At 39.1% G+C, this 62978-nt stretch overlaps 2 protein-coding genes across 4 annotated transcripts; both read left to right on the top strand.

Annotated features, from left to right (window-relative positions):
• The first annotated feature begins 10159 nt into the window (after positions 1 to 10159).
• Positions 10160 to 39781, top strand: LOC137278061 (glutaminase kidney isoform, mitochondrial-like). Of its 2 annotated transcripts, XM_067810137.1 has the most exons (16): positions 10570 to 10878; positions 13950 to 14043; positions 22007 to 22143; positions 23149 to 23278; positions 23820 to 23899; positions 24593 to 24756; positions 26359 to 26450; positions 26834 to 26892; positions 27790 to 27840; positions 29690 to 29756; positions 30246 to 30296; positions 30853 to 31029; positions 33120 to 33251; positions 33549 to 33703; positions 34893 to 35033; positions 36401 to 39781. In XM_067810137.1, the coding sequence occupies exons 1-16, from the start codon at positions 10664 to 10666 to the stop codon at positions 36522 to 36524; spliced, it is 1869 nt and encodes a 622-aa protein (XP_067666238.1). In that variant the 5' UTR covers positions 10570 to 10663; the 3' UTR covers positions 36525 to 39781. The 2 variants fall into 2 exon arrangements, with proteins under 2 accessions (XP_067666239.1, XP_067666238.1); XM_067810138.1 differs by lacking the exon at positions 27790 to 27840 and having other exon boundaries at positions 10160 to 10878.
• Positions 39782 to 41263: 1482 nt separating this feature from the next.
• Positions 41264 to 62462, top strand: LOC137278060 (tetratricopeptide repeat protein 38-like). 2 transcript variants are annotated; one of them, XM_067810135.1, is made up of 14 exons: positions 41264 to 41578; positions 48817 to 48894; positions 49330 to 49411; positions 49776 to 49944; positions 50493 to 50666; positions 51646 to 51721; positions 52439 to 52558; positions 53391 to 53450; positions 53796 to 53834; positions 57161 to 57242; positions 57839 to 58004; positions 59416 to 59572; positions 60090 to 60163; positions 62220 to 62462. In XM_067810135.1, the coding sequence occupies exons 1-14, from the start codon at positions 41528 to 41530 to the stop codon at positions 62308 to 62310; spliced, it is 1419 nt and encodes a 472-aa protein (XP_067666236.1). In that variant the 5' UTR covers positions 41264 to 41527; the 3' UTR covers positions 62311 to 62462. The 2 variants fall into 2 exon arrangements, with proteins under 2 accessions (XP_067666236.1, XP_067666237.1); XM_067810136.1 differs by lacking the exon at positions 41264 to 41578 and adding an exon at positions 45765 to 45917.
• Positions 62463 to 62978: the final 516 nt, after the last annotated feature.

The following is a 62978-nucleotide window of genomic DNA, read 5'->3' as shown; positions in this document are numbered from 1 at the left end:
TCTCGAATATCACATTGAGCAAGTAAACTACCAAGTGCATGTTCACCAGTTGACCACAGTCGGAGCATTTGTGATGGGCGACTTATCCCTTTTCCAGTGCTCTGATGTCGAGAGATTCTTCTCCCCGTGGATTGGTTGAACTGACATGGAGTAAATGCTGTTATGTCAGCACGCCAGCAGAGAGATCTATGTCAATGCAGATGGACTCATTTATTGTGCACAGAGACATATGCATGTCTTTTTGTATGGCAGGTGATTGTTGCCCGAACAGCTTTGGCTTGTAGATGACTCCAATTCTGACATGATGCAACATTTGATATGAAAGAAAGTGAAGAGGACAGTTAATTGTAAGCTTCTGATTGTATCAAAAGTGATTAAGAGTTATTTGACAGACCACTTTGAATAGCCACAAAAGGGCCGAAGTTATCATTTCTCAACTGAGGGAGCCCTATCAACATTAAAGAGTGTTATATCAATACGTTTATGCATAAAATGTAACCTGTAAAAACAGTATAGGGGGTAGCTGTGCCCCTGCTTGTCCGACCCTTTACAGTCAGAGCTTAGACGCAGTTATCGGCCTTGAAACATAGTTTTCTAATACTTTGAATAATGTTATTTCATCAAACATTTTAGGAATGTGAAGCTTTTATTAACCATAACATTGAAATTTAGGTTTTTTTTCCTATACTGTGTTAAACATATAACACTAAATGAATTGTTTGTTTACATATCAGTACAAACTTAGTCCTCTGCTATGTATAAGTAGTAAAACTACAATGGCGGCCATCTTGGCAGCCATTTTCAATTCTGGATAATATGAAACAATTCCATGTAACATGCAGTTACTCTAGAAGTAAACAGGAAATAAAAAGAACTGATTGTAGTTACAAGAATAATGTAAACTTTCAATAAATATATCACCACCACACATTTCCATGAAAAGTCGGAGAATCGCTAAAATCCCCTGTCTCAAAGAATAAGTTGTAAAACATTATATTACCATGACATGACCATACAAAATTACTTGTTTTTTGCCCAAGCCACCACTCTAGTAGACACAAGTGTGAAAAAAACATCAAACATTACAACATTGGATGTAAATGGACACGTTCGGTGTTACTTTTTGTGTAAATTTAACTGCCAAGAAGGTAACACACGATAATTCAAGATGGCGGTCAAAATGGCGATCATTTTGATTATTTTGAAAAGCAAAAATATGTCGAAATATTTATACATCCTTTAGCAACACACAAAAGTCAAAATGAAAGTGATCAGATTGATAGTAGTAAAATTATCCATGATTAACTTTGAGGTGTTGTCGGGCAGCAAACCAAATGTCCTAAAAATGCTCAGAGACCCCCTCCACATAAAATGGCCTGTGAAAGAAAACCTGATACCATAATCTGAGTGAGTAAGTTTAGTTTTACGCCGCACTCAGCAATATTCCAGCTATATGGAGGTGGTCTGTAAATAATCGAGTCTGGACCAGACAATCCAGTGATCAGCAACATGAGCATCGATCTGCGCAATTGGGAACCGATGACATGTGCCAACCAAGTCAGCAAGCCTGACCACCCCATCCCGTTAGTCGCCTCTTACGACAAGCGGAGTCGCCTTTTATGGCAAGCATGGGTTGCTGAAGGCCTATTCTACCCCGGGACCTTCACGTAAGAGGCGACTAACGGGATCATTCAGGATCGCTGACTTGGTTGACACGTCATCGGTTGCTAATTGCGCAGGAAGTTGCTATGGTTTCTAAGTCTCCACGGTGAACTAGATACGTCGGTGTTGTTTGTTCCGATGCCCGAGCAGGATAGAGGGCTCGTGACTGACGTATTTTAATTCGGTCATTTGTTGTCATTTGATTTAGCCACAGTTGCTATTGTCAGGCCACATACAGGTTTAGTCCTGGTTGTATAGTGGCCACATCTGTACCTTTGTACAATTTATTTCATACAGGAAAGTGGCGTAGAGCCCAGGTTAATTCTTGGCTAAGCAGATGGATGGGTCCAGTGTGGCCATGCGCCGTCAAACACCACGATGTATACTGTGGGTTTCCTGTTGTGACCTGGAGCCGGATCACGTTGTACAACATGACAGAAGTAATTTGACGTGACGTTAGGGGACGTACGTATTACTGCTTATAGGTGATGATGATATGATGGGTTTAAGGGTGAGGGGAACCCATTTTGTTCCTGTTATATAGAGGTAATCAGTTTTGTACACATGTACTTGGTCCATCTGCATCAGGTGCGCTTGAGCCCTACTGAAGATCTGTGGGATGTTCTAGTTTGTCGTGTCAAAGATTGTGACAAACATAGAACTCTGGATGACGTGTTATCAGTCTTGAAGACAGGGTGACATTCAAAAAGATATCTCATACGTGGCATGCATGGTCATGCCGGACTATTGTTGGGTTCTGGGGTCACGCATGTTATTCACAGTCAGTATTGTGACACCTCAGCATCATATTGGCAGGTGTCACCTAGTCTCCTTGGCGTTAAACTGATTAAATGCCCATGTTGTTTCAACGTAGGGTACGTTTATTTTGCTGACGACATATATATGATTTAGATATACCCCAATCAATCAACAAGGTAACACTTATTCTATGGCCATTCTGTTGTCTGTAATGCCTGAAATGGTTGACACCTGTACGTTCGTCCTTTTCACAAAGTAGTCATGAGAGAGAGACGGTCTTGAATATAGACGAGTAAATGCAAGGCACAATACATTCAGTCGACGTCGCGGTGACCAGAGAATGATCAAAACAAATATTGAATAATGCGCGCATATTGTGTAACTAAAAGAGGCGTTCAACACATCTCACTCACTTGGAACACATGTGGTGCCTAACCATCACCAGGTCCGGGATGAATGCCAATGTGAGATCTCCTCCATGCTCAAGAAAGGTTAGGCTGAACTATCAGCTGCACCACAACCTGTAATATTCTTACCAGGAATTTTGCACTCCTAAGATTTATACTATCAGTTTGTTCTTTACAAATCGTTGCCGACATACATTTCCAAAAACACCGCATTGCTAAGGGCCACCTCACCCTTCGTCCAGTTGTTCGTGGCAGTGCGGCTTGATGAAAAAGTTTTCTTCTTGAACGGGTACTTGTTGAGGTTCCGGGGCGTCCGCCTGTGTGTATCGGCTGAAGTATGGCTTTCATCCTTCCTTCACATAAACATCAACCCGCAATACAGACACGGCCCAACGAACATAGTCATTAGCTGTAGTGAGAGGCTATCGCCATCATGGACAACAAAAGGCAGGGTGGCAAGCTGAAGTAAGTTTCACTGATATAGACTTATACCTGCATGTGGCATGTATATCAGGCAAGCTAGAGGTTTATATATCATGTGTTATTAAAGTTCGGTCTTATGACATGTAAAACTTCAGTCGCCATTGATCCTACTTAAAATGCATGTTTTGTTTAAATGTTTGATTGTATGTTACGGTTTTGTTTGATGTTTATGTTTTGTACTGTTTTAAAAAAAATTGTATATATACATTTTTTGGTCACACAGTGCCATATGGAGGTGGGGTAGTGTAGTGGTTAAAGAGCTCGCTCATCACACCACAGCGAGTGCGGGAGTATGGTTTATCATGTGGTCGCTCATCACAGAGAGCACCCGTGTGTGTGTAGTGTGTGGTGCCCATTTCAGGTGTCCCCCGCCGTGTTGTTATTCGAATATTGCTAAAAGCGGCTTAAAATCAAACTCACTCACTAATGTGGAGGTTCAAAGGCATGTTATTAGTGGCATGTATTTTGTACGTGTTTAAATAACCTAATTGCTTCTAGTGTTTCGTCGGTTTGTAAACCTGAATCAGTTGGGTATACACCGCCTTTAGCAAAGTTCCAGCAATATATAAGGGTTTATATAAATGTTATTGCATTGTATTGGGTGGTGAAGGCAATACTGATGGGGGAATCACAATACAGGTGTTAGTTATGTATGATGGTTAAATGAAAAAATCACAGTATCACTAATGAGGACAGGGTTCGAACCCGTGCCTATACAGAACAGTACCTATCAGCATAGATACATCGCATTTACGTTCACAGTGAAACCGTAAAGATACATATTGCGGTTACCGTTAGCCTGGAGTTACCTGGGGTTTACAACGATACACTCACTGGGTGTAAGCAGTTGTAACTTTGGAGCCCAGGAATAACGGGCTTGACAATGCGTCTCGGCAAGATCTGCATCACCGCTGTGTGATAACCTTTATTGTGTTTTATGTACAGAAAATTACTTTTAACTGTTTTGTCCACGCCTTTCTTTAAATGACTACCCACGTAATTGAATAGAATCAGCTTTAAACTCTTGAATAAACTGTTTAGCGCTGTGCACCACTAATCATCAATGCCTATATAAAATATCTCAGAACATAAAGGATATTATCGAAATGGTTCAGCATAACATGTAGGTACGTAAATACAGCCTATTTTCATCTATCTGTTAGATGTTTCCTGCTAAGTCTATCTGTACATTGTTATGTGTTTCTCATGCAAACCTGCTAGAGAGGGAGTGGGCGGTGATACAAATATCGTGAATATTTCTTTTTCACTAATAGTGTAGCATTTTTATGAAAGCTAAATTTTAAGTCATGTGGTAATAGTTTTTCAGCCCATTTTTTACATAGATGTCTGAAACAATGTTTATGAAAATGTAGACGAAGAAATATTAACTTGCAATGGAGTCATTCTTTCTCCACAGTGGTTACACAAGTCATATCTTCCCATGAAGAATATACGATTTGAGTAAACTCTGTGGGGGTGAATGCAATGGGGTGTGCACGGGTTAGACTATTTTTTTTTATCAGGAACATATTCCTGCGAGGAAAGGTGAGATAAGAAAACCTTTTACTGATTCACGTCGAAGTAAAAAATCAGAGACGGAAAACAGGGAATGATTACGGTCAGCCTCATGATCCGACAATAACACTGACCTTTACAGAAAGTACGCTGTTAGGCACTCCTGGGAATGTCAATGACTCTTAACGCTCTGCAGAGGACGAAACATCAACACACATACCAGGTTACATCGCCCACCGACATGTAGGAAGCTGTGAATAGTCAGTTTACAGAATGTTATCCTGCATCAGTAAAATAATGAGTGAATCAGTCTATTTTTACGCTGATTTCTGTAATATATCAGTGACACAAATTACCTTCAGAATGTATGTTTTACGGCATATGACTATATGCAATCTCACACCTGACTACAATTTGTTCTTATTCACACACAAATAACACTCTTAACACTAAGGCACTCGTACAAAGTGTAACTGAGGTGTCACATTTGTCATATATGCTACCCCAAATAAAAAGCTAAGACTATGAGATTCGTCTATATCACTACAGCTCTACCCAGCGATAACTAATGTTTTTAAGGAGCGATTACACAACTACTGCGTCAAATATTTTCCATTTAAGGCCATGTTTAATTTGCATTTAAATGTGGTAATTGCTGGTGAAATCATCGCATTATATAATCCGATTTGTATATTGGCAAGCGTGCAAATAATACCGGTACGTAAATGGCCAATATTAGTTTCACGTCATAGTGAGCTAAATACATTCTTTCTGTACCTCGCTCCATGTGGGTAGTGAACAGGTGGTTGATAGCACGGACAACAATCCACATTGTCGGGTTATGATGACCCACGCTCAGTCAGTTATATATCCAAATCTCATAAACACGAAATAGAGAAGCATGGAAACGGTTTCCATCCACTAAAGTACATTAATGTTCAACAGACAGATTGAAACAATACACAAAAGAAATCAATTCAGATCAAAACATATTTTAATTCTGTAACAAAATCTAAACGGCCGGGGAAAAGGGTTCACTTAAATATTCACACTTCATGCTGTGCATTGCTGTGTTCATAGGTTCGGTGTGAAATAGTCACTGATGTGACGCGTATAGACTCGCCTGCCGTGTACATCATCGTCAAAAAACATTAGTTGTTTCGTTCTAGTACATACAGTAATGCATGCAAATATCTGATGCACATAAATGTTTAAAGATATATACTCATCAAAAAATACTGTTTTAATTTTAGCATTTAGCCGACAAGTGGCGTTCCAGATTGTAGAAGTAGGCACAGATGACATGAAATTCTGATTAATATTTCACTCCAACCAAACCCCAAACCCTCATCTAAAACCCCAACCCAAATCAAACCCCAACCCAAACCTCACCCCAACTAACCAAAATATACCCTGCTAACAAGTCAATGTATATCAATTTATCGCCGCTGAACTGTGACATGAAATTCACAACCAGGCTTATATAAACACGGCAATCTGCCAAAAAGCGTTGATAAATATTTACAGAGTTCTGAAAACATGACCATATTTGCTTTTTGGTCAAGTATCTTGGTCACGCTACCTGTTTACCACAATGCATTGCGACCCGAGCTATGATCAGGATCGCTGATGGCGGTTGTCGGTCACTTAAACCACATCTGACACTAAGATCCTGGATTCAAGACGCATCTGATTATCGGAGCCGAAAGAACAAAGGACAAACAAAACACTTACTTTCAGATAACGGTCAGTGATAGTATTACAAGAATCAGTTCATATTTTCACAGAAATTAAAGATGTACGTAGAACAGTCTCGTTTCCTGTTTATTGGGTTCTGTCGTATTGCGCAACTTAGTGCGATAACCAGTCAAGAATTTGTTAACTAATTCATTTAACCGGAGGCATAAATATTAATCAATATATGTCTAAACACTTACATATTGCAACACTTCGCTTTTTCTTATCATTGTAGACACGTCATACAGCGTGCTCTTTCGTACAGCGAGCTCTGACAAACGGAAATCTGAAAATCTTGGAAATCTCAAAACGAGGCTTTGCCGCTGGAAACGTTGGCGGTCTGGTACGTAATTGACATTATATCAATCTCGCGCGTTACAGAACTGCACTGATTAAGCTCAAAAACCATAAAACAGATGTAACCACTGAGCCAGGTGCAGTGTGAAGCATTTTACGAACTCATCAAACAGGGGCAGTGTGTGATTTCTTTGTTAGGTATGCCGTCTAGTGCCTACCTCTCGACATAAACTACAGAAATACGGTGTAATTGAAGTTTAAAAATAAAATTCGTTTGTAAATACCATTTTATTATGAAACAAAAAATTAGAATTCCGTGTAACCGGCGTTGTTTGTATTTTCTATTTTCACTTTCCCAACGAGAAAATTCGGATCGGTTGAAAAGTAAGTCATTGTCTGAATAGGTTTATGAGACTCATGTTTCGGTTTGGAAAAAATACAACCCTTTTGTTATTGCGCGGTTCAAGAAAGTTACTATACTATATTAGATGTTCGAAAGACTTTCGAAAGGTTTCCTGTTTTGATAGTCATTTGATTTCATTTTTAGGTAAGGATATGCTTATGATAACTTCCGGGAGTTTGGCTGCTTGGTCAGCATGTTCGTTGACAAACACACCTTAATGACAGAAAACAGGCAGTAAAATGAGAAAGATAAAAACACATACAGTTAAAGTGAAGCAAACAGGAAATACCTTAAAAACCCGATGTAGTCTTAGCATCTAGTGCACGAGTGTTATCAATTTCAACTTCTTTATTCTACCTCAACCTTCAAGCGGTGGTACAGGAGTACAAAGGCATCTGATTACATAGAAAATGACAAGGTGGGGTACAGTTTAGCTTTTAAATTGTGACAGTATGCTGTTAAGAAACATTGATAGCTTTTTCAATTCTGTTGTTTTCTTTGTACACACAGGTTGCTTAAAGGTGACCATATATTTCCATTTATAAGGTACTGTTAAGGAATATACTTTAGTTTCATATCATAAAAGTAACTACATTTCCGTAAATAATGAAATTGATGAGCTACTGCCAGGGAGTCGAAAAACTTACATGTTTTGTATACTCTGGTTATGCCCTCCCAACCGGTAAACGTGATTTGGCGTGTATTCACACTAACGGATTATACCATGGAAAGGGAAGGTGCACGTAGTCTAAAGCTTATATCGCACTACACTTAAGCTTAAAACATGAGAATGAAGTCAGAGTATATCAACTTTTATTATTCACAATATTCAGGAATAAAACAAACTGAGTTGGGTTTGTTTTACCTAAATTAGAAAGGCATGGTTATTTTTATATGATAGAGGAAAATAAAATGTAGTTTGCAATTACGATACAAGGGTCAAATTGTATTGTGTAATCAAGGACCAAACTGATCCTAAATGTCGAAAAGCCACGCACAGATGTGTAGTTTCCGGCGCACATTATTGTCTTGAGAAATATCCAGTATTTCTTCATGTTTACCGTGTATTGGGAGGCGACCAAATGACGACGTATATATACTATCCAAAAAAAGAAACGCATAGACGATTTGTATTTTAATGAAATCTATCACTTACCTAATTACCTATATATATTGTGGTCACAAAGTCGTCACAATGTGTAACAAAAGCGCTGGTAACATGATTTTAAAGTATGTAATCAGAAATAAAAAAAACCAATTTTACCTGAAAATGTGGATTTATATAACATTTCTTACAAGGATTAGAACGGCATCGTAAAACGCTACAGAAATCACCTTCCAGCTGAAATTGGGCAGCAAAAAGCATTCTCTACCTGGCAATAAAAAATCCAGAATACTTTCAGAATACTTTCATTCGTTTTGAAGGAGTGTCATTATCTTGACTCAGCGGCACGGAACATCGATCGCCATTGAAAGAGTGCATGAGATTAGATCTTCTATAGTCGTGTGTCTGAATGTTAGTCTGAGCAAGATATGTTGGCTGGCAGCTCGTTGCAACCAAACAGGTATAACAAATGTCTGTCCCCGTACATGAAGACCTCGAGTTACCACTGAAGCCAAAGATCGGTACATCCGGGTACTGCAGTTGCGTGACCGTACTGCCTCGGGTGGGAGCACAGCAGCCAGCTAGAGCGTCTGGACTTCAGTGGAAATCCGGTCAAACAGTACGGAACAGGTTGAAAGCGATTGGTACGATACTTGTGTATCCCAAAAGACCACTGGGAAATAATAGGGCACCAAAAACCAAGATCTCGTTTGACATAAGATCCGTGAAAATATGGGTTGGATTATGGTCTTCAGTGACCCATACATGTTGTAAGAGGCTACTAGCTGGGTCGAATGGTCAGTCTCGCTCGTAAAATGACGCTCTTGGTGTTGGTCACTGTATTGTCTGGTCTAGACTCGATTATTTTCGGATTGCCGCCATACAGGTGGAATATTGCTGAGTGTGGCGGTAAACAAAATACCAACCACGCATCCAGCCAACTATTTTGACAACAGTTATCAGTCGAAAGCTTGAAAATGAACACCAATGGATACCGATGGCGTCACATTGTTCTGCAAAATTTGGTATGCACTTTCATGGCAGCAATATCTTCCTTTAGAGATAGCTGGGTGTCACACATAGAGTCAGTGGGTTCGAACACCCCACACTCTTTTTTCGCAAATGTCTAAAAGCAACTTTCATTGGTCCTAGTCCTACGTGCAGTTTGAGAAACTCTTCATTTTAATTTGACATCTCAACCTATGTTCGCTCATAGATTCACCAAAGTATTTATAACCGGTTCCCCCTTGAATAACTTTTTAAGGTTAACTTATGTTTTATATGGTCTCTGGTACTGTAAATATATATTTGTAATACGTGGACTTGTCGTACACCTGATGACGGTGATTTCGAGATTTAACGGAACTTTCCGACATAATATTTCGCACACGGTAAAGTACATCTCACCGATCGGAATTCACACTCGTATCTTTCCGCATCCGTCACCACTCGCCCCTTTCCATAATCCCCGGGGAACCTTGTCCCGGAGTAACACGAGTTGGCAACGAATGAACCTGAGGCATACCACCGCGTAATTATTCGACCAATCATAGTTGAGAAAGATCACGTGGTTGGTGACGTATAGAACCGGAACATCAACAATAGGATGGTAACAGACATGCGTTGTTGGTCAAAATAGCCATATATACACGTGTAGTGGTCAAGTGGAATTTGGGCCACCAAAACCAGAAACCATATACCGATATATGCATTATAAATACAAACACAGTTTCCGAAGAGCCAATCCACGAACATAATGCCAGAGTCATTCATGTAGGCTAGTGATACAAAATCGTCTATGTTCACACGTGTGTAATGAATTTGACCTCGCTAATGTCAAATCGTCAGCAGTCTTTTCAGTTCACCTCATGTATGCCCTTTCGATTACAAATATGTTTATGATGTAAAAGGCTGTACATATTATGAGCTTACATTAATCAGATAAGTACGCCTCGTTATTACGTGGCCGTTTGCCCCGTTATTATGCGAAACCCTCCATTTTGACCATGTTACCATATCTGTTCTCTGGTACAACACTTAGCACTTATTTTTAACTGTGTGCACCAGAATACCATACGTTGACGGGGTTAGAGCGTGTAAACGAGGATACTGTAACCTTTATTTCGTCACATCCGCGTGAATATATTCACAAAGGCGCGCAGCTGGGTAGTATCAATATCCGTATTGATGGTCGTTTCATATTTCACAGTAGATCGAATTTCTTATCATTAATATGATTATATGAATATTTCCACTGTTAGGTTATGTATATATTTTAACAGTATATTTTGAGTTATGAACCTTTTTGGTTATATATTGTGTTTAAAACCAGGTAGTACAATTAGCAGTATTGCAAAAGTTGGTTTTGAATTACGAAGGAAGATAGTGACTTCCTGTGAAACATCGAAGTGCTATGGGTTGAGTGTGGAAGCTTTAAGTGAAAGTAAAAAACAATGGCAGATAACACAGTTACGGATCAAAGAGAGACAGAATCGTGGCTTCCTTGATCAGTAAGTATATATACATGATGATAAACATGTGAAACCACATATGTTGAGTACAAATTAGCTGAGTTATCATCCACATCAGTTTGTGAATATCAGCATCATGCAAACAATATTTATCAAATGTATTTATCTGTACCGGTTCCAAAATAGTTTCCCATGTGATAAATAGAGACTAGTCCCACCATAGTCAGAAGCACTTCTCAATCTGATATTTGTATCTTGCTAACAAACCAACCTACTAATGATGGATGATTTTGTGCATGCATGGATGGTCTATTCAAAGGTATGTTTGTGTTCTCAGTAAAAGTTTTCATAAAGTTCTAATGGTGACTTGGAACTATAGATCGTTCTTGGATCACTCAGTTATGTCCCACATGTTTAATGTCAAGACGAGTTTTAACTTGTGTAAGAAATACTGTTCCACTCGTCTTACTCAATTTAACCTGTCTTGAACCTTCTTATTCATTTGTTTAATCATATTTCTTAAATAGCATTACTCAATGCATCATGATCTTTGATGCACGATCTATTCCTCTTTACATATGAGATATGATTCTTATATAAGCAGACATAGACCAATCAGAGGAAAGCATGGATATTTGGTGACAGGCACCTGTCATATTGCTGGAATATTGCTGATCGTAATCGCAAGCAAACAAACACACATGCACATATACTGGCTGGCATGATCAAAGCAAAAACATTATCTGAAAGGTTGTGTGATCAGCACACACTCACGCATGGATGCACACACACCAGTATGATCAAAGTTAAAACATTGCCTGTTTTTCTCCGCAGCACACAAACACACTCACATATACACATTAATGTTCAAACATGAAGCATTTTGCTAATTTATGCTAACTGCATGATCTTGATTCCTTGAACAGGTATCTACTCAGAACAGATTCATTGGAGTGAGTCAAGAAAAAACAATTTCTCTAAGCGTAAATTTTGCAGTTACACAAATAGTCTTTAGGTTTTCTACTGAATGATGTCCTCATATCGATGTTATGGATAACAATATGAACAATATGTTTTGTAAATGTAACATAACTTGATGTAAGAGGTGACCAACAGCATCAGAAGATCAGGATCTGTGGCTTGGTTAATTTCATTGTATGCTAGTTGTGTAGATTGATGCTCATGATTTCTACCTCTGGATTATTTTGCTAGACTCAATCATCTGCAGGCCACCATGATGTAACTTGAACACAGATTAATGTGCACACTTAAATGATGAAGTTTTTCAGTGAAAGAGAAGGGTAATGTTAAGGATTAAACAGATACACCAGTAGAACAAATAAATATGTTTAAAAGAAGATCCTAAATAACTATGAAAAGTAAGTAACCTTGCCTAATCTACATTGATCACACAAAGCAAAGAGAAAAACACTGATGTGCTTAATTTGTTGGAAGACCCGTGAAGATCAGAGTTAGAACTGATCTTCAGCAACCTATGTCGTAATAGTCAACCAACATGATCAGGTGGCTAGAACTGCTTACTTGGTTGACACATGTCATCATATCCCAATTGCATAGAACGAATCATGAAGTTGATCACTGGATTGTCTGGTCCAGACTCAATTATTTACAGACTGCTGACTTATAGCTGGAATATTGCTGAGCATGACATTAGACAGCCAACCAACCAGTTTGCTGGAAATGCCTCATTCCTGATTCGAAGAGCTAAATCCAAGATCTGTCAGTCCAAGACACATCACAACAGTAATTTGTAGGCATTAAAAAACCAAGGTGTTTTCCATTGTAACATGAATTTATCAGGGAGAGGACCTACCTCAACCAGCAGTACCCTGCTGATACCCAGCACAAGCCTGTGTCGTCAGGATGCCTCTCCCTCTATCTGTACCCTCCCCTTATCCCATTTTCCTCAGTATCTAAGTAAAGGGGAGATCAGGTTTTGCACTTCTTTTGGACGTCAAACCAAGAGTTAACCCAGCCTGCTTTGAAGTCTTTGACATCCAGGTGATATGATGAAAATAGTTCCTGGAAAAGAACCAGAAGTAAGTTGAATTAATTCCTGATACCTTTTTCTATATTTTTAGTTTATATATCAGATTATATGATGGTTAGTTTTATGTCATGATCTGAAATTCTGAATGTATAGTTCTGGTATATTTGTGGTTATTGTGACAAAATTGTATTTATGTATTCTGTGTATGTAAAGGTGTTTACTAGTTGCATTTTATCCTAAACAAAGTGTCAAAATTTGAGAATATTACAGATGATGTCTCTCTCCCACATACACTCTGATTCATTACCTTCACCTTTCCAGTCGTTTTTATTGAAATCAACCAGTCAGAATTGTCATGTCTTTAAACGTGTTAAATGCTGAGGTTTTCATATTCATTTATGTTGCTATTAACATTATTAAGATCATCTTATTTTGTATTTCTTGATGAAAATACTAATGGACAGATTAGAAATACACTTCATATTGTGTAATAATGATCCCTCTTGACCACAAGCCTCACTCAGGAATCTGTTATCTTCACATATGTATTTATGGAAATATGTCATTTTGCATTATATGCTAGGACAAAATAATATTCTTTTGAGTACTTTTCACTTCTTTATATTATTTTAAGAACTGCCAAATCAATAAACAATGATCCATTACAGAGGAAGCAGTATTTGTCTTGTATGAAAAAAAATGTATTGAGTTATACAAGTTTGCAAGTATTGCCTGCGGAATTAAGTTTTGTCAAACAACAGATGCTATCTCTTATAAACTTATACTTTTGTGTGCAGTAAATGTATTTGACTTCAAAATATATTGCACATATTTCATTTTGTTCGCAGGTGAAAACAGACACTTGTTATCACCTGGAATCCCAGCTCCTGTTATCAGCATGCCTCATTATGATAGTGATGTCCTTGTGTTAATACCTGAGCACAACGTACCAGTGCAGTGTATCACATCAGCTACATTATGTACAAAAAAAAGTAAAAGTTTCATTTTTGTGTGTTTGTTATTGATCAATAGTGAGTGATGATTCTGATTATAACTGTTTTTCAGCATTGGACTTTGTCAGTTTTCATGTTTATTCCAGTGAAGCCAAGATTGACCATGTACACATGGAAGACTCCCTGTTTGACTACCTGTGTGAGACACCAGACAAGCTGTCCATCACAAGGTTCAAGACGGTCAGTATGTTTTCATATCTCGTTGTCACAGGTCAGATTAGAAATCAGTTCATTTGTTAATGCTTTATTTATGAATATGATCATTGTACTGAAACACACAACTTACAAGTAACATACGTGACAGTAACTAGCGCTGCAATGATTAGGTTCAATTCATTGAAAATTGAGTCTAACACCTTATTTTCAATAACCATTATCACTATTTTGATTCCATGTTTGAATATCTATTTAAGCTACTTCCACATAGCAAGAACATAATCTTGCCTCCAGCTTGTGCAGTTTCGAGCGCTGAAATAAGGCAAAACAAGTTTGGCTGATGCCATGCAAATCATCCAGTGAGGAGTGGTACTAGGAGTCATTGCCAATTTGACAATGGATTTTATGTTAAAAAGAGTTAAATGAAATCTGATGTTTTCACTTGTATGAACAATCAAATCGAAAATGATCGGATCAGGTTTCCAGTATAAAATATCAGACTCGAGGTTATGTTTCTGTAGACATATGCTAACAAATGAGACTTTTATATTGGACTTCTCTTCTGAAACCTTGAACTACATTCAGAAGTTTGCAGTTTATGGCTTTAGTGGGGCAAAAACTAGTTAGGAGATTTCACGTCCTCTTTAGCTACGACCTTGAAACAAGTAGATGTGATACAATATCTGAGTAAACACCTTCTTAGGGATTATCACAGACTACATACTTCCAAGAGGACAAAACACACAATATATGGTCCTCATATTAAACCCCTTTCTTCTCATCAGTTGTACCCCAGATCGGTACAACCTGTGAGGCCCATTTGGCATCTGTCTCCATGTCGAAATATTGCAGGAATATTACTAAAAGTGATGTAAAACCCAACTCCCACATGCTTCAGTTGTACCAGTTTGTTTACCAAACAACTAGATGACATTGAAAAATTATGATAAAGATGAAATTTGTATTCTGATTTTGAAGCCATCACTGACCAGACAGACTGATGCTGAGTCTCTGAATATATATGATCTTGATGGTAACAAATAAACTCATTTAAATGGAAAAGGTGACACTGAGGTAGGAGAACCAGGGGGAATCTAGACTTGTTTCATTTAGGGTTTAAGCATTGCAGGGAGAGCTAGGCAAATAATGCGGTTCAGGGTCTGTGAGACAGACTATGACCAGACATTTACTCCAGCATGTTAGAGACCCTATGTGAAATCTGCTGACACCTCTGTGGCCTGCATGCAAATATATATCAAGTGATTCCTTTCTATTTGATTAGTTAACCAGGCAGGACAATTTGCATCAATATGTCAGTAAATTGCAAGGTATATCAGACCATGAGTAATGGTGGTATGACAATATGACAATACGAGTCTCATACAATAGAATGATTTACAACTTGTGTATAGCAATTCATACAATTAAGTACATTACAAGGTATATTGACATTAAGACATGTAAATAATAACAGAATTGTTCAAGTACCGATTCTCAACATGATGTGGGTATTGGTGCTATATAACTATATAAAAATAAAATAAAAAACTAAAAAGAATGTCCCCAATGAATATATGTCACTCCCGTACAACACACATTTTCAAGCAGGTTTTCTTATGTTTGGTTAAGCAAGATTTCAACATTTAAAACACAAATAGAAAATGTATATATTCAGAATTGGTACACATCCGTGAATTCATCCAGTTTTCTTAGTCATTATTCCCAGTGTAAATCAATGTTCAGACCTGAAAAATATATCAGTGTTCTTAAAGATAAGTGTCTTTTAAGAATTTTTTGTAAATTTAGAATCTCTCTGCACGCCTTAAAAATCCAACGTTTTAGAAAAGATAATAATACACTCAAAGATTTATCATGTTCTTATTGTTCTTCTGGTAACGTCACTTGTTATTAGTCTGTGATGCTTTCTCTGCCTGCCGTAAGAAGTATCCCAAATGCCCTAATGATGCCCCCACAAATGATATATAATGTACTCAATTCTACAGACTAAGTAAACTTATCCTCAGTACTTTTCATTACACTCCACTACTGAGTCTAACAAAACCTTATTGGAGGTTGCCTAAGGTAACTTTTGAGATTGACCAATCAGAACACAGCTTACCAAATCGCGAAAGTGGACATTTGCACATACCTTTTGAATTTTTTATCTTGTTAGGGTTCGTACCCGAAAGATTCCGAATGCTAGTTAGCGTAAGCTTGCTTCCGGGTGATGCACACGGTGCACATTACAACATGACACACTGTAAGTAAACAGTCTCTGAAAATAGTGTTGTTGGCAAAATTCAAGGATGTCATCTTGCAGAAATATTAGTTAATGGTAACAATGTCAACACAAACCCCAAAGCGTATATACTGAAGGTCAAATAACTGTGTTATATGCTGACTTTTGTTTGTGGAGAGATCTGTGTCAGTGACCTGAATATTTTGAAAGTCCCTCCGATCCCTAAATAGTAGCCGTTGTCTGATTGGTTAAATCTATTTAACCGTCTCACGTTTGATTGGACGGTCATTGGTCGCTTAAAGGTTACCTGGTGCGACCTTCAACTAGGTTTTGTTAGACTCAGTGGTGGAGTGTAATGAAATACAACTTCCAAATGAGTAGTAATTGTAATGGAAATAATTATGGAATGAGGAAAACCTTTTTGAGCTTTTGTGAAGTCTTATTTTAAATATGATAGATGTGTCTAGTTCAAACTCAAAGTGCGATGGATACTTTCTTCTGTGATGAATAACTGTCAAGTTGTGGCATATCATTGATGCCCCAATGGCCTCTGCTGGAAGACGTGAATGTTTGATGTGTCACCATAAAAGATGAGCGTAGTGTCCATTTACAAGGATAATTCAAGGTGAATTTATGCTGATCTTCATCGTACATAAATCAAATTAGAGACCTCAAGGACCCCCAGACTTTATACTGATGGAGACCCAAAGTGACAGCGTTTCATTGACCAGGAAAGTGTCATGTCACAAATGGCTCTGAGCATTCAAGCGTCCCTGTGACTTGAAGGAGGTATCATTTGTGAAGCAAGTTTACAATGGCATCAGTGTGTGTGTATAAACCCTTATTTATCAGTAGTAAAGATTTTTACAACAGTCTGAGATATGGCTTCATATTAAGATATGAGATATGTCGTAGGGCACTATTAGTTCGTTACACCTCACTGCACATGTTACAGTCAAGCACTGCTGAATCGAACTCTGATAACTAGGTACCTCGGTTGTCTCTATATGCTATCTCGGTCATGGCAAAATACTTCATAATTTATCATTATTTAACCTCTGGCTCTGCAGACAGACCATCCTTTATACTCCACATATTATATACCTATTCTAATGTGATGGTAAAGGCCCTCGAATTATTTAGCTCCATTTTTGTTTGGGGGCTGTTCAAATTACGTGGTGCTGAAAATAGAATCTGAGTGTATTTACTGTGTTCTTTTGTGATATAAAGTAAAAGCTATATCCAAATTAATGCCTTGACTTATCCATGACATCACTAAGTTGACTTGTCTTGTAGCATTTGGGCACAGTGTCATCTGTTTTCGGTTTTTAAGGATATGCTTTTTACTGACAAAAATTCTTGAAGTGTTCAGATTCAGTTAAATATTTTCATTTACGTATCTTCAATGAGAATGTGCTTGAGTGCAGTGACATTACAGGTACTTAGTTGTTGGTGTCAGACTCAAAAGCAGGAGAAACTGGATGCTGGTGAAAAAATAGTGACATCACATCTGAGATATATCAAGAGTGTTGAAATGAGCCATGGTCTGTCTATGACAGTGGCATGGAAAAAGGATACACTGACTAGTCTAAGATTTCAGATATTTTCCTTCTTGGGTTAAAGAAAACCTTGTATTTGCCTGAGGGAGATACTCACACATGGTTCATGTTTCATTATTTATGGATAGAATTAAGGCTTTCAAACCTTTTGGCAGTCATGCTTGTATTTCTGTCAGAAGTCATTTGGATAATAAATATCAGATGAAGACAACATATATTCTGTATTTGCCTATTGACAAATAGATCTTATACAAATGGCCGATTTATTGAAAGTTTACAGTCAAACCCTGTTGTTGCAAACTAGTGAGGGCAAGGAATAGGGTAAGAGTTATCCAGGGTTTGAGGCTACCAGTGTGGTGGGGTAAGAGTTATCCAGGGTTTGAGACTACCAGTGTGGTGGGGTAAGAGTTATCCAGGGTTTGAGGCTACCAGTGTGGTGGGGTAAGAGTTATCCAGGGTTTGAGGCTACCAGTGTGGTGGGGTAAGAGTTATCCAGGTTTGAGACTACCAGTGTGGTGGGGTAGCCTAGTGGTTAAAGTGTTCACTCAGGACGCCAAAGACTCGGGTTGTTTTCTCCACAAGGGTACAATGTGTGAAGCCCATTTCTGGTGTCCTCAAAACAATGCAACACAAGATGTATGTCAGTTTCAGTGCTGGTGAAAGGATGGGCATTAACCCATGCATATGCTCAGCATTATCTTTATATTATCTTTATAAAGTTTACTGTTCATTCACTTTCTATGTTACATTCAAATGAATACTTGGGACCTCCAAATAACTTGATTTTACCAGGAAATCACACATCCAAGTTTGCCATTAGCATGATATAATCAGTATATCAGTACTGGAATTCGGATACAAGTAGGTGTGGTGAAATTTGTGGTATTTTGTTATACCTTGGATTCTCTATAATTATTAGGGAGAGCTATTTACAGATATGGCGAAGATTATGCATATGAAACCAAGAGGACTTGCTGTCAAACAATGATTATTTTTGTGTGGAAAGGCAGTAACTGTGTGGTTAATATGAATATGCAACAACTTTCATAATAACTACATATTAATTAATGTTGCATGTAATAGCATTCCAGATGAGTGAGATTTGCATGTTTCGTCATACGAACAGTTTCCATGTCTATATGTCACCACAACATCAAGAGTAAAGTTTGTAAACATGTAACATTACAGATGAAATAGATTGTTTTGTTGAAAGTGTTCTCTTGTAATAATTAATTACATTGATGAGGTAAAAGTCACTGTCTTTCAGTCAACAATATTTCCAAAATTGTTAGTTGAATGTGATGGAATTTTCGAAATTAATTTAAATTTGTAATAAGTGACCATAATTCTGTTTCACCTTGATTTCCTGGCAGACAAAAATGGTAAAATTAGTATAATTGTCCTTTGGGCTCAAGATGGAATTCTATATTTAAAAAATTCCGGAATTCCTGAAAGTGGCAATGTCAGTAAGCTATTTATGGTGGAACTCATTTAAGCAAACATGTGGATTGATAAGGTACATTTATAGATACTGAGTGATGTTTTGAAAATGTATCAAGAAGCACACTGTAACATTTCTGTACATAGCTCATAAAGAACATAATCAGCTATGACGGTATAAAATATCACTTATGCATATGAAGAGCTCATGTAAGTGACAGAATACACTCACTCACTCACTCACTCACTCACTCACTCACTCACTCACTCACTCACAGCCTTCTGAATTGCTAGTGTTTTTATCAAGCAATCTTGCTTAAATATTTCACCTATCAGATATCAGCTTCATCTTTTATCTTACGTGTAACAAGTGAGCAGGTGATTGATGTGTACCTGTTATTTACGTGATTCATGAAGCCTTCTTCATAAACAAATACTGCAGGTTTATTTTTGGATGTCTTTGTGCTGATACTGAACATGTTCTGTTGATGCTGTGACCTTGTGGATCCGGATCAACACTACCATTGTGAGCTGTAAGTAGGTGTATGGAAAGTACAAACAACAAGGTCTACTAAGATAGTTGTGTTACCGATTACCCAACCAACCTAATTGTTTTCAATCGGTATGAACAAAATAAGCTTTCAGATACCATTGAGTTTTCCTGGCACCGACAGACATTGGCCGTTCTGATAAAGAGGTCGACACGATGGCCACTTGATTGAATGAAGAATTAGACATTTTAAAATGTGTTATATTTTGTACTTTACAACATACCTACCCAACATTTTAAAAAGGTGTAATTGGAACCATCACATTTGTTTTCTTTGGCATCAGCTAGCCTGTCAAGTGAATGTTTCTAATAGATTATTTACTCTTTGGAGGCATCAGTAGTTTTAAAGCCAGATGATTTAAATAACCTTGGTATGATATAAACCTTTATGAAACATTTCAAAATATTGTGTCACCAGATCCTACACTCATGATACATGTGTATGTGATGTAGGTGATGTGATGTGGAATGGCCACTCAGTCTGTCGCGATCAGCTTGAGTGACCATCATTGCCACAGATACTGCCTGTACATTATCTGAAAGTAAAGGTTCTCTTTAGGTAATTGATGATATCATAATGTGTTGCCAGGGAATCAGTACTATTTCAAAACACTAGCAAAGGAGGATTTTTCTGAGTAAAATCAACTGTGGTGAAATAGGTGACTACTCTGTTCGTGATGATGTTTTCCTACTTACTGGTTGTTTATGGAGTGACATGAACGTGAGTGTTCAAATGAATGGAGAGCAAGATTTTCAGAAACATTTATTATCAAGCTTTTGTGACAACATTTTAACTTTCATGGTCTTCTCATCATTACAATAAATTATCCATGGTAGGTGACAAGGGTAAATTTTGTTGAGTAGACTGAGATATATAGATAGTGAGACACAATCAGGCAAAGAGTCCTCTGTAATGAAAGGCTTGCTTTTGAGGAGTTAATGGTTCACTGAGTTTTGCCAGTCTGTGACTGATGCTCTCTTCATGGAGTCTAGGCCATCTTCCCATTGTCTAGCATGGAAGATGTAACTATTACAGAATACTTTTAACTTTGCCTTAAGAGAGTAGGTTAAAACCTTAAGAGAATAAATTAAAATATAATTCAACTAAAAATCAAAAGTAGAATGATATAGCAAGTCAAGATTGCAACAGTTCAGAAAATTAGGTGGGCTCCATTAGGATTCTGGTTTTTTTTATATTTTGTAGATATATATCTTGACAGATGATACTTTAATTTCTGGCACTAAGTGTAAGTCTGTGACATATACAATTCATTTTACAGCAAATATTTCAGCCTTTTTTTATGACCATAAAATTGTAAATAGGAACAATATTGTCTATCCCTAATATTTACGTACATGATACAGTTATGAATCATATTATGGCTTGTGTTCCCTGTAGTGTACATTCTACTTACTTTGTGAATCTGTGTTTTGAAGACATGACCACCGTCAGTTAGGATGGACAGTAACATTAGACTTTACGAAGCTCCTACTGGCTGGATGATATGTGTTGTAGTTATTTAATACAGGTTATTGGTATAGTAAGGTTTCTGCTCTCTGAACAGAATCTGTCATTACTGTGCTTAATGGATTCTCTGTGTATTGCATGGCATTACAGAGAGTAAGTCAGTCCCATAGTTACCAAATAAAAGGATGGAAATTAGTATTCATTGTGACATGTCTTTCTATTGCAAGATACATATGTAATATTAATTTCACTTCTTCTGTAGTAGTTGATAACATTTTGATCAAACTCTTTGTTTCCCAACTGTCAAAGATGCTGATGTACTGTTTCATGACAGTTCTTTCTCGGAAACTTATATTTTACAGCTGCTTCTCTAGCTTGGCCACAATCCAGTCCTTCGATATGGTCAAATAACTATGGTAACAAGAGTGTGAATGTGATTGGATTGAGCCAAAGCTTTTGGTGTGAAAGTCGTTTCTGATCCATTCTTGAATAAGTAGCATGCTAAAGCTATTTTTATTATCTGTTGGTTGGTGATATGAACTGCCAGGATAACCTTGTTCTGTAGAAACATTTCTCCCTCATATTTCACGCTGTCACAATGATGTCTGTGATGCTGACGTCTCTATGTTAGTGAACTCTATCTGTAAAAGACTTGTCCATCTTTTATTGATAGACAGAAGTATCTTTGTGACAGACCTGTCATTTACATTCTCATCACTTCTCCAACACAGGAGCTGGAGAAGACAGGACTCCGGGAGACGGACCATCGTCTGAAGGAATCTATTGCCAAAATCGCCAGCATACAGAGTGAGAACATCAAGAGAGAAGGACATGCATATGACTTCCTGGACAGGGAGACATTTAAAAAGTAAGCCTCACGAGCAAGACACCTGGCAGTCTAGAGCACAGCTTCCATAACACTAGGTGGTTGTTACTTAAGAATGAAAACAATTAGACAAGATCTCAGATAAAATGAAATAATCAGTGAAGTGTAACTGTTTCCTTTCCTTGGTCAGTTATTGGGGTAGTGGAGTAGCCTAGTGGTTTAAACTTTCACCCCTCATGTTGGAGTCCCAGTCTAAGTAAACTTTGTCTCAGTGTATTTCGTTAGACTCCACCACTGAGTTCAACAAAAACCTAGTAGAAGGTCGTGTCAGCTAACCTTTGAGCAACCAATGACGGTCCAATCAAATGCGAGGCGGTTAAATAGATTTATCCAATCAGACAACGGCTACTATTTAGGGATCGGAGGGACTTTCAAAATGTTCAGGTCACCGACACAGATCTCTCCACAAACAAAAATCCGCATATAACACAGTTATTTGACCTTCAGTATATACGCTTTGGGGTTTGTGTTGACATGGTTATCATTAGGTAATATTTCCCCAAGATAACATCCTTGAATATTGCCAAAACCACTATTTTCAGCGACTGTTTACTCACCTTTGTCATGGCTGTACGTGCGCCGTGTGCATCACCCGAAAGTGATCGTACGACTAAATAGCATTTGGAATCATTCGGGTACGAACCTTTTGGAGCTAAAAAGTTCAAAAGGTATGTGCGAATGTGCACTTTCGCGATTTGGTAAGCTGTGTTCTGATTGGTCAATCTCAAAGGTTACCTGACGCAACCTCGCATAAGGTTTTGTTAGACTCAGTAGTGGAGTGTAACGAAAAGTACTGAGGATAAGTTTACTTAGACTGGCCGGAGTCCCAGTTTTGATTTCCCTCATGGTACAATGTGTGAAGCCCATTTTTGGTGCCCCCCACCATGATATTGTAAAACTAAACTAAAAGTGTGATTCATGTGATGTTAGTTGAGATATCTGGTCACGTCTGTTTACTGTACTCATGTTTGGCAATCATGTTTGCAGGTGTATAGCGGACAACATTGTTCTCATCGCAAAGGCATTCCGAGAGGAGTTTGTGATCCCCGACTTTCCTACCTTTTGTCGTGACATTGACAAGCTGTATGAGAAGGGCAAGTCCAACACAGCCGGAGCAGTCAGTATCTGTACACTTTTTTGTGATGAGCTCCCATACATTCTTGTATCATTATTTCTGACCTGGATCCGTCAAGGTTTATAGCTTTTCCCACAAGTGCATCACTATTCTCATAATGATGCAATTGTAGTTAGCTTAGCTATTGTTCAGGTGGCAACCGGTACAAGTCATCACATAAGATTCATATCAACCAGTTTCTGAACTGACAACTGGCATCCAATACACCCATTACATATATAGCTCAGTATAACACTTTTGAGTAGATCCTTGCACTCTACAATTATTTTGACAGACAGACATAATGTGTGGAGCATCAATGGAACCATATTTCAATGTCTTTCTCTTTTCGAGACACCATCCTACTTCCCCCAATAAATAAGTGTAACCTTAAACAATGTGAAGCACTGTCCAAATTGAATATCATTGTTTTACTCTGTCTTTCTTGTAGGATCTTACGTCCATCTGACAGCTAGGTTCAACCTTAACCTTGTGTGGCACCATCTGAACTATATTTCAGTGTCCTCCACTCTTTCTCTTTCAGCCGGCATCCTACATCCCCCAGCTGGCAAGGTTTAACCCCAACCTGTGGGGCGTGTCCATCTGTACAGTTGATGGCCAGAGGTATATAGTCTAACCGCCATATCAGCGTTTGAGGACCTGTGTTACATTTACTTTTCAGAAATATACTGAAAGAAAGAAATAAAGGATCACAGGAAAATTCAGATGTTCCTTTAATATTTTCCAGTTTTCATCACTACTGTGCTATTCAAAGCTGGTTTCCCTCAGTATATGTTTGTCATAGGTGGTGACTAACAGAACTGGATCGCCAGGCTTGGTAACATGGTTAATACATGTCCTCATGAAACCAGTTGCATTATCTGATGCTCTTGATGTCAGTCACTGGATTGTGTGGTGTTGAATAACAAATCAAACAAGGAGGATATCACTGTATTCTTGAATCATAACATGTTCGATAAAAATATTACCAGCTGAATTAATGCAAGTAGCTATTGTGATTATCACATTGTCTATTTATGTCTATTTAGCAACATTGTATTGTGATTAAGGAAAGGACAGATCATTTATATTGTAGAATCCATTGGACAGATATAATGTTCCCACTAGATTAGTTCATAACATTTATGAAATAGCCCACTTTTTTCTGTAATTATACCATTCATTTACTGGAGCATACAGTTTCTTCATGAATATATGGAATAATGAAACTACCACCTACTAGAAACATGTTTTTGTCTGGATGGGTGTTTGACAGTGAAGTGTGATGATTGATATCTTGACTGTTTACATCATTAGGTATTCCATTGGAGACACTGAGGTACCATCCTGCCTACAGTCAGTAAGCAAAGCCATGACATATGCTCTAGTTCTGAGTGACCTGAGTTCCGAGGTTGTTCACCAATATGTTGGACAGGAGCCGAGTGGACAGCCTTTCAATATGTTGTGTCTCAACGCAAACAGTGAGTCGCAAGCCTTCTTTTCTCCTCACATGACGTTTTTGCTTTGCTAGGTATTCAGTTGGCAACACCACAGGCTCATTCTGTCTACCTATGCCTTAGTTCTGAGTGACCTTGGGTCCGAGGTCAGCTATCAGTATGTGGGCCAGGAACCCAGCGGACTCCTTTTCAACATGCTTTATCTTAATCCCAACAGTGAGTAGGTCCCTGTAGTCTCCCTCCATGTGCAAGTACCTGTTCCGACACTACAGGGCTCTTTTGGTTCCTGCAGAAATGTAAACATTCTAACCTATTGATAAACAACTCCTCAACCATTATTGCTTAACCCTGACAAGAACAATCTATGCATAACAGTTTTCTCTGTAGCTGAATCCTGTGTACTGAGTGTATCAGGTAAGTACTGTTTATACCCCACTAAACTTACTTTGTCCTGAAAAATATATATGGAATGTAACATTGTAACTAAACAGCTCCTTGACCAGGCACCCCTCTTTGCTTAACCCTGTTTTTAAGGACCCACATGTGTTCCTGCTCCTTTGTAACATCCTGCTGCTTGTTGATTAGTCCCACTTCACGATTAGCCCTTTTTGGTATGATTGTTAGTGTATACTATGTACCTGTGTAGCATAAACAATGCTTCTGCTTCCAGGATATCCAGTTTTGTTATTTTGATTTTTGCCATACTGCATTGTTGTAATATTCTATCTACTTTTTGGTGGGGACTGTTTTGTCTACATTGAATCTGTTTAACTTTACCAGTGGTCCTGCTTGCAAGATATCATGTCCTTTATATCTTCAATATTTAATGATTGTATGATATTCCACCTAGCACACTGATCACCTGGTCTCAGGATGGGTTTTATAAGTCTTTTGCAGGGAAATGACTGTTGCTACATACTTCAATTTACCATGTGGTCGATCAATTTGTGAAATTGTGTGAAAGTGGTTTACTCCAAAAAGAACCTTACAGATTTGCATATCTTACATGTGTTGTGATTGACTGATCAGAGCTTTGGAATCCCATTATCATTGTTGTGTCAACACCATGAACATATGTTTGGTAACCATTTTGCATTTTTTCCCCACTATTTTAAAATCACACAAGAACCATCAGGGATGCTTCCAGATAATGGCATCAGTTGGGCATCCAGTGTTCTTTTATCTATTTGTTTAGGTTGAAGAAATTTGCTTTGGCATGTGTACATGTGTGTTTTTCTTTTCTCAAAATTTACCTAGTGATTGAAGTGTTTGCTTGTCGCAATGAAAGCGCACGTTTGATTGCCCACATAGGTACAATGTGTGAAGCCCATTTCAGATGATATGGAATACTGCTAGATGTGGCATAAAACAGAACTCAGTAACTGAAAGCTTATGTCAGCAGTCGTGACACTTTTATGTCATGCTCAGTGACATCTTATGTTTTGCTAATGAAAGTAATTTCTTTCGCATCCTGTCATTAGGTGCTTCAATTAATCCAGTCTCGTTTTCACCCAGTGCTATGGTTTTAGCAACTGTGATATCGTATGACATCTGTATTTGGTAAAACCTAATGACTGCAGGTCATTGCCATATTGGTGTACAGGGTATATCACCTTTTCTCTACAGACAAGCCACACAACCCAATGATCAACGCTGGCGCCATTGTCACATGCTCACTACTGAAGAAAGATCTGAACCTCGCTGACAGATTTGACTTTGTGAGTGATCATCTATTTATGAGCATGACAGATAATCATGAATGAGTCTTTGCATACCATTTGATGAACAAACTTGGGCAAGAAATTTCCATCTTGAGGTCAAGTGTATCTGTTTGTGAGAAAAGATTTTCCTTCTGTTCCATAAGGATGCTGTGTTTTTGTTACGTAGTAGGGAAGAGGTGGTTGCAATGTGGACCTCATTTTTATATTCTCCTTATTTAGCATGGAGTCTATATCATGTGTCAGGGTTTGTGTAAACATTGGGAGCATCTCTTCCACAGCAGCTCTTCTGATCATGGGTTCATATGTTGGATAAGAAATCTACCGTATGATATAGAACTGATCTCCATTCATCTGTTCAAGAGTCTGTTCTTTGACTTCAGACTAACAAGATGTACAAGAGGATGGCTGGCAATGAGTACATGAGCTTCAACAACTCAGTGTAAGTATGCTTGGTATGGACAAACATTGTCAGAAGTATGGCACCTTGTTATAAAGGACTACTTGTTCGGCCAGAGTGATACTTACATCAGTGTCCACACAGATTTGCTTCTGTCTGGCTGTCTTGATGTGACATTGTACCCCAAGGATGGGGATCCTCACATCATCAGTCACTGGTTTGAATGCTCCTGTAGGACTACATGCACCATATGTGTCATTGTCCAGGGTGAGACTTCATCACTTCAGACAGACAACACTTCTCTTGCCTTACCTCAAACTAGTGATCAGTCAGGTTGTAGACAGTAGAGATTTATGTTTGTTAAACTAGTAAATAGAGCTGTTTCTATTAGAATCTAGAGTTTTTAGTTTTGCTGCAAGTCAGTTACCACAAATTTACCTCCATTCTAACATACATTCATCAGTAGTGTTTCTTTGCAGACTCACATTCCAGTCTAGTACAGATATAGATTAACTGTAATTCTACTTTTACAATTACTCCCAACTACCAAAAACTAAGATAAGCTGATCCCACTACTGAAGATAAGCTGACCCCACTACTGACCAACCAATGGAATATCAAACAGGATTCAACTCAATAAACAGATAGATACATGTAATATCTGCAACTCTGCAATAATGAATTGTCACAACAGGCTTGAACATTAGGAGATACTGGAACATTACTCCCCTGTTAGGCTAGTCTAAAAAAAAGTCTCCACAGCAGTTCAGAAGAGTTAGACATACTTAATGTTCAATGGTTCATAGTTTTAGGATGTTCAGGGTAATCAGCTTTTGCAGCGCTTTGCACACTTGCACGACTGATGTTTTATGTGCACTTCACACACTTTATGGCAAGTGTAACAAATGGTGTGTATTGCTTTGAACATTACCATTTCAGTTATGAAGCATATTTTGACCCCAACGATCATATTTGTGACAGTGACAGGCGGTAAATATTATTTTTGCCAAGAATAATTTAATTACTGTAGCAAATGTTGCCTTTCGTTTGCTTAATCATGTAGCTTTGCTTGCTTTCAAATTGGTCTATGATTTCAGGATTCAAGCTGTGATTTTTTGTAGCAATTTGTTGAAACAATGTTTTCTTTTTAGTTAACGAAAGGGACATTTAGTGATATTTTGCAATACAAATACATGTAGTTCACATTACTCAACAATACAGGGCTCAAAATATGCTCAGTGTGTCATGAGTTTCTGTTAAGTGATAAGTGTTGCTCCTTTTTCTGGAAAGTCTTACAAGACCAAGATATCGTTTTTTAAAAAATGGTCTGCGAATGTTCAAAAATTTCACATACACTTGAAAAAGTGTTTTTTTTGTCATGATACATATATATATATATTGTTCAGTTCCTAAGAACAGATCAGATTTTGAGTCCTGTTTTTTAGAACATATTGACATCCCACATAGCATTCATAACTGGCCCAAAGTTGGCAGATGCTGGTCCAACGTAGGCCCAATTTTGGACCAGCTATGAATGCTATCTGGGATGCCCTTTTCCTATGTAACATGTTTTAATGATTAACCTTGTTGAAGCTTGCAGGTGTTGTAGGTCATACTAAATCAGATAACAAGGGTATGTCTTTGTTTCTAGCCACATGGATGGTGCAGTACTTCTTGTAATGTTGGGGAATGTGGGATTCACTTGTCTTGTGACACCACAATTTGCTGCACACAGCTATGTTCCTTTCTGTGCCAAAGTTTATGTCATATGGGTTTAAATCCATCATCTTAATTTGTCGTCGTTTGTTGGCACTATTCCATGTGTCTAGACCTCATCACATCTGACTTTCTTCCCATAAATGACTAACTATAGAGCATAAACAGATAACACAACACCTTTCAAACATGCAGACATTAAACCAACCTTTCTCTTACTCCAAGTTATAATAAAGACAATATGTATTTAACATTTGTGGGTCTTCTTCTGTTCAAGGGCAATGCTTTATATATTCCCTCTTCTTTGGTTTGGGTATTGCAGACACTCTTACGCTAATTCTGTGATCTGGTGCCAGTGATGCAGGACTGGTTCAGTCTATGATACCATATGATCATGATAAAAGACTATCACAGTCTCTTGTAAAATGAACTGTTCTCTCCAGCTGGTTGTGGCCAGAACTCACAACAGTAAACCTTCCTCTGAATGTGACAACCAGGGGAGGATAACTCTGTGTGAACCAGCACTGCTCACATAGACTGGTTCCATGACACAACTGCTTGCTGTGTTTGCTCTGGTCCCGATTTCCAAAACAAACATAAGTCTGAGTTTTTACTCAAATTTGACAATACTCAGGAAAATGCATTTGCCAGAATACACTGAAATCAATATTAAACTCCAATGTAGCAGATTTTCATTGCAGTTGAGTAAAAAATTCAGCTGTTTCCAATTATCAAACCCAATTTGAAATTTGAGTGAAAACCATATAATATATGTAGTCTGTGGTTCAATGAAATAATGAAATGAATGCATATTTACTTATATACTCAATTAGCTACCCACAAACAAGCTTTACAGAATTACAAGTATATTTTCCGTCTGCCCTCCATGTGTTACTGATGGAGCAGTGCAGGTTTTGAAGCATGTTTTGTGTCTTGTCATTGAGGAATATAATGGGCATGAGCCAGTTTGCAATCCTTGCATGTCAAACACTGTTTTAGTTTTTTATATCTCACTTTCCCATGATGCACTGCAAACTGGTTCTATGTTGTTGTGTTTAATATATGTTTATAATGTAACAACACATTTCCTTGTAACCATAATCACAATGTCATTTGTTTTCAGCTTCCTGTCTGAGCGGGAAACGGCTGACCGAAACTTTGCCCTGGGTTACTACATGAGAGAGAACAAGGTATGGAGGACAACCGTTCTTATTTCACTGAATATGAATCAGAAGTCAGCAGGTTTGAACCCTTTGTTTCATGGTTTTAGAACTCATGGCTGGATTAGGATGTTCTGCTGATATGGCCTCCTTTGGGTCAGTTCCCAGAAATTCCTGATATTCTCATAGAAAAATCTAATCAGAGGGAAAGTTCTGATTTTATGGAGATTTTGGCCTATTCTTGTATGGAATTCTTTTCAGAACAGAAAGTGTTTAGTTGTAGATTCGTTAGTGTATCCAGCGTCTCTGCTTAATATCTGGCGTAATGTTCAACATAGTAAACTCAACCTACTCACTCAGTCTGACAAAGGCTCCAGTTGTAGTGAGCAATCACAGGTTACCTTCAATAGCTTCGACACTACTTAAAGTTGAAGTTCAGCAAGGTATCAGCTACTCAACACTGCCATCTGTCTCATGTGACCGTTATATAAATTTCTATATCTCCTTATCTACTTACAGTGTTTCCCAAAGGGCACAAACCTGATCGAGCTGCTTGACTTCTACTTCCAAGTAAGATTCTTATTTGCCAGGTTGTATACAGCCTCTTATGTTTCATTTGTTATTTTGTAATCTTTAGCTAACCAGTACTTCAGATCTAACTGAGTGGTCATTCTCAGTACATACAGCCAACTGGTTTATTGCCAGTCCTCCTCCAACAAGCTTGAGCAATGACCCTGATAATCTGGTTGGAGACTTTTCATGATGTCAAGAGTCCTTATTGTCTTTTGAAAACAGAGAAAGGAACACAAATAATTCTTGATTATTCTTAAGGAATCTTTCTCTGAGAAACTGATAGGTCTGGAAATCTGATGCATTTATATGACATGTTGTAGTACAGTGGTATTTAGATGAAAGCATAATGTTCATAAATCATTCAGTATTACAAGTCAGTTCTTTTCTGCAATCATAAGATACTCAGAAAGGTGAGGCTTCATGGAGATGTGTTAGGGCAACTCTCAACTGACTGAACAGCAACACATTTCAAAATGTACATAACCATAGTTTCTCATAAAAATACTAGTAACATAACTGAAAAAGATTATATTCCAAATGTTGTACATTGCAGTGTTGTTCTGCTGAGATCACATGTGAGTCTGGAGCTGTTATTGCGGCAACGCTTGCCAATGGTGGCATCTGCCCGACAACAGGAGACAAGGTTCTCCAGCCTGCTGCCATCAGAGACACACTGTCCCTCATGTTGTCCTGTGGGATGTATGACTACTCCGGACAGTTTGCCTTCAAGGTATGCAAACGTACTTAGTACTATGGAATACATGTGTCAGTTGCGGATGTGCAGTACTGTACGTTATGGTCATGGCATATGTGAATATTGGTTATTTTGGGGTCAAATGTTATCTACTCATGTCTTGCCTCCCACATAGATGTCACTTTCTGATGGCACTGATAGATGTCACTTTCTTAAGTTTTCACCTATTATTTTCAATGTACCCTGCTTACAAGCAAGGTACATTACAATGCACCGTGTCGCCAGTGGCAACTCATATGGTACTTCATGGTTGTACTTCTTTATCTCGAATAACATTGACTCATATGATGTACCGAAATTATCAATGTTTTGCCATTCAAGTCAATGGAAGGGAGGTAACTCTAAATCTGTTTTTTGTTGTGTTGTCTGCAAAATCTAGCAGTGGCTACAAAAATATTGGCCTCGCATTCCAATAAGTAAATTTCAACAAAAAGTTCAAATTTAGTATGTGTGAAAACTAAGAAGAGAAATAAAACTGGGCGACTTTACTGAGACAATACGTGAGGGAAAAACATCAAGATACAAGATTCGAGTTGTTTTATTGACACAGGTTCACTGAAGCCTACAAACCGATACCCATGCTTAAAACAGTTCAGAATTAACAATGAAGTGTTGGGTAAGATAAACATGTTGTTCACTGGTCCCTTAGGGCCCATGGGTTGATGTAAACTTAACGTTTATTTATGTTCCCCTTGCCCTTCTTGCTCAGGGAACATAAACAAACTTTGAGGGTATATCAATCCATTGTCCCCTTGTGACCAGTGAACAACTTATGATATTTTCACTGAAATATTTGTGAATGAAATTAAGATGTTTTAGAATCGTCTCAGAAGCTCAGTATGGTATGTCAAAATTTTAAACAGGGTCAGTCGTCACAAGGTAAGAAAGAATTATCACATTGAAACTGTATAACATTTAGAAGTACAATAAATATGAAAAATGGCTGCTAGCCAGTCAGATCGCTAGAATATTTCCAATATGGAGAATGCTGATTCTGTCAATGATATATATGCTCTTCAAAAAAAGTAAGGTAACTACTTACAATGTACGATTGTCAAAATTGGGAGATACATGGGATGGAATCAATGTTGATACAATATTGTAAACAAAAAGTTACTGTGTTCTGTATTCTGATTGGTTGAAAAACATGATCAAATGGTATTAGATTCCCGGAAACTGCAAGACTATTCACTGCATATTGACACGTAGAAACATCGCAAGCAATTGTTTTGTTTAGTAATCAACAGTGGGGACATCTTTCAAATCATATTGTGACGTAAAGTTGATGTAAATGAGAGCAGACAGTAAAACCCTTTGGTTTTCTTTTTTGTTTACAATGTCGATAAACATCATGTGTTGGCCAATTTCCGTGTGTTATTGAGTATTTGAAGCACAGGAATACTTCATTTGAAACCTCCAGCTGATGCCATCGGTTCCAAATGCATTCCCATGCTTCAGATAGTCAATAACACCCGGAAATTGGCCAACACATGATGTTTATCGCCTAAATAATGGATGTTTTAGAATGCATCACTACATGGATTTCAGTTAGGTGGCTGGAGTATGACATGAACATTTCAGGTTTACAATTTTCAGTCAGTAGTGTGTGATTTGATCCCGAAAACCTTGACCATGCACAGATGCAAGAAAATTATCAGAAAAAGTGGTCTACGGTGATTTATCGACCTGCCCGAAAAACAGCAAGATTCATAATGACACCCCATGCACGTGTAGGAGGAGATTCATAATGAGACCCCATGCATGTGTAGGAGGAGATTCATAATGAGACCCCATGCACGTGTTGGAGGAGATTCGTAATGACACCCCATGCACGTGTAGGAGGAGATTCGTAATGACACCCCATGCATGTGTAGGAGGCTACCACATTGTGCACATGCTTCCCATGCATTGTGTTTGCGGGTGGTGATAACGTGAAATGATGCTGCATACACAAGATGAAAGTCATTGTAACATTCCTCAGTGGGTTTTCTTTCTACCAGACTTCGAAGTTCAGGTTCCCCTACTTCTTTTGAAGAGTATATGTGATGTTACTGTGTTGTATTCAGGTGGGTCTGCCAGCCAAATCTGGTGTGTCTGGGGGTGTGATGCTGGTTGTGCCCAATGTGATGGGCATCTACATGTGGTCCCCGCCTCTGGACAAGTACGGGAACTCCTCCAGGGGCATCCAGTTCTGTGAGGTGAGGAAACCAACTGTTCCAAGATAGAGATGTCCAAAAACCTGACTACGGTACATAGTGGGGTGCCTAGTGGTGGAAGTGTTAGGTCATCTTGCTGAAAACTTGGGTTTAATTGTTGGGAGGAATACATTGTCTGATGCCAGTTTCTGGGGAACTTACAAAGATTTCACTTGTTGGCTTGGGCAATATGAGCATCCCTCTGTTGAAGGTTTGATTATGACACTGTTTCTTTGGTTTTAGATGTAGACAAGGATGTGTGTTGACCAATGTAACATGGAGTTTGTGTGGCTGTTCTAGAACTTGGTGAGCTGCTTCAACTTCCACAACTACGACAACCTGAACCACACCCACGAGAAGCGTGACCCTCGGGTGAGGAGAGTGGACACACAATCCAGCAATGTGGTCACACTGCTGTTCTCAGCCTTCAACGGAGATGTGACTGATCTCAGGAGGTCTGTTAAGTCTGTAGCTGGCCATGCTTCCCTGTGAAAGCATCGTGTTGTATGTTGTTGTTTCATATGTCCAGGGTTCACTTGCACAATGCACTGTAAGAGGAGACTAACAGGATCAGGTTGTCAGACTTGCTCACTTGGTTGACTTAAGTCATCATATACCAAATGCCTAGTATGATCCAGACTTGAGTATTTACAGACCACTGCCTTACAACTGGAATACTCCTGAGTGCAGCATGGAACTATACTCACTCATTCACTCACTTGCACAAAGCAGTCTCTAAGATTATCATATCTGCCATACTTACAGTAGTCATAGTGTCAACAGTCTATGCTGAACGGTCTGGTACGGAGACACCCATATATTTGTACCTTTGTGCAGGGAACCCATGAAGATACAGGGTAGAATAGGTCTTCAGCAACCCATTCTGACCACTACTGGATGGGATAGTCAGGCTCACTAACTTGGTTGGCAGATATCATTGGTTTCCAGATTAGTGCTCATGCTGTCGATCACTGGATTGCCTGGTCCAAATTCAGTTATTTACAGACCGCCACAGTGTTGCTGGAATATTGCTGAGTGTGGTGTAAAACTAAACACACTCACTCATTTCATGCAGGGACAGCATGAAATAGTGAAAGGAAAGAAAAGTTATTACCTGTAAAGCTAACCTTGCTGAAATTGAGTATCAGTCTCCCACGGTAAGTGATAAATAGCACTATACATGCATTCGCTACAAAAATAACAAGGTAATTCATTGTAAATCCTTCCATTCAGTTATATACCCTCCAATACTTTGTCAAAGAACTGTGGAGCAAATGTGTTCATTGTGTGAATATTTTCAACAAATATTTGTCCTCGTTGACAGAAATGCACTTTTTGAGGCCTTTTCTATAAACTTGAAAATATGTTCTCTTGATCTTGTCTCAAGTCTAAAACCTATAAGTACAATAACAAATAAAGTTAACTGTCTGGCCAATATTTTTAATTTTGAAAATTATTACTTCAAAATGAGCCCTGTTAAACCTTGAGAAAGTAGTTGTCCATTCAGAGCTGCTTCATTTGAAAGACCTTAACTATAGATAACTTACACCATCTGCGTGTTGCCTGTTCTCAACATAACATGTAAGTCAGCTGTGACAGGTTGTAAGCGTGGCTGCAAGCCTGATGTTCCTATTCTGCCTTCAGATGTGCTATAGCTGGGATGGACATGAGCACACCTGACTATGATGGACGTACAGCTCTCCACATCGCTGCCGCAGAGGGACATCTGGACGTCATCAAGTTCCTTCTCAACAAGTGTAAAGTCAGCCCATTTGCAGTGGACAGGTGGGTGTTCACAGATGTTACACATTGTTTCTGTAGTACTGTCACAGGCACAGTGATTGATTGTATATATGTATCCATGCATGCCAGATGTTCATTGTTCAATAGCAGTCTATTGATGACATGTTTAAATCTGCAGTTACTATCAAAGCCAGCCTACAGATTTGGTAGCATCCAGAATACAGGTTGTTTTATGCTAGCCATTCACAGTATATTCTTAAAAGGTAATAATCGGAAGTAGCTCTAGAATTACTCTATAACAGTCTGACTATGTATCATAAGTTAGCAGAAGTTCCTGAGATATTCTTCTATACTCTTCCAAAACAGATGGGGAACTTCATTTATAATTTATGATTGAAAAGACAGAGAGAGATATCACAGTCAATCAGTGTTGATATGATAATAGTAAATGTTTTGTGAGTGATCACCTCTTGGTCTTTCTTATGACTGTAATTGTTTGTACAGTAATCACACTTGAAAGATGATTGGTGTATGATGTGATATCAGGGGTTGAAAAAGTTTTTAAAAGCCACTTGCCACAGGTCAAGTGACTTTAAGAAAGTGACTTGTCCTGACTAATTTGTCACTTGCCCAGATTTATATGATTATGAAAGAACAAATCCAAATGTATTGGGTCACTGGGTGTTAATGTTTACTGGACTAGTTATTGAGAAGTGATAAATAGCACAGAAAGATAACTCTCCTTGATTATCATTGTGAAATTTAATAGCTACATATGAAATGAAATCCAAGTTTATTTGCAGTTTGAAACAGTAAGCTAAAATTATCTAGTAGCCCATGGACAAGTAAGATACCATTATTTGATTACCTGAGATGGAAACTGAATTGTCCCAGGCATCTGGCGACGGGATTTTTGAACCCCTGGATTTTCATTTTCAAACTAAAAAAATACCACCTAGAAACAAATGCTTATAACTGTGTGATGCAAGATGATCTACAGTGATTTATCGATCTTGTTGACAACTGTCACAAACAAGAATACCACCCCATGCATGTGTTTGGGGCTTGTGCCTTGTGTTTAGGGGTGGTGATAAAGTGAAATTGTGGTCTTTCACATTCATACCATGTCTTATCTTTGTAAAGTTTGTCAACGCTTCTACTTCCAATCCCAATTATAAGTTGAGGTTCCCCTACTTTTTTGTATATTACCACTGGGCTGGGTGCCATATCATATGCAGACATTGCTAACATGCTTATGCTGTCGACCATTTGTTTTGTATTGTTGATATCGATAGTTTGCAGTGATATTGTTGCTTCGGTGAAAGATTGCTGCTTAAATAACGTTCATTCCCTCATTTCAATGTATCATTTTATGATCACATATCATCAGAAAAACTATTTTCTTTCAGATGGGGGTTCACTGCTCTGGATGATGCGAAGAGATTTGAGAAGACGGAAGCTGGTGAACTGTTGTTGAAGGCTATGCAGGACATTCAGCCCGACTATGTGTACCAGCCCCACTCTCACGACTAAATCACATGACCAGATCACATGACCAATCACTACACTAGCCAACAAGATATCTTCAAGGTGTTTCGTGGCTAATACATATCATAATTATGTTCTGCTTTTGTGTAAACAAACATCATCCTACAATGACTAACAGTGGGGGATTGTCATGTGACTAAGCAAAATATATTCCAACACAGCTGGTACTTGGCCCATATATGGAAGGACCACTATATAATATTTCATTTGAGGGAGGGCAATGGGCAAGCCAAGTGGTATAGCTTACACTCATATTGCCCAAGAAACGGTTTAATTTCCCTTGACGGTACAATGTATATAGCCCACTTTTAGCATCCTTTCCCATGATGTTGCCAAAATATTTTGCCAAAGTAGCATAAAATCCAACTCAATCTTTTTCGGTAGTTTAGTAACTTGAAGAAACTGGACAAAAAATGTTGCATTTACAGCCAGCAAAGAGGGGTTGCATACATTGTCATGTACACTGTGCATGTACAACATGTACAGTATGTCCTGAACATTAAACGCTATAGTCGGCTATCTCTGGCAGCGGTTTGTGCATTAAGTGAAGTTGTTGAAGACGTCTTCCTCTCGTTCTCGACAGATGAAGATAACAAAGCATAATAGTGGAAGGCAGTTTGGTTTTACATTGTTGATAATTTTATGAGACTTCATATACACTAATGTTGTTGTTTATTGGGGTGAAGTGACATAACTAACATGTATTATCAAATGTATACACCAGGAACTATTTGTTACATTTTGAACCGTTTGAACAAAGGAGAAATCTATTTGATTGTCAGTATAAATCAGTGATTATACCTGACTACATATCCTCTTTGAAACAGTGTACAGTCAAGTCTCGTTAGTCTGCCCTCCATTTATCTGACAACCTGCTTTATCAAATACATTTGTTGGAAGCAAGTTGAATAAATGAAATTTAATGTCATTACTCTGACACCCCCAGTTAACAACCGACTGTCATAAATCACGTAGTAATTAGTCCCATTAATCCAACATTGAGATTAGCAGAACGTGTGATCAATTACACATGAATACTACCATGTGTCACTCAAGATGTCAAGATTCCTGTGATTCTATTGTTTAGACCCATGTTAAATGCAAGCATTGATGAAAGTTACCTAAATGTTTAATGAAAATAGGAATTGGTTTTGAAAACAATGAATACACCTTAAGAATATTAACACGTGATCAGAACAAGCAGTTTGATTTTCAGACACGTCTACTGTCAACAAAATGCCTCATTCCCAACACGCTTGTTTCAAGAGACATTTTGTGTTTGCGAAAAGCTCAGTTCTCTCCAAATTCATGATTAAGGCTGGAAATAGATAGATTAATTTATATTTATTTTTTTCACGCACAAGTATTTGTCTTGATGTACATATTATTTAGCTGCAAAAGGTGTTAGCTAAATTTTGTAGTTTAATCTGAATCATGATTGTCCTGCTTTTGACCGTGAAAGTGATCTGTACTTTGAATTTGATAATCCCAACATTTTCATTAATCCAACAATCTGAGTGTTGGATTAACAAGACTTGACTGTAAGTGATTTTAGATGAGCGGTATGTTGTTGCTAAGCATGGATTAGCAACATGTGATAGTAGGACAGCTGTATCCTGGTTGTTAAATGGAATATTGTAAAAAAGTACCCTGCATCATGGAGGATGAGATGAGAACATAGGTTTATGGATCACTGTGTGTTTTTGTTCCAAGGGCAATGCTGGTTGAATTTATTTATGTTATTATGTTTGCCATCAGTACTCAGTGCCACAGTATTGCCACATTCTGGGGTGTGTCCTGGAGTATCCCTGATACATGTAGCTGCTGTTTATTGCAGTGTGATCTGTTGTACGCTCTGTGTTCATTGAAGTATGTGTCTCAGGGATGGTGAATCTCTTTCAAATGCTCAAACTTCATTGCTTGTATGATTGCGTTTTGCAAGAGTGATATTTGTTTTCCTACTGGAAATATGTACTCTAAATCCTCAAACTCCATCCTGTGCAGTCTTGAACTGTGTAAGTTGTAAATGCCCTTACGATCAACACTGAATCTCAGATTTACTGGTGCTCAGCGTGGCAGGATACTGTTTACTAGTAAGACTTTTTATCTGGTTGTGAAGTAGTGATAGTGACTAGTTTGCTTTTCTAGTAAATAGATACATGCACATATTTAGCTGGCAGCTGATATTGACATGTATGCTTAGTTGCATTTTGTGATGTGTGTCATGGTACATTTGTCAAGGCACATGTTGATAGCCTGTGTGTTGGCACTTGTCAATCATCATCACTATGCACTTGTCAATTTCAAATTGTACAGATATTCAGAATGTTAGTTTACATTTTTTCTTTGGAGAGAGTGTGTTTTGGTTTTTGTGTGAGTGAGACTTTGACAGTTTATTCTGAAGTCAACTCAAATCAGGGCTATGACGATGAGGCATTATTCTGTTTTCTTTACTGAAGACATTTCGATATTAGAAGGATTTTCTTCATTTTATTAGGTGTTGATTATCTTTATGGTGTGTATATTTAACACTGTGTGCAGTTAAGTCTCGTTATAATGCTGAATCTTACAAAGGGATATGGCACATATTTCTCATCTATATTGTTACAGAAACATACTGGGGCGGTGGGGTAGCCTAGTGGTTAAAGCGTTCGCTCGTCATGCCGGAGACTCGGGTTGGATTCCCCACATGGGTACAATGTGTGAAGCCCATTTTCTTGTTTCCTCCGACGTGATATTGCTGGAATATTGCTAAAAAGCGGTGTAAAACTAAACTCACTCACTCACTCACAAAACATACCACAGTGTTTGAAGATTGGGGTGGTGGGTAGATTAGTGGTTGAAGCATTCACCTATTATGCCATAGACCCGGGTTCGATTCCCCAAATGGGTACAATGTGTGAAGCCCATTTCTGGTGCCCCCAGCCATGACATTGCTTTATTATTGCTAAGAGCAGAGTAAAACCCAATTCACTCACTACTTGATTCCTTCTGTATGATCAAATCTTCTCCTCAATATAATGCTAAATGTGTTAAAATTCCATACCATATTACCATGACAAATATTGTTATAATGAGGCTTGACTGCATGGCATTTAATGGGATTTGTTACTCAAGTATTGATATATACTTTGTTAATAAGTTGATATATCAAGAGATTAATTTTTCTAGTTTATTTACACCCCATGTTTAGTGGATTCTTGTTGCTAGCATTTTTAACATAATAAACTCTTACAATCCCAGCTGTTTATGTTCAGCATGGTCAGTGTGTGGCCTATGGTGCTTGGTTTTCCAGAAGTTACACCCTCACTGTATGTCAGTTAGAAGTGATCCCCAGTTAACGACACTTGTCATAAGAGCTGACTTAATGAATCAGATGCTCGGGATCAGCTGATTGCATGTCACACCAAGGTGATGTATTCTGTACTAAATGCATGTGATGCCCAGATGATGTGGGCTCATCTGGCTGACTGCCATCCAAAGTTAATGTAGCTTTTGCTGGTAGGATGTCAGGACCTGTGAAGATCAAGGTTAGAATTGGTCTTACACAATCCGTACTTGTCGTAAGATGCAACTTAAGGATCAGGGGGTCAGACTCACCAATTTGATTTGATATCCCAACTGTGTAGATCGATGCTAATGCTGTTGATCACTGGACTGTCTGGTCTAGACATTATTTACAGTCGGCTGCCATATGGATTATTGCTGAGTGGGTAAGCACACCTGGTTGCATATCATTTTAAGATCTTTTAGTTATAAGCGCAGCAGGTTGCATGTCATATCCAGGTGGCGAAGGCGCTGATCTTTGCCCCTAGTTCAGTCTCTGATCTTTGCCCCTAGTTCAGTCTCTGACACAGGTGTTCCTGGTAAGGATGAATTACTGACTATCATTCACCTTCTGGCCAGCACGTCTCTGGAGTTAAGATTTATGGCATGTGCTACTGTGTGAAACTTAATGGGACCACATAAGAGAAACTAAATCACTTCCAAATGTAAGTGCCATAAGGTATTGAGCCCAATCCGCTAAAAATATTCGTTAGTGCGCAAAAGGTGAAAGGAGAAGAAAACTATATGAACGGATCACTAAGAAGCAATGATGGCACCAGCCCAGATGGCATTCTGAGTTGTGCCAACATTGGCAGACATTGGCCCAATGTTGGTAAACACAGACCCAGTGTTGGCCCAATTTCTGAATGCCATCTGGGAGGTAGTGAAAAGAGTAAACTTGCCCTGTTCTAAACGTAACAACAGTTATTTACACAATTTTCATAAATGTGAAGTGTTGCAGCCCAACCCTTCACACACCCAAACTGCTGCCACACGGAATATACAATGCAGCGGACCACGAAGCAATTGCCTGATTCATCATGTCATAAAAAGACCCATATTGAATCCCAAAGTTCAACGACTTTATGACACAAAATTAATTAAGGGAGTTACATATTGGACATTAGAGTGTGCTGAACGTTTATTTGTCATAGACACGTTGCAGGTGGCTCTCTGAATGTTGCTGCCTAAATGCAGCCTGTTTCTCAATCTGTCATCAGCAGATCGTTGATCCGATACCAACAAACCCATCGATGGTCGCCGATGGCATGAAGATATCGGTTCAAACTGCCGCCCTGATAAACGTACGGTGGCAACCGGTAGGCCATCGATGTAAGCGTGCATACGTAGTTCAAGGTCGTCTGCCAAGATGGCAATTGCGTACACATTTAATTGTCAATCCACAACACGCTGCATACTCTCACAGTCGCGTTATTTTTCTTTCCGCCTTGCCCTTTCTCCAGTGCTGAAGCCCCAGATAAAGCAAGTCTTGATTTCTGAAAGTTATGAACACGGAACACCTTTTTCATTTTGAAAGGATTTATTTGTTTAAATCAAAAGTGGTACGCATGCAGAGACGAGTCGCCAGTGTTGTAGGGAATGTCAGCGCGGGGATAATTGACGTTGAGCTGTTGTGTTTTCTGATGTGGCGAAGTTAACTCATGACCAAAAGAATCGACCTTGGAGACGTGGTGAAGAGCGTTTTGTGGAAGGTAACAAGTCGTACAACATGATTGTTGTATCCATTATTTATTACTTCATTCAGTTTTGTGACTTGTCACATACATTATATCACAATATCTATTCGATCCATTGTAACTCACGGCTTGTTTGTCGGAGACTGGAAATAACGAATTCGCACATCTGTTGCCAATTTGTATACTCTAGCATCAAACATCACTCGGTCTGGAACACTGGATTACAGCAGGGTCGTTTTACAAATATTCACACTCAAACAAATAAAACACACAACAACGGCAAACTAATCAAAGGACAAACATCCAAAATGAGTAAAAACTGTATGCGTCATATTAATGTTCAGTGGACCGATACCATACAACGCGTAGTAAATAAAGAATATCAAACAGTTTATGGGATATGTTTATGGTTTATGATCGTGCGACCTCAGTCTTCCCTGAAACGTTTACCGAAAATATTCATAATTCCTAACAATTTTATCGGTATATTTGAAACACTTGTGCAGAAACTTACATCTTTTGTTTAATATCCGATACAGTGAATGTTTGTTGCAGCTATAATGCGGTGGTCGGTAAATAATCGATCCTGGACCAGACCATCTAATGATCAAAAGCATGAGCATCGATCAAAGCAACCGGGATGAGATGACATGTGTCAACCACGTGAGCGAGCCTGACCACCCAATCTCGTTAGTCGCTTCTCATCTGTCATACATGCAGCCTTGTAACATCTGTAATGTTTTGACACATCCGGTGTATACGTCTTCTACCCGACAAATGAAAGTCGGAGAGAACCCGTCATTTTTAATTTAAACCCCTAAATGATATCCAATCGATGTATTTCTGTTGTTTCAGACACTGCCACTTGTAGTGAACTTGTACTCGTGTAAAAGTATTCGTAGCATGAATTTAGACATATTAAATCCGCCAAATACTAATTTGTATTAGATGCTCATGCTGTTGATCATTGGATTGTCTAGTCCAGAGTCCAGCATTTACAGACCGTCGGCATATAACTGGAATATTTCTTAGTGCGACGTAAAACTCAACTCACTCACTCACAACTGGGGATGTTTATTTGTGCGAGTATTTTTGTCTAACGACCCACTCAACATATTGTTATATGGCGGCTGTTTGTATAGACATAATAGAGGGTATATCAGACACTCCAGGGAGCACTGAAATAGGCAACTATTATAAATGACATTTATAAAGCATGTCAGTAAGCTTATCAGCACATCACTATTATGTAATAAGCCCGGGTCCCTCTTATAATGTGCCTATAAACATTCATGTACCTACTGTGTGTTAAAAGGCAGGATGAGAGTCCTTGAATATGTATATTATGCACGAATGTTAAGAAATTGAAGAATGCAGCTTTTGTGGGTATGTACTGGTTAGTGGGTTTGGTTTTTAGCACCTTTCCACAATATCACGAAGGGAGACACCAGAAATGGGCTTCACACGTTCTACCAATGAGGAAAATCGAACCCAGTCTTCAGCGTGCACCATTAGGTTAGCTCACCGTGCCGGTTCTATATACTTAACAGCAAAAGAAACGCAGTTTTCGAAAAAATGATATCTCATAAAAGCGTTCATGTTTATGTCTTCTGTTTACCAATTTGATAAAGATAGAGTTTTGCTCTTCATTACACTAGAATGATGATAATGATAAGCAAATTGGAAGTCACCATTCCATTGAAGTTTGACTGCTTCACAATTTAAAGAATCCTTTCATTTTCATGACAAAGTGTCTTCCTGTTCCAACGGCAAATTTTACGTAAATAAATAGCAAGGCTGTTTTCGGCAAAGTTTTAAAACAGAAAACATAAACATGAACGTTTCGTTTTATGAGATTTGATTTTTTTTCGACACTTGCGTTTCTTTTGCTGTTCAGTATAGCTCAGGTTCAATAAATTTATAATTCTGTACTTAACTAGGATACATTTTGTCGTAACTATGATCTTTATTTTCAATTTTAATATCCAACTCAGGTCGTACTTTAAACCACTTTAGCTTAGGGCTCGAGCATTCTAGGTCAACTGACATATCCTCAGTAAACAGTATGATGAACCTACATATTTTGTGACAAATAGGTAGAAATAAAATACAGGTAACTTATATAGCGGTTCTTATCGAGAATGAAATTAGTCAAACTATGTTCTCACATGCTCACAGGTCAAAATCACTAAAATACCTAATCCAGGTCAAATGCATGTGTGTAACTCGAAACTTCCACAAAGCCCCCTCTTCGTATAGCCTTTGTTGAAAGTACACGCGTGAGCGATTAAGGTTACGCTGACATGGTGTCATACAAAACTTAAACACCTGGCTTTATCTATTTCCTTGTTCCACCAGGGTACTGGATTGTTTTGTGTGTTAGCATAAAGGGGTGCTTTGGTCAGCAGCAATAATCATTGATGTCTATCATTTGCTGGTTTAGTTTGTCTGCATCTTTAAGAAAATTGGCCCGGTTTGTTCAGCTCAAAAAAACCCATCAAAATCTATAACCCTGTTTTGATCAAAGTTGACATCGTAAAAACAAGCATGCAAAAATCTATAATTTTGTTATGATCAAACTGAACGTTGAGAAAGGATGAATGCAAAATCTAGAAACATGTTATGAAAAAACTTAGCACTGTGAAAACACATTTGGAGAGCCCAGTGACCGAGTAAGAAAGTGAACGTTATTATTTTTTATCAAAGCATATCTGTACAAATATGAAAATCATCTCGTTAGTGTATGGGACGTGTTCATTAGGTCAGTGGGTAAGACTAGGTGGTAATCACAGTCACACCTGATTGATTTGTCTGACAACTAGGATGTGTGACTTTTGGGACGTCTAACTTTTGGGAGCAAACCCAACCCATGATAGAGATTAGATAATACGGCAGTATGTACTTAGTCTCATGAGTACAAAAAGTAGGTCCCGTCCGATATCATGTGTCAGCATACGACCAGGTGTCTGTATGTGTGACTGAAATAAACACTGGCGGGATCATACTGACCAGTCAATCAAAACAAGCCCGACCTAGATAGAACAATACATATCGCGTTCCCGAACGGTGTGTCCGTACATCCTCTTACATAAGGAGACATGTTAGTCACATTGACATAATGAAGTTTATTATGCCAAAGGCTGTGCTTAAATCTCTGGGGTGGTGGGGATAGTCCAGTGGTTTACGCGTTCGCTTGTCACGTCATAGTGAGCGAGTTTGTTTTTACGCCGCTTTCAGCAACATTCCAGCAATATCTAGGCGAGGGACACCAGAAATGGGCTTCATATATTGTGTCCGAGTGGGGCATCGAAACAACCACCAGCGTCTATCTTGGATCGGAGATCATATAAAGTCAGCTGCCCAGAACGTGACAAAGAAGTCTGAGTGCGCATGTCCAGACTCGACATGCTGAGTAAGGGCACATCTAAACACTTATTTGTCCCATCATGTGTATTTCATACTTTCAAGCGTGAGCCTGCTCGGTTGACGTGACTATGGGGACGTTTGAATGTCTTAACCTATGGTGTAAAGATGAATAATGAAAAAAGTAAACATAACCTAAAATATCTATTTATGACTAACTTATTTTAAATTTCAATACCGGAGTCTGGTGTAAGACAAATATAGCAACCCTTTCTTTGGTGCATCTGTCGATACCCCTACAGTTGAGGTAGATACACCTCTGAAAGTGTGGGTATATCTCTTATATTCCTACATAAGACGTCTACCATCTACATCTGTCTGTTTCGGGTGAGTGAAGCCCATTTACACCCGTGACACGAGACAAACCTACGCGTGACAATATTGATCGCTACTTATAGTTTTATGCAGTAATGTAATGGCGCTAGTGCAATCTTAAGTCTATCATGATAATTTATATTAGAACCCTCGCATGGCAGTGTTTAACTGTGGGAGAAAGAGTGGTCAGAAAAATACTTATATCTTAGAGAGCAAATGATGCGTTACACTTCTCCGTAAAGATCACTGGAAATATTTAATATCAGTTATGTGTAAAACAAACCCTGCATAGCCTGGATGACCCCTCTTTCACATGAGAAATGCGTATATGAACATCCCTAAACCTTTTGCATTCTAAATAGGTATTAAAACGTAGTTATATCATTGATGAAGGATTTACAACAAACAGCTGACCACCATCCTGCGCTTAGTCAACCATTAACTTCAACTCGGTGACAGGGCTGAGGTCAAGGTTATTCAGCTCGTTTAGAGCAAGACAGTCGCGCTGTACTGCACGTCAGGTGTCTTTTAACTGCTGTTACCTGTCTGACACATCTTGGGCAATATCACTGTTCTAGGTGTTTAAGCTATGCACAGTCAGTGGCGAGATTGTCAGGTAAGCGAAAGCTATACATACTTATATCACGGTGGAATATTCAGCTGTGTTATAACTTAGCATGAAATGAATGTTGTCGGTGTTTGTGGGTTATGTGAACAGATACATTGAATGGTATGCCGTAAATCAATATACGTTTGGATTACCTGTACTACCGAGATTACCATTCGGAATGCGAAGTGTTGTAATCGGTATATACCAGAAACACCCCTCTCCCTCCAACTCCCCCCTCCCCGCCACACACAGACACATCACCCCCAGCCTCTCTTTCCCTCCCCACCTCTCTCTCTCTCTCGACTGTCAGTAAACTATAACCAACAATCCAGTAAATATCTAATCATACTCCTTTTATCATCAGTCTAGTCGGCATTTCAGTGGTTGACGATGGGGACAGAATAGAGCTATTACTCCGAACTATGTCGTTTTCAAAATATGCCATGATTTAGTTCTCCTGAAATGACAAAATTCTTTAAATAGCATCACATACTTGTGCCCTTTCTAAACAAAACAGAACTCAGTCTTAACTGTAATTATATTTTTAAAAGATAATGTTTTCTCAAATCACCAATTTTACATTTCTTTCCTGTAACAACACTTTAGATGGTGTAACATGTTATAAAAATGATATTTCTAGCAATATTGTGTGACAGACATGACGATAAGCTTAGATTGTATGTATATCCACATAAATGTTTGAATTTGCATGGATTTCTTTGCTCAAATAGATTTGTATGTATGCTTTCTAAAAATCAAAGGTAGAACTAAATTTCCATTTTGGATTTTTCAGCAAAACCTCACCCAAGAAAAAATGGTAATGAAAACATTCATACTTCTTGATACAGTATATTTAAATCAATATGATTTGTTAAAACCTTAAGAAAATACAAAAAATATTGTTGTTATGGGAAAGATACGCTTGTTACGGGAAAGACAAAAATGTCGCTTAACATTCTGTTTGTCACATTATATAAACATCAATATATTGAACCAAAAGTGTGAGTTTACACTGGTTTACACCTAAGAATATATTAAGACACGTGCATATTTTATACAAAGATCCCCTGTGAATTGCTGTTTTTCTTTACCGTAACATACACGTTCTTTACAGTAACATAATTAATTCTTTACTGTAACGGTTGCATTCGTTATAGTTAAATCAGTATGTACGTCCAACAAATTGAAAAGGAATTCCTGCATTTTTTAAAATCCTTTCTATTACGTATACATTCTATACACGGGCAAAACTACACTACATGTGCGCGAAACATCACCCGATGTGATTACACTATAGTGTCTCTACAAAATAATACCCGTGTGGGTGTGGAGGACAAACTCGGTACTCGATACCCTAGTTAGAGGTGATGCTGCCTGGTCAGGTGGTTTCACCCCGTGTTGTAGACAGTGTAAATCACTTGTGATGTGCTACACTCAACGTCCTTGTACTTTAACCTATTTGATAGGTAGGAGCTGTGTTATACAACTTTAAATAATCAGGAGACACAGATCGGTTTGTCTAAGGAGAATTTTTATAGGATGGGTAGGTTGCCACATTTCGGTGAAAACACTTCACCTTTGTCGGACTAGAAATGTAACATTATATTAAAAATATTCTTCAAAATACATTTTTAAAAGTGAAACAAAGTCTCATTTTTTTCGAAGGGACTCTAGTCTTTTTAACCAACGATTGTTGTTTTAGAGGATCAAAACCATTTGAAACAATGGTACTCAAAGGCTGAAGGTTCCAAGTGTTGTCATAGCAACGATTCGGGACAAATATTTTCGGAATGAACATTTAATGAGAAGGGATAAACGTCACGTAGACCTGACATGACATGTCTCTATCAATTATTGGTCTTTGCTCACCAGATGCTGTTTTTAATTATTTATTCTCATCATCTACGTATATACACTTTTGTCATTAGCACAATGGTTGACAGAGCATATGCGTTATTAAACATGCAAAGGTTAAGAAAACAGTTGTCCTTACAATCTGTATGGGTTGCTCGTCAGGTCGGAGACTCTGGTGCCACATATGGGTATATATATTGTGCGAAGTCAATTTCTGGTGTCCCCGCCGTGACAAATTGCAAAAGTGACGTAAAACAGAAACCACTCACTCAATCAATCAATTTGTAAGGTATCGTGGTTTGTGGGAGAATGTGGGGATCACACCACCAACCACTGGTTGCTTTCTGATATACGAAGGTGGCGTATCTTGCGATTGAAATTACTGACATCATATACACCACTAAAAGAGACAAAAAGATTTCTTAATGGTACGAAATCTATACTAAATGATGATTCCACCATAACATTCCGACCATGATGTTTATGAGTGAGTATGGTTCCGGCAAATCCACGGTGGGAGGCGCCAGAAACGGACTTCTCACATTAAACCCATGTGGGGAATCGAACCATGCAACGTCTTCGACGAGCGAACGCTTTAACCACTAGGCTACCCACCGCCTTAATGTTTATAAATCACTGTGAAAATGTGATGATACCAGATGTTCCTGAAAGGGGTAGCGTAGCCGGCTTTACCACGTGCAAATGCCCAAACACACGCAAAGGGAAGTCAATTGTTACCCTAAAAACAAAGGTGAGAAAGGTGAGAATTGCGGACAAAATGTAGATACCGCAGGAATGTGTGTGCACGTACAGGGAAGGTCGGAACTGGAAACTCAGCTGAAGACATCCATTGTCATGACACAACCACATGGAGCTCGAGAGTAATATTACTCTATTTATTTACGTAAAGAATGTAAGGTGTGTCGTGGAAGGATGTTTGATAAGGCACAGCAGTCAACAAAATATTATTCATCTATTGTATTGACACATTCATTTATTGTGACTTGTCTTCTCTTTGAATACATGCATGAAATACGTATATTTTGTCCAGGAGTGGAAGAGCCTTGGGCTCCCTCTCTCCACCAGCAATAATGAAGCCAGCAAGATGTTTGATGCTACGCTCACTCAGGTAAGCGGATTTTGTGGTTTAGCTGAATAATACCTACATGCTCTGGTTAGCAGAACACAGTGGAGCTACATGGTACAAAAGCAATTTTCTTGTTTGTCTTATACGCCATATCAATACCAACTCTACCTTCCGATTTGACTGGTTTGGAACAGTACCAAACCTTAAAGAGTCTACTTCAAATGCAATTCCTGAAATTCTTAACTTATGAAGAGGCTTTACCGTCAGAGGTTTAAACTTTGTTTCACGATCATCCAAAACGCCGTGACCACTATGTGAAAATTAGTAAGAATTTCGTTTCTGTGTATAATACCATTATATTCTTATAATGAAAAATCATTCTGCGTTGTACAAAGAACAGGTGTGACTTTACAGCTTATAGACAAGTCTGTAGGTGACATTCCGGGTACCCATTGTGCTGCTTGTGTATGACTTCAGTACGTGGGCTGGTATGACGACACGAGCATCGGTGGCATTGAAACCTCGTTACAGAAGATGATGGACGCTGATCCCAACTTTGGCAAGTTTCCATCATCTATTAATACTCCCAAACCCTAAATAATATCAGTTAATTATTCTTCGATATCACCAGGTACATCGATTTTGTCCTTCAAACTATAAACAAAACAATTATCTTGGTGCTTCTTGGTGCTTGTATTGTTTCACAAGTCATTGTATACAGAAGAGCGACACTGCTATGGTAGGATAACCACATTTTCGTGAACACCTGCTGTTATCACATGCACAAACACATGCATACCTTGACAGCTGGATTTGGGCTAGATGTTTGTCAAAATATATATGTAAAATGCACATTCCTTAACTCATTCGCATCCCCGTTGTGATGCCTGAAATGCAGCGTTAACCGTAATTTCTTGGTTTAGTTATGGGACACGTTCTCAAAAACGGCCTTGACCTCATGGGAACCGGAAGGAATGTCACGGTTGACCAGACCTTTTTGGGGGAGATAAACGAAATGCTTCGACTAGCTGAGACATCCAGTATTGAACGAGAGAAACAGCATGCACGTGCACTGAAGTTATGGTCAGACGGGTAAGATATATTCATCATGGCCGAGTGTAATGTAGAACAAACTGTTGCAGTCAAGTAAATTCTGTGGAAGGTAATCTAGGGACACGGTTCCTATGGTGAGTGAGTGAGTTGGAATTCACGCAAATTTGCGAAAACCAATGATCGTTGTTAAGAGACTCTTTGTTCGTACAGAAATATAATCGTACACTATACAGATTTCGAATCCACGACCATCTGAGTGTCATTGTACAAAACAACCATTGCGCTAAGTTGATTAAAACTTAAACATGGCCAATGGCCGTCTTGGGGCTAAGGTTGTTTTGTATAACAGCACCCAAATCTTGACATGGCTGAGGGGTTTAGTTTTTCCATGCTGTCAGACTAATGCACAAGACGCTAAGTTACCAATTTCAGGGGGATCATGTCACCATGAAATTGTCATGGAGCGTGTTACCACAATGCTAGGAAAAGATACACATTTGCGAAGGAAATTCAAAATTATCATAACAATCATCATCTTGATGTGTGTACTATTATCACGTGTACAAGGCGAATACATTGTTTCCAAGGTTGACCCCGGAAGCATGCAACGTTTGGGAGGACATTTTGCTACAGAATCCCCTGGATATCCTGGCACTCAAGTTTGCACATGACTCGTATTTCTATCTCGGCTACCCCAATCAGAATCGAGACAGCATAGCTCGAGTCTTGCCGAAATGGAACCCAGGAATGCCTCTATACGGGTAGGTGAAACTCACGTGCTGCGAATGATACTCGTTTGATGCATGTCAGTGTAAAACTTGAAATGAAATACTTAGAATAATGCAATACTGTAATAACAAGCGCAACAAACCCAGTTTAAAGGCACACTGCGTAATTGAGAGAAAATGAGCAGTCTTCCTATAGATAATGTATTGTATATGCGTTTGCGTAACACAGGAAACTGCTGGTTATTTTCTCTCTGTTGCGCAACCCAATTTTCGCTACAGTTTGCGTGTGCTCCAACTGACGTCAACTATAATTGAATTGATCGTTTGGGAGTTGTGGAAAGACCAACTGTGGAAACAACCATCAAAGTGTATGGTCTTTGGTCATTCTGTGTGGATGTGTATTAATGAAAGGTGTGCTTAACTGATAGTTAGTTAACAAGATACAGCTGACAGGTAGCAAACTGTAACTTGTACGATTTCAGACACAAAATGTCCATCGACAAATACATATATAGTGTTATGAAACTGTGATTTCATACAAAAAAATGAAAAATCAGTTAAAATACTTTTTTAATTGAAAGATATTCAACATGGTAAACAAGTCTTTGAAGGACATTTAGAAGTGAAATACGTAAGAATGAAGATTTTTATGGATATCAACTTCTTTATTATGAGAACACGACGTTTGTGTTCTCATAATAAAGAAGTTGATATCCATAAAAATCTTCATTCTTATGGTAAACAACTTAGATATGTTAGAAGTATTTGTCTATACAAATATAGACAATGGGTAGAATTTGTTCCAGAATTAAACAGAAAAAGTCCAAACGTATATCAATAAATTATGATATGTCTGTATCGAGATGAATAACACCAAGTCTAGGGAAGATGTTTTCAGAATTTTCTCATCGGGTGCCCCAACAACAATCGCCAAATGAACTTCATCAAACACTCCAAATTACACTAATAGTTTCCATTACGTTAACGCCTTAGTGTCCGTTTCCTCTGGCAGATACCTTGTCGGGATGTATTCCTTTGGTCTGGAAGAGTGCAGCTTGTATGACCAGGCGGAGAGAACGGCCAAGCAGGTCAGCTATAGATCTCAGTTATCTTGGTCGGTGTTTCGCGTTTCTAAAAAGAAATATTCAAAGCTATTGATGCATTAGCATCTGTTTACGTGGAGCTCAGACTGATGATAGCTTCATAATGGGTATGTTAACGTGTAGTCACCTGTGCGGATACATTCAGATATACGTTACGTAATCCATCCTTACAGCGGGGCCATTTCGCTAGACCTTAGTGCTTCCGGTCACGAACAACGTTTCATACTTTTTCGAAAGGTCGCATGGCTGTTAGTTGACAGTAAGGGACCGATAATCGTTGCAGGAATAAGAATAACTCCAAATTAGCGAAGTGTTATAACAACTGGGACTGCCAAGCCTGGTAGTACGCTTCGTCCGGCCTAGTGAAGTCATATTGTGCAGTCGTGCAATTTGGAAACAGAACTGGTTCACATGGGCGGATCCGTGTGTGTGTGTGTGTGTGCGTGCGTGCGTGCGTACATGCGTTTTTTTTATCCCATGGCATATACGCTTATCATCGGAAATCTGGGCCCGAAGTAAGCTAGATCGTCTCCACGTAAACCAAGAAATGATTTTAGTTGTAATGTGATTCAGTTCATGTTTAAAAAATAAACTCACATGATGGAATATGTGTGACTGTGAATGTGCACGACATGTCACTGAAGACGAATGTATGTATGTACTTCGTGTTGAGAGGTATATCCAGGTTGTTGTTGTCTCTAGGGGCTGAATCTGAACCCCCGTGATGCATGGTCCACCCACACGCTGTGTCACGTGATGGAGATGACAGGGCGCCAGGATGAGGGTATCTCCTTCCTAACAGATACTGTCGCGAACTGGGCGGTAAGTGTAGAGGGTCAGACATTGTCAAGAACCTGGTGGTGAGTATAGAGGGTCAGACATTGTCAAGGACCTGGTGGTGAGTATAGAGGGTCAAACATTGTCAAGAACCTGGTGGTGAGTATAGAGGGTCAGACATGGTCAAGACCTGGGCAGCGAGTGTAGACGGTCAGACATGTCAAGCACTAGGCAGCGAGTGTAGAGCGACAGACACATCACGTACTAAACAGTGAGTGTAGAGGGTCAAACACATCAAGAACTGGGCAGTGAGTGTAGAGGGTCAGACACATCAAGAGCTGGGCAGTGAGTGTAGAGAGTCAGACACATCAAGAACTGAACAGTGAGTATAGAGGGTGAGACATGGTCAAGAACTAGGCAGTGAGTGTAGAGAGTCAGACACGACAAGAACTACGCCGGGAGTGTAGAGGGTCAGATTCATTAAGAAATGGGCGGTGAGTATAGAGGGTCAGCTACGTCAAGAACTGGGCAGTGAGGGTAGAGAGTCAGACACATTAAGAACTACGGTGAGTATAGAGGGTGAGACATGGTCAAGAAGTGGGTGGTGAGTATAGGGGGTCAGACACATCAAGAACTGGACAGTGCGTGTAGAGGATCAGACTTATCAAGATATATCTATATATCTATATCTATCTATCTATCTATCTATCTATCTATCTATCTATATATGTGTGTGTATATGTGTGTGTGTGTGTGTGTGTGTATTCCTCATGTTGACACAGACACACCAAATGGATGGATGGATGGATAGATGGAAAGATACTGCAACTTTAATCGCTGTTGATCCTCAGAATAATCTTGATGACTTTGGTTCCAGAGTTGCGGGATGCTTGCTTGTCACAACTACTGGCACTGGGCACTGTACTACATAGAGAAGGTGAATATTATATCCACACTACCGGCTGCATGCTCTTCTGGAAGTTAACCGGATGTGTATCAATACCACCCCGGAATATTCGAGAATTTCTGTTTAAAAATCAGTTAAATCCATGCATCTTTTCTGTTTGCTTTGTGCGCATTTTATCGAAAAGTTTGATTAACCTATATATGATACCGTTGGAATTCTTGATGTTGATGTTGATGTTGATGTTGATGTTGATGTTGATGTTACTGTTTATTTCTAATTGAGTATCTCTCTCTTGACTGCCTAACATGACGAAACTTCAATCATGTGATGAGAATTATTTTATTGAACTGACCACTGATGTATTTCCTTTTCCAGGGTGACTATCAGGGTGCACTGAATATTTTCGACACCCAGGTAATATAAAAGATCTTATTACCCTCGTGGAAGTTTTATAGCTACAATACACATTATACGAGAACATTGTTAGGCACGGTACTGAAGAAGCTGCTGACACAGCATTTAGAGTCTAAAGCGAACAGTAGCCCTTACTATAAGGAATGATAACATCTTAGTGACAATGTATTACCGGTGTGATGGTGTTTTGGAGCTGGTGTAGTGGTAAGAGCGTCCGCCCGGAGAACGAAAGGTAGCGGATTCGATCCCCGACCGCGTCATACCAAAACGAGCTTAAAATGGTACGTGTTGGTCCCTGCCTAGCTCTCGGCATTAGTGGGTACAACAAGGACTGGTCGACTTGGAATCAGTATAATGTGTCTGTGAGGGTATTCATGCCTAACTGCGGCATGGTAGCTCGGTGAGCTAGCTCTATCAACCTAGTTAAAGTCGGGGCTAGTACAAGCTGCCACACTTACAGCTGTCCGGCTTGACCTGATCATGTAAATACTAATGCATGACCGGGGATGTAGAATGGCACGAACGGAAGGTCGAGTTAACTTCATTAAATAGGGTGCGGACAATGTTAGTAATGTTATGTCCATGCGAAACATGCACACATGGATTCGTTAGAGAACTTGTCCTGGAAGATATCGCTTCTGAAAAAACATTACATTTAAAAGAAAACACGTCCATTTCGTGTTTTAACTGAATTATTTATACTGTCATATGTTACCTTGTTTGGTTTACTAACTTCACAACGTGCAGACGCCAGTTACTTTCACAATCCTACTCACTCTCGTTATCACTCTCAACACCCATTTACTGCTGCCCGCTGCCTAAAAGCCCGAATCGGAAACATTTAAACATCTGGAGCTTCTTTTTTTGAAAAAAGTTAGGACATTGCTGACGATTTCTCAACACTGAGATATCATATGGTGACCTTGTCTCGGACATGTTGATAATCAACAGACGAAGGTGCACCTCTTCACACCAACAGACCCAACCAGCTATGGCACGGTCAAGTAATGTATTTAGTATTCAGGTCAAGGTCACGCCGAACAAGCTGTAATTAAGTTACGTATGATACACATCCTTTGAATTGTAGCATAGTAAACTGTCAGTCTAACAGCTCTGTGATATAATATTTATATATGAGCTAGTGTATAATTTCAAATACACTCACATAATGGAATTACTCCACGCGGTATTTCTTGTCAGTGATACAATCATATAATGGTCATTAATATCTGCTTCTACGGAATATACTTCTACGGAATATACTTCTACGGAATATACCCTAGATTGACTACTATGTGACTGAATAAGTTCAGTTTTATGCCGCTTTTAGCAATATTCCGGGGACACCGGAAATGGGCTTCACAAAGGGGTCTTCAGAGTGACGAGCGAATGTTTTAACCATTAGACTACCCCGCCGCTAAAACTACTATGTATGTTTTCAACTGCTGTTATAACGAACTCAAAGAGACCACTATTTTTACTTCGTGAAATCGGTAGTGCGATGTACGCAGCTGAAGATATTTGAAATATTCAGCATGTGACAAAGTGACATGTGAGCAAGTTTAGTTTTACGCCGCACTCAGCAGTATTCCAGTCGGTAAATAATACAGCCAATCACACAATCAAATGATCAACAGCATGAGCATCGTTGTACGCAATCGATGTTTGTATTACAAGGGGGGTATGCACATCAAATGAAACATCGAGAACAAGCAGGGTTGGTCTAAGTTAACGCTCATCACAAACGCATATGCGTTTGTATCACCGTTCCAACTATCGCGCTTACCCCCTTGTAATACAAACCCACAAAACGATTTGACTCTATCATCGGTTGTTAAACAAGTTTTACCCAAAGTTGAATATAATTCTGAGACCTAAATTTTCAAATGGCAAGGTAAAATTGAGGATTCGCAAGTAAAATTTCACTTTATTTGGTTTACCTTTTTGTTTAAAATGAAATTCATCGGTACGTTTACACTGCAAACAGACTTTAGTCGCCTTCTACCACAAACACTGGTTAGTACTAAAGATCAGTTCTCATCCGGATCTTCAACATTTGTCGGTCTGATGTAAGCGTCTTCCGTTATGAACGATATTATTCAGTTTTCTAAAGGCAATGTATTTACATTAGTGGAAGAGGTATATTGGATATAGTGTCTGCTTACATTACTTGTTATTAAATATTTTATCGTGTGTATAGAGGCAGGACTAGAGCTAGCCGACAGATGTTACTTAATGAGTATCACTAACACCTGACAATTCATGCCGCGTTACATCGGTAATTGATTTCCAAGCCTGTGATAGCCAGCCAGCTCAAAACACACACAGGCACACACAGACATACACACGCACGCACGTACGCAAGCACACATGCACGCACGCACGCACGCTCGCAGTATAAAAGTCGTATACTCCCGCTGCGAAAGTCATATCGCCCCCGCTACGCCTCGGTGACGACGCGAAGTGAGAAAAGCGTGCATCGACAAGCCTTTAGTAACGTGCGGTGCATTGAAGTCAAACGATCAGCTGGTGTCAACACGGCTGCAAGTCGATTCGATGCGTGTTGTTTTGTTTTGATTTAGTGAAAACATTCAGCTAGATAAATGCGTTGTCACATCGTGTCTCGGGAAATACGGGGTTTTATCAGTCCCGAGTGAGGTTGTATTCCCCGAGCCGGTGGCACGATGTGATAACGTATAATATCCTATGGATAGATAGGTTGATATATTTACAGATGTAATGACAGACAGGAGGAGTAAGGAGTTACAGGCAGGCAGATTATTTATTTGAGTCTCACATACAAAAATATATTCGATATATATATATATATATATATATGAGAGACTACTGTAAACGTCATCATAAATACATGTAAATCACTAGAAGTCTGTCACAACGGACAATATAACTCACTAGAGAATCTCACAGAAATGAAAAATAAACAAGTATTTGTCTCTAAACTGGATTTCAAATTGGGACAGTCCATTTGAAAACGGGCAATAGATAGGTTGCAAGTATATATGGAGTTGTATGTAGGGACGTAGCAATTTGTATTGGCACAAGACCACAATCTTGAGTTAGTCTGCAAGACAATCATCATTTTAAGTTTACAAATTTCAGTGAATACATATGTTCCAGTTAAACTCTGAGTGTCTGCTTGATGAATCGCTCATTATAAGATTAAGATAGAAGTCTCATTCTTTATGCCTTTTACAATCAGAGTGTCTAAACAGTTATGTGGGATGTCGCCTATTGCTGACAGACAATGACCACATACGTTCATGGTTTGAGAGTTATATACATAGCTGTTACTCTGTATTGCACAGGTTACCGTGAGAAGTTGCAAGTCTGGGGCACTTCTGGACTTAGTGGATGCTTGCTCTCTGCTCTTCAGACTCGAGATGGAAGGTACGCTTGACGTCACGCACGTGATTACACGGCCTATCAGATTTACATGGGTATGACGTCCTCAGACTTTTGACAACCCTGAACAATACATTATCTGCCTGTACAGTTCAATCAGTGGGACAGCCAACACAGTTCGCTGTGCGGAGTGGCGTCCCTTGGCAGCCCAGTGTCAGGTTCGCACCGGTAAAGTTTCAGGATTTGTCAGCACCCGAGTCATGACCGACACCGTTACGACTACCACACCTGAATCCTACATGTAATATATGGAAGCTGCGTTGTATATATGTTGCAAACGTTCAAGTAATATACATACTGTCCTTAAAAAAAACAAAAAAAACAAACAAACACATTCCGTTATCCTATAAAGAAAAGGGGCGGCGGGGTAGCCTTATGCTTTAAGCGTTCGCTCGTCACGCCGAAGACCTGGGTTCGATTCCCCATATGGGTACACTGTGTGAAACCCATCTGGTGTCCCCGCCGTGATATAGCTGGACTATTTCTAACAACAACTTAAAATGAAACCCACTCATTAAACGAGACAAATTTGTATAATTTCAAAGAAGCACACAGACCGAATGTGTACTGTTTACGTGTAGGCGTCGACGTTGGCGAGAGATGGAACGACATATACGACGTTTGCCGACCTCACGTCGACGATCACATTTTAGCATTCAATGACGTTCACATCCTGATGGCGTGTCTTGCCTCCAAACAGCCGGATGCAGCCAAGCAGATGATGGAATCTATCAAACAGTTCGTACAGTAGGTATCTGTAATATATGCACAGTTAAATGATACAGAGGCGCGATCAGTGTAATGATAAATTTAAATGTCCATCAATATGAGACTGAAATACAATACTGTCCAATTTATGACAGTGTGCGTGTACGTGAGAAAGGCTGAAGGTCACGTTGAGATTACAACTGATAGTTCGAGGGCGAAATGCAGTACTAGCGATAGAACACGAGGGAGATAATATTATTGATACTAATTGCACTGTATCGATTGAATAGGGCGTTTTGGGCAAATATTTCATATGCAGGAGAAGTACAAGCGCATTATACACACATCCACTCTCTCTCACTCTCTCTCTCTCTCTGTCTCTCTCTCACACACACACACACACACATGTATATCAGCTAAAAGGGCCATGGACAGTGTAATTATACATGTTTGCCTCGTGAGGAACATATTTATACAAATTATTGTTTAGAATATTAATCCACGAACGACATACATTGATGTATGCTTTCAAAATGGCATTTATGTCATTCCATATTACACTTTCAACAGGCCGGTCTTATATAAACTGGATCACTCTCATTACACTGGACTATAGTTTACCCCGATACATCTCCACTATCTAAAGATCACTTTCATTTGAATCAGAACATCGTATACTCCGATACATCTCTACTATTAATACATCAGTCTTAATTTGTACAAAATATCGTTTACTCCGATACATCTCCACTATCGAAAGATCACTTCCATTTAAATCAGAACATCGTATACTCCGATACATCTCTACTATTAGTACATCTAAATCAGTTTATTCCGAATTCGTTTACTCCGCTACACCTCTGCATCTGGATCTGAGGACAATGACAGGTAGTTGAGTATAATGAAATCCAAGCGACCTTTCTACTTGATGGATACCTATGTTCTTTCATCAACTTTCGAAAACGACTCTTCCTCCTTTCCTTACCACAACGACTCCGAAAATTAAATTGTTCATTAAAAACCAGCACGTCACAGGTATTTCACATGTAATACACACTTACGTTGATTATCTGGATTTGAAGAACTTTTCTTTTGGTTTTCGACATACAGAAACTACATTTTGTAAATCCAAAGATCCCACGCCAAGAATTTAAAAGTCTATTCACTGATTGGCTGACTGAAAAGTTCGTCTGAATCCACCATCTTAGAGAGAGAGAGAAGGTCATAGATCTTCACGCAAGGTTTAAACGAACTGGCAGACTGGTAATAAAATTGCCAAATTATTAAGTTTCTTGCGATGTGAGGTTGACAGTTGTGCTTGTATATTCTGTTATAATGTAGAGATATTAAGTCAGTGTAGGCATAGCTGAAACATATGATGGAAATAGTCAGAATTCTACAAGCACATCCAGTACATGCACCTGTTAACGCCAAGGAAATGTTTCCACAGGAACGGGCGCGGCACCAACCAGGTTGTGACGGAGGAGGTGGGTTTGACGCTGTGTGAGGCATTCGTAGCCTACAAGGACGATGATTTCGCCAAAGCTGTCGACCTCCTGAAACCCATCAGATATAACATCATAAAGATTGGAGGCAGTCACGCCCAGGTGGGGAACTTCATGGTTGTATCCGTGACATCCTCGGTTAGCAAGGATATTTTATCGCTATTACCCTCGACCCATTTGTTGCCATAGCTTCGGATTTTTTGGTTGGTTGTGTGTTTGTGGGTTGTTGTTTTGGGGTGTTTGTTTGTTTGTTCTTTTTTGTGGTTTTAATTTAGCTTAATTATGCCAGTTGGATTATAGCGACATGTAAGTAATCGAGCCTGGACCAGGACAGAGCTAGGATACGATGACATGCATCAACCATATCAGAGAATCTTGCTTCAGAGAAGTCTTATAAGCACCTCAGCTAAATCTACTGTCAACTGTAGTTACACTCATCAGCGAGGGCAATTCTCTGGGACGATAGCGATAAGAAATTAACGTCACGTTTGTTTGTCAGTGGACTGGTGGTAATCGCCATAACCCATTGGTTAACCGAGAATGAGGTGGAGGTAGATCTAAGATCAAAGCGAAATAGGAATTACTTACTTCACTTTAATATTACCCATTCCACTTTTAGCGGGACATCTTCAACCTGTTTTTGATCCAAGCTGCCATCAAGTCCCCATCAACGGAACACCACAAGCTCGCCAGGTAATACCTAAGCCTGGGCCATCACCACGATAACAGCGAATCCGTACCCTTTGTACAACCTACCTCATTTTCCTTGCGTATTTTAGAGTCAAACAACCTTAAGCTGGTTTTCCCGAAGACGTGTATTACATGCTTACATATTAAGAAATGCTATACATGTTGTCGGTATGTATACATTAGGTTTCTTCTTAATTCTCCTTACGTCAATTAAATATCAATTACCTTAAGAGATGCTTGACCATTTAGACCCCGATGAGGTAGCCTAGTGGTTAAAACGTTTGATCGTCACGCCGAAGACCCGTCGGGTTCGAGTCCCCTCATCGGTACAATATGTGAAGTCCCTTTAGGGACCAGTGGGAATTAGGCGTTTTGGAAAGTAACCATTTCCAGTGTAATTCAAAAACAACTACGTTGGTAACGGCGCAGTAGTCCAACGACGACGACGACCCTCCAACAAGTCCTGGCCAGTAAAACTATGACGTGTTTTTTTTAGCGAGACTGGTGGTAGTTTGGTTTTACGTCGCGTTTATCAGTATTCCAGCAATATTCCAGCGGGTTACATCAGATATGTTCTTCACATATTGCTCCTGGGCGCGTAATCAAACCGGCTCTTCGGCGTGAAGACCAGATGCTTTAACCACTAGGGTACACCATCCCTCGTGAGAGTTGCTGTTTCCCCTACTAAGCTGTTTCCCAGTATGCTTTGAGCGACCCAACTTTCGAAATGCAAGACGGGGCTAAGCTTACTTCCGGTACTAGATACATATATTCAAGATGCCGTTCTGGTTCCAAATTGGGCTACCGCGAAATACGACTTCACTAGACAGGACTAAGTGTCCCACCTATCGCAATAGTTGGCTACTGTGTGCATGGTTTGATCGTAAATTTGATATTTCTTCCGGGGTTATCGGTTCCTGACTGTCAACTGACAACAGTGAGACCATTCGTAATCTTTGTTTTTCACCAAAGCACTTAGGTCTCGCGAAGTGCCGTGGCCTTCTTTCGGATCCTATTTTTTTTGTACTGATAATGCAAGTCATATATCTAACCATTCATTTCCGCTGTCATGTAGCACAGGCCACTGGTCCCAAATGTAGAAATGTAAAGACTAATTATAGAAAGGTCACCAGGTAACCAACCACTAGACACAAACGTTTATTCTTCAGCGGTGAAATCTTTGGCTCGCTATATCATTACTCAGTAATTCAGACAGTCGTCAAAATCAATGAGCAGTTTACTGTCATAACAGCTGCCATGGCAACTAAAAAATGCGAAGTTGTAATCACATGTATACTGACGTTCCCAATCCATAATACCGAAGTCAGATTGGCTACAATGGACTATTACGACAACGCGCATGCCCTTATGTTAGACTGACGTTATGTCTCAGATATAAAGTTGTCTTATTTGAAAATACATAAAAAGTGTTTATCTACGACACAAATCCCAATGAGGTCCAGAACAAGCCTTGATTAATGGCACTGTGGCAATCAAACCCTGAGTTTTGCTCCCATATATTTACTGACTAGGATCTGAGTCACCTACTTGGTGTGGAGTGTGTAGCTGTTTGTGAGCGTCATTGTGCTAGCCCTCTGACATAGCAGGTAACAGTAAAACTAGTTGTAGGATATACCATACACTTGCACAAGTAATAACTAATAGCTTAAATGATAATTTCTAAAAAAAGATTAATTAACCCTTCAACAGATTTGGGACCTTAGATGTTCTGAGCTCTTATCTAGATTTGCCCCTTGAAGAGATAGAATTACTATACACCCATGGGCTTAGCTAGCTTTCATTACAGTCTTGTAGCTAGGTTGCATATCCCTGTCAGACACATTATACTGACTGACTTGTAAACACGGGATCGAATCACGATACCGCTAGGGGATGTCTTCACTAACATGGGCTGGAAACATCCGATATTTCGTGAGGCCAATTATATATTTCCGTTACACGCTTCGGAGTTTGTTGTGGTGACGCGAGTCGTGTCGGGTTAGGGCAGTAGACCCAGTGTTACGGTGAGTTAATACAGGTTCTGGTTTGTTTCCCCCAGGTCGCTGTTGATGGAAAGGAAAGCCCTGAAGGAAAACGCCCCAATGACAGACAGGCTTATTGCCAAGGCCATGGCTGTCCACGCTGATTGAATATACGGCATCGTCGCGGATTACCGAGATCCTATGTGGAGCTGACCCAAGCCTTACTGACTGAACGTCCAGTATCCCCACGCAATACGATGAATGACCCATACAATCGGTTTATTTACCTCAGCACTCAATATCTGAAAATTGCAAGGAAATCACAATTGTTTTGTTTTATATAAGTAAAATGTTTCAGGATATATAAGTAAGCAAAATCCACAATGAATTGTAAATGACTGATGAAAAGGTGACACATCTGCATCATGCAGTGGAATTATTCATTGTCCAGAAACAACAGAACAGTTGCAATGGCCGTTTCATCCAAACAGCACCTTTGATTCATTTGATTATGACTCGACGAATGCAGAGACGATTTTAAAATCGGGCACTGTGATCGATGACAGAAAGTGAGAGTTCGACCTAAAGTCAAATGTCTCGCTGATGACATTCGACAGGACCATAAAATGTTCCCAAATCATTGCCCATGTATTTTCTGTCGTATTGACTTGATGAGTTATTATTTTAACAGTTTTCATAACAATGTCCGTAATCTGACGTAACATCACACGGTTACGATAATCAGCAGTCACTCACTCGCTCATTCACTGTGGATGTATTTATCATTGGTTGTTTTTTCATTCCTGTACGAATGGCAACTGATTTTCAAATTGGAT

This window comes from Haliotis asinina, chromosome 3 (assembly GCF_037392515.1).
Source record: "Haliotis asinina isolate JCU_RB_2024 chromosome 3, JCU_Hal_asi_v2, whole genome shotgun sequence".
NCBI classification, from domain to species: Eukaryota; Metazoa; Mollusca; class Gastropoda; order Lepetellida; family Haliotidae; genus Haliotis; species Haliotis asinina.
Note: the sequence above shows the minus strand (reverse complement) of the source record. Positions and strands in the feature narration are given on the sequence as shown.

Coding starts and splice junctions, on each gene's coding strand:
- LOC137278061 (XM_067810137.1), top strand. CDS start 10,664: ATGAACCTTTTTGGTTATATATTGTGTTTAAAACCAGGTAGTACAATT. Junction 23,900..24,592: donor TGTACAGTTGATGGCCAGAG/GTATATAGTCTA, acceptor TTACATCATTAG/GTATTCCATTGGAGACACTG. Junction 33,704..34,892: donor GATGTGACTGATCTCAGGAG/GTCTGTTAAGTC, acceptor TTCTGCCTTCAG/ATGTGCTATAGCTGGGATGG.
- LOC137278060 (XM_067810135.1), top strand. CDS start 41,528: ATGACCAAAAGAATCGACCTTGGAGACGTGGTGAAGAGCGTTTTGTGG. Junction 50,667..51,645: donor CCAGGAATGCCTCTATACGG/GTAGGTGAAACT, acceptor TTCCTCTGGCAG/ATACCTTGTCGGGATGTATT. Junction 57,243..57,838: donor CTTCAGACTCGAGATGGAAG/GTACGCTTGACG, acceptor GTTTACGTGTAG/GCGTCGACGTTGGCGAGAGA.